The sequence below is a fragment of the Sus scrofa genome, chromosome X, assembly GCF_000003025.6.
Source record: "Sus scrofa isolate TJ Tabasco breed Duroc chromosome X, Sscrofa11.1, whole genome shotgun sequence".
Taxonomy (NCBI): Eukaryota; Metazoa; Chordata; class Mammalia; order Artiodactyla; family Suidae; genus Sus; species Sus scrofa.
Window position 1 is genome coordinate 23,627,203 of NC_010461.5, and position 72,089 is coordinate 23,699,291.

Sequence of the window (72,089 nt, forward strand, 5' to 3'; positions counted from 1 at the left end):
TATCCATGAGGACACGGAATCGATCCCTGGCCTTGCTCAGTGGGTTAAAGGATCTGGTGTTGCTGTGAGCTGTAGTACAGGTTGCAGACACGGCTTGGATCCTTCATTGCTGTGGTGCAGGCCAGCAGCTGTAGCTCCAATTTGACCCCTAGCCTGGGAACTTCCATGTGCCTCAGGTGCAGCCCTAAAAAGCAAAAAGATAAAAAAGAAAAAGAAAAAAAAAAAGAAGAAGAAGAAACAAGTCCAGAGAGCCCAGAGCAGCTGAAAGTCTGTATAATGACTTCAGCAAAAGGTAGAAAAGGTACGAGAAGGAAAAAAGGAGAGAATCTGGTGGAGGGTACTGGACAACTTACATAGAAAGACTAGGGAATCTCTGGATCATCATTACCAGCCTGAAGCTGTAGAGTGGTCTGATGGGTAGATCTATTGCATGAAAGGACCAGAAGCAAGCCTGATAGCTCACTCTCCCTTAGAATGCCCCTATGCACTGTCAGGCAGAGTATAACTAGCTCTCCTGTGTCACCTACCAAGTTATTGACGGAATCTGGAAGCATACATATCTTCACTACCTGGTGGTTCTGTGCATCCTTGCCAGTGTACCAGGACTGTGAGCTGTCTTGATGGCTGAGGGAGAAGGCTATTTTTCCCCTATCACTGAGGTTGAGGCTGTGCTAGTGAATGAGATTGGTTAGTGGTTGAGGTCAGTTAAAACAGAGCAAATATTATCAATGAGTAGTGGAAGGGGTGTATAGCTGCAAGGATGGGGAATGGGAGGGGGTGTTCCCTAAGGCTAACTACTTTAGTGACTGTTGGAAAGGGCTGAGAGAAGATATGGCTTGAAAAACAATTCAGGTGTTATTCCCAGTTCGTATTGCTTCCCATGGTTCCTGATTTCTTTTCAGACCAGAGGGCAGAAGTACTTTGGCTGTATTTGGTGGTCTATGTTGCTACCAGCCACTTACTGGAGTAGGGGGCTGGCCTACAATGCAAACATTTACAGGGTGGGTGGAGAACCATTATAGTTTAACAATGTAGTTCCTTGTTAAATTGACTGAGGAGACAAGATATATGTGGAGTCCAAAGCCATATCTTTTTATTCTAATAACTCCAACTTGATTGAATTAAAACTAAAACAGTAGCTTCTGTGCTAGCCATTCCTGCAGTCATCACATGATCTGTAGTAAATATAGTAAAATCAAACCTAAGTGAGGACAGTGGACTAGCCTGTCAGACTCAGGCCAGCAGATGGGGTAATCCCAGGCCTAATAAAAGTAAAAGTGAGTATTCTCAATGAGGTCAGAGGGACCAGCCATTCCAGAACAGCAAGTGCCACCATACATAGCCCCGTCTCTGCTGTCAGCCTTGGGAATCTCCAGAAAAGGGTGACTGGAAATGGCTTTCCCTGAATTCTGTCTCTGATGCCTAAGGGAAGTGATTACTTAGATCTCAGGTGGGCGACATCAGGTCAGCAGAGGGAAGAGTTTCTGTCTCTGCTTGGAGTTTAGATAAGGTTCCTAATTGAGTTAGAGGGGACTCCCTCACCCCAGAAGAGGGTGGACCCCAGAATCTTGCCCCCACTTTCAGTCCTTGCAAGCTCTGTGGAGGGATTCTGTGAAGCACCACCTTCTGAATTTCCCCTCTAAGGACTCAGGAAACTAGGGGCATTGGACCTGGGTGTCAGGTCAGCACAATGGAGAGTGGGGTTCCAGGCACCAACAGAAATAAAAATGAGAATTCTGTTTGATTGCCAAGGGAACCCCAAAACATGTGGGCAGCACAGTGGCCTGCTCCTGCTGTCAGTTCTGGAAGGTTCCTGTATGGCTGTGAGCTTCAGAAGCCCCATCACTTCACAACTTTGGAACCTGGAGAGCGATGTGTGTATGGCGTTGGTATAAAGCAAGTTAACCACAGGGAGGAGACACAGGATTAGCCCGCAGGGGAAAGAAAAAGCCCCTTGGTGAATTTCAAGGGGATCCCCCAGCCCTAGATCAAACCCGACCTGGTAGAACCCCGCCCCTGGGTCAGCACTGCACGACCCCAGAGAAAGCTGGCCGGAAGTGGTGTGCCCTAATATCTGCCCTGGAGTCTCAGGGAAATAAAGGCATTGATCTAAAGGGAGTAGCGTCATGTGCACTGGGGGAGGCACTCTGGGCTCTGCCTGGAATTACGGTAAAAATCCTGCATTAAATATGAAGGCACTGCTTATCTCAGACTAGAGGAGCTCCCAGAGTTCCGCTCCGGCCATCAGCCCTGAGAGAACCCAAGCAGGAATCATCTAATGTAGCAACCTCAGAGAACCTTCTAAATTCCCTCTGAGAAGACTGAGGCGGGTGAGGGCAGTGGACCAGGTTTTCGGCTTCAAACCAGCAGAGAAACTGGTCTCAAGTCCTAAAGGAGTAGAGGGGAGGACCGCGGGTAGGGCCTGACGGAACCACCCACGCCGGAACTTAGGGGGCCTCACATAGCCCGGCCCCCTGTGGCGCCGGAGGCCCCAGCTGGGGTTAAGGATGTGACGCAAACTGACTTCCGCCTCTGTAGTGTGAGGCGATCGCGTCGCGGCAGTCCGGCGAGGCACCAGGCTCTAGCTGGAGTTTCGGTAAAGAGCTTGAGTTAGGGGTGAGGGGCCTGGCCAATCCAGATTAAAGCAGTTTCGAGAGAGTTCCACTCGGCTCTCAGCGAGGGGGCGGCGGGGAGAACCTGGATACGGGGCGGAGGGAGGGAATGGGGGACACGGGGTGGGGGTGGGGCATCTGACATAGCGATCTCCAGGGCTCTCCGAAATTTCCCTTGAGGGGATGGAAGGGGATGGAAGGGGATGGAAGGGGATGGAAAGGGCATCAGACAGGATGTCAGCTTCAGACCAACAGCGGGACTGGTTCCAGGCCCAAACGGGAGGTGGGAGGGAGTAATGGCGATTACCTGAGCAAAATCTGACGGAACCGCCAACATCGAACAAAGCCAGGGGAGAGGGGGCCTCATGGAGCTGGCCTGCAGCCTGGTGGAGGCTGGATTGCTGTGTGGTGCCCTGAGTCTAAGGGGATGTGAACAGTGGAAAATGGGAGGAAGATGGCGTCAGGCCGGGAAGAGGAGGCGCTACGAGGCCCTACCATGCATTACAGCAAGGGCACTGAGCGCGGTCTCAGGGAACTATCCACTCCTGACAAGGGGTCCTCTCAAAGCCCTGCGAGACCCTGGGCAAGAATGTGAGGTTGAGGCCCTCCCTTCTCGCACCGTTCTTGGGCACTCTGAGGAAGCCCAAGTCTGGTCTGAGAGGGCAGCCTCATTGTCAACCCGGGCTTTTCCAGCAGTTTGTGAGGACCCGGAGTGAGAACTGAGGGTACCACTTGTCTCAGAACCATGGGCGTCCCAAAGAGTCCTATCTTACCATTAGCCCTTAGGGGACCTGGGGCAGAGAGGTTAGACTGAGTCCTCCCTAACCGCAACCTTGGGACTTTCATGGATTTGAGGGCCTTTCTCTGAGGGTATAGGTCTTAGGTTAGCAAAGGGAGGAGGCCCAGGCCCCAGAAGAAGTGAAAGTGAGGCACTGAGTGAGGACCGAGACTGCTAATTATCCAGGGATAGAGAGGGTCCCATGGAGCTCTGCCTATGTGTGCTTTCTTCCCCGTGTATCCCCAGGCAAGTGTGGTACAATGAAGTCCTGCTCATTTTCACCTCTGGCATCTCAGGGTGATACAGACTTGGAAATGAGGGGACAGCATCAGACCACTAGAGCACAGGGACCCTAAGACCTACCAAAAGTGAAGTGATGACACTTAAGGTGAGCTAAAATGCTCCCTAACTCAGAACAGAGCCACTGTTCTAAGCGCCATTGAGCCCCAGACCGTTTTGGTAGTTAGACGCTAAGACATACCCTAGTTATTCCCATAGGATTCTCATGACAGAAGCAAATCAGAGCATAGGATCTTTGTGGGCTCCTAAGGGAACAGTGCCCTCAAGGAAACCTGCAGATGTAGCCTTTCATAAAGCCAAAGCTATATCTTCTAACAGTGGCCCAACAATCTCTCCTTTTTCCTTTAGGTCACTGAGTCATCTGCCCACTTGTCTGCTGCCCTTGTTGAAAGCCATCATGCCTCGGGGTCAGAAGAGTAAGCAACGTGCCCGTGAGAAACGCCGCCAGGCCCGAGAGGATCCTGGGGATCTGGTAAGTGTTCAGGCCACTGTGGGATTGGGGGCAGAGTTCCCCCCCCCCTTCCTCTCCTCATTTCAATGCTATTTCCCAAAACTCACTCACTTCTGGGTCATATTGCAATCCACAGGGTCTTCAGAGAGCTACAGCTGTTTCATACACTGAGTCCATCTACAGAAGTGGTCTAGATGAGAAGGTGGTTATATTGGTGTACTACCTGCTGTACAAATATCAAATGAAAGAGTCTATTACCAAGGGAGATATGGTGAGAAATATAATCCAGACATATAGAAATCACTTCCTTGAAATCCTCAAGAGAGCTTCTGAGCACCTGGAGATGGTCTTTGGCCTTGACCTGAAGGAAGTGGATCCTTATCGCCGCATCTATGTCCTTGTCAACAAGCTGGACCTAAGCTACAATGCAAAGCTGAGTGATGACAGAGGGGTTCCCAAAACAGGGCTGTTGATGGCTGTTCTGGGTGTGATATTCACGAAGGGCAACCGCGCCACCGAAGAGCAAGTCTGGCAAATATTGAATGTGATGGGGTTATATAAGGGGAGAAAGCACTTCATTTTTGGGGAGCCTAGGAAGCTCATCACCAAAGATTTGGTGCAGGAAAATTACCTAGAGTACCGCCAGGTGCCTGATAGTGATCCTCCTCGCTATGAGTTCCTGTGGGGTCCAAGAGCCCATGCTGAAACGAGCAAGATGAAAGTTCTAGAGTTTGTGGCCAAGATCCATGATACGGTCCCCACTGCTTTCCCCACCTGGTATGAGGAGGCTCTGAGAGATGAGGAAGAGAGAGCCCAAGCCAGAGCTGCAGCCAGGGCTCGCACTGCTGCCATAGCCAGTGCACGCTCCAAGGCCATGGCCAGCTGTTCCTCCCGACCCAGTAAAGTCTGAGGCAGATTCCTCACTTTGTTGTTAGAAAGAGAAGTCTGTATTCTAAGTAGTAGAAGATTGGGGTGGGGCTCTAGACAACATAGTGCGTAACATATTTGTCCTTCTGTTCTATATAATATCTTTAATACTTTTTAAAAATAATTGCTCCTTTTAATAGAAGGTTTAAGTAGCTTCATAATCCAAATTTGAGTGGTATTGCTCAAATATTTATTGTTGTGAATGAGAATTAACAGTTTTATTATTTTTGTAAAACAAGTTGGAAAAGTTCCCCTTTAGTAATTTGCAACAACAGAACATGGCAATGTATGATCCATTTCCTTGGAAATGTGAAAAATTCAACAGTGTAATAGTTGGGATCACAAATGAAGAAATAAATAAAAGATGATAAATTCTAGGTTTCATTTATCACGTTTAGTCTGTTGTTTTATAACATTATTTATACACACATATATGTATGTCTTATATAATATATATAGATGAAGAATAACCATTCTTGCCCATAGAATTTTAAAGTCTTGGAGCAGCTATGATGTAAGAAATATTTAAGAATCCTCGCCGACCAAAAGGACAAGTCAAAAGATGGTGTGAGGACTTGGGGGTTTTAACTGAGAGTAGTCAAATGTAAATGATCTGTGACAAAAGGTTTTGAGACTTGGGAAACTGCATCTCCTTCAGTGTGAGGCATTTTAGTTAAGCTGGGTGGTGGGTCAGATGAGTTTGAGTTGTGAGCAGAGACTAAAACCTCAGATGATGTGTCTCAGATTAAGAGACTAATAGAAAGCTTTTAGCACTTAAAGATCATGTATATAGCAGAGAGATTTTAACCTGGGGAAGGTGTGGAAGAGGTTCTGTGCTCTTGTTTCAATGTGGAGAACTCAGCCCACAAAATAGGTGATTTGCACACATAACAAAGGAGTGTCTGAGAAATAAGGTGATTTACATGAGGTGGGAGGCCCAGAAACCACTGTGAAGGAAATCTTTGCCTTGGGCTGGAGAGATGTAATCCAATAAATGGGCATTTTATTGGACTGTGTTATCTGGACTGTAGTGGGTAAACTGTAAGCTAGAACTAGATTTGTGACAAAGGTAGAATAATTGCTTGGGATGGAAGGGAAGATATGAGGGATGGAAATAGATTTTTGACAAATTCCAGGAGTGTTGAGTTGCATCAAGCTGGGTAGAATCCCCTACACGAGTAATAAATAACATCCTAAGAAAATTTATACAGTAAGTAACTTACTTTAACATGCTAAGTAACATATTGGCTGATTTTTTGTGCCATATCCTAGAGAGCTACAAATGCTATGGCATTCCTAGATTTTTAAAAAATACAGCAGAAGGGAGGTTAGTAGGTTTTAGGGTGAAAAATTATAATTAAAATTTGGTAAAACCAATATATGCTAGATACTGTGCCAGTGTTTTGCATAAGTTACATTCCAGTGTTCCTACTTATAAGATACATGTAAGCCAAAACAGGAGGACTACTTATCACATCCATTTCACAGATGAAGAATCTGAGGATCACATAATTTTTCAATTTTCCAGAGTTCACCTGGCTTGTAAGTGCCAGAGCTAAGACTAAAGCCCTGGTCTGAAATCCTCTAGGGCCTACACTGTTCTACTCCTGCTGACCTTTGATCTTTTAATTCATTTCTCTTCTCATTAGTCCACAGTGTCTCCTGTGAAATAAAATAGGAGGAATCAGCAGCCAATGTATGAAACCCAGGTGTATTAATAAGGTGAAAATGAGAATTAAATACCACATGTGGACTATCTATGCTTGCATTTGCTGAAGGTCACCTGCCTCTATCTGTAGAGTTTTTTTAGAGCTGACTCTGCCCAGTGTTGGTACATGGGAGCTGAGCCAGTACTTTCCAGATACATCGCTCTTCATCTGGCTCTTCCCCAGTGTGCCCTCATGTCCACATCTGGATCCTAACCTGCTATCCAGCTCTCTCTGCTTCCTGAGGCCTCACTGCTCCCAGTGGAACAGAAAGCCCAGAATCACCCCACCTTTTGCCTGACTTCGAGCCTTCCAGCTCCCTGCAGACATCCCTTGTCTGTCCATCCCTGACCATGGAACCTCTCTGATAGCAACAGCCTCAACTGCTGTTGTTTACTTTGGAAGCGAAGTTTAGATGTCTGCTCATCTGCTCTGGGTGCTTTCATCACACTCTCAAAGTTTTGTTTGTTTTTTTGTTTTCAAATTGGCTTGTGAGTAAATTTGAATAGGATCTACTGGTTCGTGAAAGATAAACGTAAAATTACAAGGTTTTAGAAAGCAGAGGAGGTTAGAAAAAAATAGGAGTTCCCATCATGGTGCAGCAGAAACAAATACGACTAGGAACCATGAGATTGCGGGTTCGATCCCTGGCCTTGCTCAGTGGGTTAAGGATCCAGTGTTGCCGTAAGCTGTGGTGTAGGTCACAGACGCGGCTCGGATCTGGCATTGCTGTGGCTCTGGCATAGGCTGGCAGCTATAGCTCCAATTAGACCCCTAGCCTGGGAACCTCCTTATGCCGTGGGGTGTGGCCCTAAAAAAAGACAGACAAAACAAAACAAAACAAAAAACCAAAAAACACCAGACCAAAAAAAAAATTTAATATACTGACTTATTTGAGACTGGCCGATGAATCTGTACACTGATGAGTGAGCTTAGCAAAGTGGCCAAGAACCAAAGCTTCCCGCCTAAGTGGTAGATGAGCAAGGATTAAAGAAATCACTGTGTTGTAACCAACTGCAGAGGCTGGGTTCTAACAGACCTGTAGCCCTTCCAGGAGTTTATGTTAGTATCCCACAGCTGCTATAACAAACTGCCACAAATCCAGCAGTTTACAATAACATACATTTATTATCTCACATGTCTGTGGGTGAGAATCCAAGTTCCTTCTGCTTCTTTCTCTGTTCTGAGTTTTGCAAGGCCCAAGTCAAGCTTTCAGCTGCCAGGTCTGTCATCGTGAGCCCTGGGAAGAATCTCCTTCCAAAACCATTCAGGCTTTGGGCCTAATCCAGTTCTTTGTGGTAATAAGACTGAGGTCCTGTTTCCTTGCTGACTATCAGCTGCCATAGTTTCTCCAGGCCTCTCCCCAGTTCTCACATACAGCCCATTATATTTTGAGTCAGCAATTAAATTCTGAATCCTTCTCATGCTTGGCTTTTCTTTAACTTTCCTGAATGCTGCATCAAAGTTTTCGGCTTAGAAAGGGTCATACCGTTAGATTGGGCTCATCCAGGTAATCCAGTATGACATCTTTATTTTAAAGTCGTTTTCATAACCTCACCATGACTGCAAAGTGCCTTTGGCCATGTAACATAACATATTTATAGGTTTCAGGGATAAGGTATCAACATCTCCCTGGAGCAATTATTTAGTCTACCAATGATGTACAAAATGTCTCCCTAGAGGATATGCCACCTTTGATAAGAAAAAAATGACCAGCTTCTTCCTGACTCTTGTTTGTATCTGCCCCAGAGGAAAACACTGGTTTTCCAGTGTGCCTAAAGACACTGTACACTTGTTTCGGCGTGTTCATCAGGTGACGGGCAGTAGAGACTCACAAGTTGTGATTTTGATCATGCACCAAAAGGAAGAAAAAAATTTTCAGTGTACTGAGACTGCAGTAAAAGTCAGTGCAGAAAGGTACTATTTAGTAACAAAAGGTGACTCCTCCCTGCTGAGATTTACAGTATCCTTTAGAAAATTGGTATGAGCCTGTATCTGAAAGCCCCTGTCACATAGTGGACACTAGAAAAGGTTGGAGGGTTGCAGGGCTATTTTGGCCTTCTCAGAAGCTTCTCCAAGAATGAAGAGGGCTTTTGTATACGTTATAAGTGTTGCATTTTACCAATGATCTTCTACTCTGTAACTGTGGAGAGACTGCAAGTGCTCATCCACATGTGTAGCACATGAGGGACACTGTATTGTCCAGTCCACTTGTATTAGAAACAAAATATGAACAGAACCAAAGTTTGTTATTTCCAGACCAAGGCAGCTGACAGTCAGTGTGCTACCTCCATGCTTTCTGTTCAATTCAGCAGCAAACGTGCAGAGCCTATGTTGAGAGGTGCATCCACATGGTGGAAGCAGCTTGGATTCCGGGTCACCTGGCAGCAGAGACACTGGCCAACCCATGGCAAGCTTCATATGTAAGAGAGATAAACTTTTTTAGTGTTAAGTTATTCAGGTTTCAGGCTTCTTGCTGTATACCCACTAGCAGATACTTTATCTGAATAACACAAGGCTACTATTTCTATTGTCAGTCTTACTTAACTGTACTAATTAAAGTAGAAATAGTTCCTATATTCTTGATGCTAAAAAATTCTAAAAATATGAATGTCACAAATCCCATTCCTTATTTCATCTTCCAAAAATCAGACTTTCTCAGAAGTCATAATTTTAAAATGCTGTTTATATCATATTAAAATACATTCTGAGACTTTTTTCTTACATATAGTAGAAAAATTCAATGAGTTTTTAACATACACGGATAATTTTATCTCATATATATATATATATATGGTTTTGCCTATCTGTCACTCAATAAAATGAATGCAGGATTTTTCCCTGAGAGGACATATAGATCCATCTTATTTTTTAAACTACTCTGAAGGATCTTTCCATGAGAGCCTATACAGATCATGTCATTCTTTACATCCTAGAATTCTGAAGTGTGTTATGTGCACAATTGATGTAATCATCCTTTTCCTGATGGGCACACAAGTTGTTTCCCATTTGTTGCTATTATTAATAGAACTGATATCAATATCATTAACTATAAATTATTGAGAAAATGTAGATATTTTCTTATAGGTAAGACATAGAAGTATGTGAATACTATAAACTCGCAGGCATTTTATTTTATTTAAATAAATTTTCTTTCTTTTTATAGCCACACCTGCAGCATATGGAGGTCGCTGGCTCAGGGGTCAAATCAGAGCTGCAGCTGCAGCCAATGCCACAGCCATGGAAACACCAAATCTGAGCTGCATCTGTGACCTACCCTGCAGCTTGTAGCAATGCCAGATCTTTAACCCACTGAGCAAGGCCAGGGGTCAAACCTGCATCCTTAAAGAGATGTCAGGTCCTTAACCCACTGAGTCACCATAGGAACTCCTTATTCAATCAATTTTAAAGTTGATAAATCTTTTATATGAATATATATCCTCAATGTTATTTTATATTTCTATGTTTTCTAATTATTTTACTCAAAAAGTATCTCATCATTAATTAATTCCTCATCCATACAAAGAAAGATTTTTGCAAGGTCTTGAGTACTGGGATATTTCTGGGTGCATGTTATAAAATTCTATGTCAATAGGATTCTTTCCAATAACTTTAAGAAGCAAGGGTTTGCTCAGAATGATCAGATCCCAGGATAAAGTACAGACAGAATACCCTCAACTAGTGAGGAGCACTAGAAGGCCTGGGGGTAAAGAAATTCCCGAATCCATGAGCAAGACCACATACTAAACCAAGTCCAGATGGCCCAGGACAGGCTGGCAGTGAGGGTTCTGAATTCAGAGCTCAGCAGATAGTAGAAAAGAAGAGGAGAGAATATTTGGAATCTTGGAGGGTCCTGGACAATCCCATAAAAGGGCTTGGAAAATCTATGGGTCATTATTACCAGCTTAAAGTTTCAGACAATCTGAGTGGGCAGATCTACTGGATGAAAGGACCGGAGACATGCCCGATACCCCTCCCTACCTTAGAATCCCCCCTGCCCACTGTCAAGCAGAGTACAGCTAGCTCCTCTGTGTCACCCAGTGGTAATATTATGAATTCTGGGAAACCTACATCTCTTCACTACCCTAGTGGTTCTGTGCATCCTTGCCAATCTATCAGGGTTGAGAGCTGTCTTCTTGCCTATTGACAAAAGCTATTTCTTCTGCGTACAGAGCCCTTTCACACTGAAGATGAGGCTGAACTTTAAAAAAATAATCTAGATGCTATCCCATCTTAGATTACCTCCCTTGGTTCCTGAGTTCTTTGCAGCCATAAGGCAAATGTCTTATGGCTCTGTTCAGCTGTCTATGTTGCCACCAGATACTCTCCAGGGCAGACAGCTGGCCCCAGGTGTGTAAACATTTTACAGACTAGGTGGAGAGAATCATTGCAAATGGTGCAGTTCCTTATTAAATTGACTAGAATTGATGATGATATGTGATATCCAAGTTACTATAATAATTCTGGCTTGATTGAATTAAACATTAAAATTAAATTCTGTACCAGCTATTCCCAACACCTTCAATAGTTTTAAAAATACAGAGAAATTTCAAAGATTGTACAGGGCTCCTTTATACCCAGTGCTCACTTTCTCTACTGTTAATATCTTACATTATTATGGTAAATTTTTCACAACTAATGAACCAATATCAATAGATTATTAGTAACTAAAGCCTATGCTTCATTCAATGTTCCTTCATTTTTTACTAATCTCCTTTTTCTGGCCCAGGATCCCACCTACAATAGCACATTGCATTTAGACATCACTTCTCCTAGGCTCCTCTAGACTGTGACAGTTTATCATATTTTCCTTATTTTTGATGTCCTTGACAGTTTGTGGAGTATCTGTCAGGTATTTTGTAGAAGGTCCCTCTATTGGGTTGTCTTTGATACTGTCTAGACTGGCACTATGGGTTCTTATGAGGAAGGCCTCAGGAGTAAAGTGCCATTTTCATCACATTACATCAAGGGCACACTATCAAAATAACTTAACAACTGGTGATATCCCCTTGTTCACCTACCTAAGGTAGTGCATGTCAAGTTTCTCCACTGTACTGTTACTCTTTCTCCCTCCTTTCCATATAGTACTCTTTGGAAAGAAGTCACTATGTTCAACCCGCACTTAAGGGGTGGGGAGTTACGCCTCGCCCCTTGAGGGTGGAGAAGCTACATTAATTATTTGGAATTATTCTCTACATAAGATTTGTCTATTCTCTCTGATTATTTATTCATTCAGTCATTTACTTATAGCAATGTAGATGCATAGATATTTATTTTATACTTTGGGTTAATTCAATATTAGATAATTTATTTTCCTGCTCAAATTGTTCCATTGCTCCTAGAATCTTGTTGCTTTTACAACCTCTCAGAGGACAGAACTTAGAAATGCCTGTATACTAGACATATATCTATATGTATGCACATATATTTATGCTTCTTTATACATTCATCCATTTGTATCTGTACTAAGCTAAACATGAGTCATACTGATGTCTCCAATTCTAATCTAGTATATGATTCATTCTACCCTCCCCCTTTGCTTAACTCTGTAAGAAAATTGGCTCCAACTCTCCATATACTTACTTATTCAAGTATACATCTATATTGATTTCAGATTATTAGCCCATAACCTTCTGAAAACAACTTTACAAACTAAAATACAATATCAATATATGGTTCCTTTTTTCCTTAGTCTCACAGTATGCACTTATTTCCAAAGGTACTTAGGTCAGCACTGTTTTGCTCCATTCTCTTAATTGATGTTACTTCATATATTTGTAATACAGCTACATTTTTTTTTGTCACAGTCTGCATTCCAACCTGGGATACCTAGATCTCTGACTTGATTTTATACTTGCATACATTAAGGCTTACCCTTTGTTCTCTAATGTTCTATGGAATTTGAAAAATGTCTCATATCCATCATTGTAGTATCATAAGGATAGTTTCACCATCCAAAAAAATACCCCGTGCTTCATTATTTCAACCACTTCTTCCCAGAAATCCTAGAAACTACTGATCTGATTTTTGTCTCTGTTGTTGTGTCTTTTCCAGAATATTATACAAATGGAATCATATTGTTTGTAGCATTTTGAACTGGCCTCTTTTGCTTGGCAACATGCATTTAAGGTTCATCCATGTTATCTCAATTACCAGGTAAATTGATAGTTGGTAGTTTATTACTTTTTAATGCTAAATAGTATTCCATTTGTGTATGTATGAACCACAGATTATTTATTCACTCATCTGTTAAAAGGCATCTTGGCTTTTGGTGCTTATGAATAATGCTGCTACAAGCATTTATGTGCAGGTATTTGTATTGACAGTTGTGAGTTTAGTTGAATAAATATCAAGGAGCACAATTTCTAGATTGTATCATAAGAACATGTTTAGCTTTTAAAGAAACTGCTAAACTGTTGTCAAAGTGGCTGCTACACCATTTTGCATTTTTAACATCAATGTGTGAAAGATCCAATTGCATTTTTGCTAGCAATCGATATTTTAGCCTTTTACTAGGTGTGCACTGGTAACAAATTGTTGTTTCAACCTGCATTTCCTTAATGCCGAATTATGTTGCCGAATTATGTTGTGCATCCTTTCATATGACTATTTGTCATCTATCTTCTTTTTGAGATATTTGCTGAAAGTTTTTGTCCACTTTTATTTTTATTTTTATTTTGTCTTTTCTAGGGCCGCTTCCTGCAGCATATGGAGGTTCCCAGGCTAGGGGTCTAATCAGAGCTGTAGCCACAGCAACGCGGGATCTGAGCCGCATCTGCAACCTACACTACAGCTCACAGCAATGCTGGATCCTTAACCCACTAAGCAAGGCCAGGGATCGAACCCGCAACCTCATGGTTCCTAATAGGATTCGTTAACCACTGTGCCACGACAGGAACTCCTGTCCACTTTTAAAATAAGGTAATGCATTATTTTTCTAGAACAACTGTAGTAAACACAAACTGGAGGCTTACAACGAAAGGAATTTATTCTCTCAGAGGCCAGAAGTTTGAAATCAACCTGTCAAAAGGTTTGCTTCCTTCTGGAGGCTCTGAGTGAAAATCCATTTCCAGAATTTTCTCCTATCTTCTGGTAAATACCCAGCAATTCTTGAGTGTTCCTTGGCTTGTAACTGCATTGCTCCAATCTCTGCCTCCACCTCCATCTTCCTCTTCCCCATTGCCTTTCCCTCTGTAATGGCTGTGTCTCAATTCTAGACCTGTTCTTGGGTAGATCATCCTAAATCCAGGGTGATTTACAAACTATACATCTTGAGATCCTTAACTTAATTACATCTGCAAAGACTTTTTTCCAAATAAGGTCACATTCACAGGTTTCAAGGATCTCTTTTTGAGACACCATTCAAACCACTACTGGTTCCTTGTTTTGTTATTGCTGAGTTTTTTGTTTGTTTGTTTTTTCTTCATATGGTCACACCTGCAGCTTATGGAAGTTCCCAGGCTAGGGGTCAAATCAGAGCTGCAGTTACTGGCCTACACCACAGCCAGCAACACCAGATTTGAGCCACATCTGTGACCTACACTGCACCTCACAGCAACGCCAGATCCTTAACCCACTAAGCAAGGCCAGGGATCGAACCCGAATATTCACAGACACTTTGTTGGGTTCTTAACCCACTGGGCCACAACGGGAACTCCATATTGCTGAGTTTAAGAGTTCTTTGTACATTCAGATGCAAATAATTTATCAAATATGTTATTTGCAAATATTTTCTCTCAATATGTGACTTATTTTTTCATTCTCTTAATGGTGACTTTCAAAGAATAAAAAGCTTTAATTTTAATAAAGTCCAACACAAGTTTTTTTCTTTTATAGATTGTGCTTTTACTATGGTATTAAAACTCATCACCACAGCCAAAATCATATTTTCTACTGTGTTTTCTTCTAGAAGTTACCTAGTTTTGCATTTTACATTTAGATCTATAATCCATTTTGAGTTAATTTTGTGTAAGGTGTGAAGTTTGTGTCTAAGTTCATTTTTTTCCCATATGGACATCCAGTTGTTCTAGCACTACTTGATGAAAAAATTACTATTTTTCATTTATTTGCTTTTGCACCTTTGTCAAAAGTTAGTTTACTATATTTGTGTGGGTCTCTATGTAGGATCTCAATTCTCTGTTCCAATGACCTATGTGTCTACTCTTTCACCAATACTATGCTGTCTTGATTACTAAAGCTTTATTTCAAGCCTTGAAATAGGGTACTATGAGTCTTCAAACTTAATTTTTCTTTTTCGATATTATGCTGGCTATTCTAGGACTTTTGCCATTCCATATGAATTAGTTTTTCAGCATCTACAAAGTAGTTACTTGGATTTTGATTGGAAATGCATTAAGCCTATAGATTAAGTTAGAAATAACTCACATCTTAATAATGGTGAGTCTATCAATTTAATAACATGGAATATTTCTCGATTTATTTAGATCTTCTTGGTAAGTGTTTTGTAGTTTTCCACAAATGGATTTGATATATATATATATTTTTTGGCTTTATATTTAGGTATTTAATTTTTTGTGCATTTGTAAATGTTTTTGCTTTTTTAAACTTCAAATTCCAATTGTTGATTGCTGGTATATAGTAAAGCAATTGTCCTCAGTTATTATTCTCAGGAGGTTTTCTTTGTAGATTCTTTGAGATTTTCAACATAGACAATCATTTCCTTTGCAAAAAATATATATAATTTAAATTTATCCCTTTCCTATCTGTATACCTTTTATTACTTGTTATTGTTTGTCTGTCTTGCACTGGATAGGATTTCCATTATGATAATGATTTGGAGTAATGAGGGGACATCCTTGTTTCATTTCCAGTCTTGGGGGGAAGCATTCACTCCCTTATCATTAGGTATAAGGCTAGCTATAGGTTTTCTTAAGAACCCTTTATCAGGTTAAGGAAATTTCCCTCTAATTCTACTATTTAAAGCTTTTATCATAAATCGGTATTAAAATGTTCTAATTACTTTCCTACACTAATAATACGACAGCATTTTTTTCTTATTCCATCAATTATATGATGAAATCACCAATTGATTTACAAATGTTATATTAGGCTTGGATTCTAGAAATGAGTCCCGCTTGGTAATGATTCCTTTTACATAGTGTTGAATACCATCTGCTTTTTTTTTTCTTTTTGGGCCACCCCCATGGTATATGGAAGTTTCTGGGTTACACTTATGTCACAGCTGCAGCAATGCTGGATCCTTAACCCACTGCGCTGGACTGGGAACTCCATTTGCAATTATTTTGTTAAGAATTTTTTGGTCTATATTCATAAGAGATAATTGTCAGTAGTTTTCTTTACCAGTAGTGTATTTATCTGGCTTTGAGCTTAGGGTGATGCTGTCCTCAAAAAAAAAAAAATTGAGTGCTTCTCTCTACTCCTCTTTTCTAAAAAAGACTGCAGATGATTTGTATGATCTCATCCTTAAATATTTATGGAATTCGCCAATGAAACTATCTGGGCCTAGTGATCCCTTTATTTGGAAAGTTTTTATTAATTGAATTTCTTTCATAGATGTAAGGCTATTCGGATTATCTATTTAAATTTAAATGAGTTTATGTAGTTTGTGCCTTTCAAAGAACTGATCCATTTCATCTTCATCAAATTTGTGGAAGAGATTTGTTCCATCTTAATAAAAATCCTTTTAATGTCTCTGGGATTAATAATGGTGATCCGTCTTTTATCCATGATATTGGTAGCTTATATCTTCTCTCTTTTCTGTCTTGGTTATCCTGGCTAGAGATTTACCAATTTTATTGATGGCATTGAGGATTTTATGGATTTTCTCTATTGTTTTCTTCTTCCATTTTTTTAAGTTTTAAGTACAATTGATTTACAATGTTGTGATGATTTCTGCCATACAACAAAGTGACTCAGTTATACATATACACACATCCATTCTTTTTCAGATTCTTTTTCCATACAGATTATCACAGAATATTGGGTAGAGTTCCCCATGCTGTACAGTAGTTCCGCATCGGCCAATCATTCCATATACCTCAGTGTGCATATGCCAATCCCAAACCCCCAATAACTTACCAATTTTGTTGATGTCATTGAGGATTTTATAGATTTTCTCTATTTTTTTGTTTTAAAATTTCATTTATTTATAACCTATTTTTTTCTGCCTATTTTTTTTTTCTTCTGCTCATTTTAGATTTAATTTGCTCTTCTTTCTCTAGTTTTCTACGGTGGAATCTTATGTTATTTACTTTAGTTTTCTTTTTTTCCAATATTTGCATTTAATCCTCTAAATCTCTCTCTAAAAGTAGTTTATCCCTTAAATATTCTTCATTTTAAAGTCTATTTTGTCTGATATGAGTATTGCTACTCCAGCTTTCTTTTGATCCCTGTTTGCATGAAATATTTTCTTCCATCCTCTCACTTTCAATTTGTGTGTGTCCCTAGAAGTGAAGTGGGTCTCTTGAAGACAGCATATATATATGGGTCTTGTTTTTGTATCCATTCAGCCAGTCTATGTCTTTTGGTTGGGGCGTTTAGTCCATTAACATTTAAGGTAATTATTGATATGTATGTTCTTACTGCCATTTTATTAATTGCTTTGGATTTTTTTTTGTTGCTCTTTTTTCTTCCCTTCTTCTCTTGTTCACTCTTCTTCCTGTTTGATGACTATCTTTAGTGTTGTATTTGAGTTGATTTTTCTTTGTGTATCAATTGCAGATTTTTGGTTTGCATTTATTCTTAAAAGTAGTTTAGTAGCAATCCACAAATCTTGGTAATTTGTATTTTCATTTTTACTTATTTCAAACTTTTTCTAAATTTCATGAGAAATTTAAATATTAAAAAACAAATCTTCGATTTGAATTTTAAAGAAGAAATCTTTAACGTATGGTTTATCCAGAAGTGTGTTGTTTAATTTCTATCTATTTGGGAACTTTCCAGCTATATTTCTGTTATTAATTTTTAACATAATTCTGTTGTGATGTGAGTACATACTTTGTATGATTTGCATTGTTTTAAATTTGTTAAGTTGTGCTTAATGGAGTTCTATGGACAAATATATGGATGAAAATATGGTCTAACTTGGTGAATGTCACATATGAGCTTGAGAATGTGTATTCTGCTGTTGTTGGATGGACTATTGTATAATGTCAATTAGGTCAAGTTGATTGTTAGCATTGTTCATACCATTTACATATTTGGGTTTTGTTTTTGTTTTTGTTTTTTGTGTTTTTGCCTTTTCTAGGGCCGCTTCCCACGGCATATGGAGGTTCCCAGGCTAAGGGTCTAATTGGAGCTGTAGCCGCAGGCCTACACCACAGCCACAGCAACGTGGGATCCGAGCCATGTCTGCAACCTACACCACATCTCACGGCAACACTGGATCCATAACCCACTGAGCAAGGCCAGGGATCAAACCTGCAACCTCACGGTTCCTAGTCGGATTCGTTAACCCCTGCGCCATGACGGGAACTCCCAGCTATATATTTGTAATGATGTTTTGACTTCATTTATCAATTACTGACAGAGGAGTATAGAAGCCTGCGACTATGATTGTATATTTCTCCTTTCAGTTCAATCAGTTTTTGCCTCATGTATTGTGATGCTCTGTTGTTAGGTGCATACATGTTTAAGACTGTGATACCTTCTTGGATAATTGATCCTTTTATTACTACATAATGTTTCCTCACATCCCTAATATTATTTCTTGTTCTAAAATCTGCTTTAGCTGAAATTGATATAGCTACTCTATCTTTTTTGACTACTGTTATTATCGTATATCTGCCTCCATCTCTCTTTTTTTAACCCATCTATTCTGAAGTGTATTTTGTTGAATTCAAAGGTGAAATTCCTATGTGAGATATAAGAAACTAAAATAAAGTTATACAAGCATGCATCATGAGACAAACCTGCTCAAACAAAATCAGAGCAGGCATTCTGTGTTCATACACAGCTCCCATGAATGTGTTTCTATTTAATAGAATCATACATTAAAAGTAGCAACACAATAGCCACAGAATGAGACCATAAGTGCACTTGAACTTTTAGTGAGTTCTGGTTAGGATCCGACAAGTCTACCATTCTTTTTTTACCAGCCAGGTAAACAAAAGAAGTCATCTCTTAATGTGAGAAACCTTAAAGTTCTTTATTCAGCTAGAAATTATCACTAGTGAGGGCACATTTTCTAGCTTCCTGCTTTCTCAATACATATTTGCCTAAAAGGTTAATTTCAAAATAACAGAAGGTGTTTCTGGCTGCCCCATGCCCTGGTGAAAGGGACAAGTTTAATGTGTTTTATGCTCACTTTGTTAGGCTTCCTGGCTACCTCTGTCTTTCCCTGTATCTTGGTTCTGAGTATTCTGAGGCTTGGTCAGCTAAAGATAAAAGACATCTACCAGACAGTTGAGAGGTATGTTCTTAACAAGATAATACATCACATCATTTAAAGATTCCTTCTTTTTCTGCAGCTGATCCTTACTTGAGTGCTTTATGATTCAATTACGATACAGATTTAGTCCAATTACAGTAAGATGGTAATGTGCTGACTATATATATGAATTTTCCTTGCTGTCTTTTTAATTAATAGATATTATTTTTAGAGCAGTTTTAGAAAAATTATAGTTTTTCGGTTTACAGGAAAATTGAGCCGAAAATGCTAGTTCCTATTAACCCCAACCCTGACACACAGTTTCCCCTATTACTGATATCTTACATTAGTGTGATATATTTTTTACAATTAATAAGCTCATATTAATACATTATTATTAACTAAAGTCCATAGTTTACATTAGGGTTCACCCTCTGTGTTGTACAGACCCTATAGATTTTGACAGATGCGAAATATTATGTATCCACCATTATATTATCATACAGAAGAGTTTCACTGTCCTGAAATCTCGCATCCTTTTACTTTTAACCTATCAGAGGCTTGTTACACAAATGGGTTTCTTGTAGATAGCATATACTTGAGACTTTCTAAATTTATTTTTTATCCAATCTGACAATTTCTGCCTTTTAACTGGTGTATTTAGAGTGATTTAAAGTGATTACTGATAGAGTTTTACTAAATTCTAATTGTTTAACTGTTTTCTTTCTTTTTTTTTTTTTTTTTTTTTTTTTTGGTCTTTTTTTTAGGGCCGCACCCACAGCATATAGAGGTTCCCAGGCTAGGGTTCTAGTTGGAGCTACAGCTGCCAGCCTACACCTTAACCATAGCAACGCAGGATCAGAGCTGTGTCTGTGACCTACACCACAGCTCATGGCAACGCCAGGTCCTTAACCCACTGAGCGAGGCCGGGGATCAAACCCAAAACCTCATGGTTACTAGCCTGATTCTTTTCTGCAGCACCACAATGGGAGCTCCTCTTTAACTGTTTTCTATTTGTTGCATTTGTTCTTTTTTATATCTTTTTTTTGTGTGTGTTCTCTGGTATTGACTGAGCATTTTATATGATTATATTTTATTTCTTTTCTTAATATATCATTCATAATTGTCTTTAACCTTTTTACTGTTTTTCCAAGGGTTTATAATACACATTTTTAAATAATCTAAGTCCTCCTTGAAGTAATATCATACTGTTTCACATATAGTACAGATTCCTTATAGTGGAGTATTTCTAATTTCTGTCTATTTGTCTCATTCATTTCACTTATCCATGTCTTATAATCACCTAATCCATTGTTACTACTGTTGTTCAAACATTTTTAAATTAATTAAGAATTATAAAACTTAAAGATTTTATTTTACTTCCATTTATCCTTTTTTGAAGCTTTTCCTCTCTTTATGTTCATCCAAATTTCTGACCTATATCATTCTCTTGCATAACAAATTTATTTTAACATTTCTTGCAAAGCACATCTATTACCAGGCCTGTGAAGCAATGAATTGACTCAGGCATTGTGTTTGTTTGACTGAGAAAGTATTTTTCCCTCACCTTTAAAGGATAATTTTTTTGGATATAGAATTCTACGTTGATACTTTTTCGTTAAACATTTTAATATTTCATTTTTTCTCTTCATGCTTGCATGTTTTCTGATGAGAGGTTTGCTACATTTTTTTATGTTTCTTCCTCGTTAGGAACAGTATCTCTCCCTGACCCTAATTTTCTTCAAAATTTTGTCTTTGCCTTTGGCTTTCTGTGGTTTGAATATGATATGCCTAGATGTAGTTGGCTTGTTTTCGTATCTGTCTTGGCATTCTCTGAGCTGTCTGGATTTATGACTTGGTTCTGTAACTAATGTTAAAAAGTTTTTGGCCTATTGTTTCAAATGTATCTCTACCCCCATTCCTCTTTCTCTGAAATTCCTATTATCTGTATATTACATATACCTTGTGATATTGTTCCATGGTTCTTGGGTGTTCTGTTAATTTTTTTATTCATTGTTTCTCTTTTTGATTCAATTGAGGATGTTGCAATTCACTTATCTTCAGGTTTACTGATTGTTTCCTCACCTATGTCACATCTACTAATGAGCCTGTCAAAGGTATTTTTTCATTTCCCTCACAGTATTTTTTATTTCTACCATTTGGTTTTGATTCTTTCTTATAGTTTCCTTCTCTCTGATGGCATTACTTGTTTAGTCTTGCATGTTGTCTATTTTTCCTAGTAGAGCATTTAAAATAGTTCTCAAATTTATTTAAATTCCTTGTCTGGAAATTTCAAAACCTGTAAAGTAAAAACCTAACAAATGTTAATCAGATAAACATTTACCTGCAACTATTATTTCTAACTTCTAAATATTGATGATTATGGATGCTGAGTGCCAGCTATATTGGGTTTATTTTACCCTTCTCTGTACTATTGTATAACATTGATAATTTCTCTCATGGAAATGTTCATTATGAATATTATATCTTTATACCATTTATACACTTTCTTTAACCAGTAATCTGTTGATGAGAAATTCCTAATTTTAACAGATGTGTTGACCTTGATACAGAGATCAGATAAGGACACTCTAAGAGAAAAATCACTTGAGCTAATAAGCTCACTTATGTAGAAGCATCTGTCATAAATAAATTCACAGTATATCCAACAGAGCAGTGAATAAATAGGCTGAGTTCAAGAAATGCAAAGATATAACATTATAAAAACTGTCAATTGGAATTTCTCTACATTAATAGATTAGAGGATAAAATGAATTTGACCGTGTCCAGGGGTGTAGAAAAAGCCTTTGAAAAAACATTTAACACCATGGTAAAAAAAACCTTTAGTAAAATGATATTTGAAGAGAATTTCTTTTTTTTTTTGGTCTTCATTAGTAACATCATTTTTTTTTAACTGACAAGGGCTTAATCTCTAAAATATACAAACAATGTATACAACTCAACAGCAAAAAAAGCCAATCAACCAATGGAAAAATGGGCAAAAGCCCTGAATAGACATTTCTCCAAGGAAGATATACAGAAGGCCAACAAGCACATGAAAAAATGCTCAACATCACTGATTATTAGACATGAAGAGAATTTCAATTTTCTAAAATATACTGCAAACTTAGATAAATGTGAAATGTTAGAAGCATTTCCATCAAAGTCAGGACAAAGACACAGATATTATGGTACTGTATCTACTGCTTAAAAGTGGACTGGAGTAGTACATAACTAGAGGGATAAGAGCATCAGAGGAAGGAATATGGAAAAGACAGAGATAATAAGTGGCAAAAATATGATCCCCTAATTAGAAAATCCAAAGGAACTAGTGGACAAAATACTCAAATGAATAAGATACTCCAAAAGTTGTTTTATTTAAGATTACTATACCAAAATTGGGAGCCTATCCACACAAAAAATCAATAACTAATTAGGATAATCAATGGAAAATACCCCCATAACAACAGCTAATAGTACCCAAAACTTACCTAAAAAGAAACTTAAACAAAAATGTGAACAATCCTTTTTGAAGGTGATTATAAATATCTACCTATAGAGAAAGAAATTCCAAGTACATAAAGAGATATACTATATTTATTCATGGGGAAAAGAATATCATAAATATGCCAATTCTCCTTAAATTATTTACATTTTTCTACCTTCCATGGACTGAATTATGCCTCCCCCCCATTCATATGTTGAAGCCCTAATTGGCCATTGTGACTGTAACTGGAAATAGGGTCTTTAGGTAGGTTATTAAAATTAAATGAGGTCATAGGGTGGGGTCCTAATCCAGTAGGGCTGATGTCCTTAGAGGAAGAGGAAAAGACACCAGATATCACTCTTTCTGTGTATTTACAGAGAAGAGTCCATGTGAGTCCATGTTAGTAAGAAAGTACTGTGTGCAAAGCCAAGAAGAGAGCTTTTACAGAAACCAAGTCTGCCAGTGTCTCTATAACTGTGAGAAAATAAATTTCTGTTAAGATATGCAGTCTGTCATATTTTATTATGGCAACCTAAGTAGACTAATACACTGCCTAACATGTAGCTTCCAAGATGGCTACCAGACTTAGGCTGCTGTTTTCTAAATTTGGTCCTGGAGGAACTATAAAAGAGAGAATGAACGAACAATATCAGCACAACAAAGAAACATAAGGGAGGGCCTCCTGGGAGAGACTAAGTCTATGTTGAACTAGATTCTGACTGTGGGCAGATGGGGGCATGCTCTGAAGTTGAAACAGATCTGTAGCCTGTAAGAGGGGCGGATGACAGAATTGTCTGGAGGAAAGATTTTAAAGTTCAGCCCTTGTTTCTTCTATTGTGCTGTGGGACCATGAATTTCTACTGCTTCACTGAAGGAATCTGAGGCAGCTCCTCAGAGCCCACATGCCAGGATGGCACCAAAGTTTGGTGCTGTTTGAAATATTACGAATCCAGAGGCTGTGCAAAACCACCTGATCCCTCTTTAGAGGATGAGGACTGACCTTTTTTTTTTTTTAATTAACATTATGATCAAATATAACAAATGGAGAGGGTATGTATCCTTTCATGAAAAAATGCATAATACACACACTTGTTAGAGATGTAAATACATTTCTTAGTATGAATGAAGGTCAAAATATAAAATAAAAGTGACTACTGGACTGAGCAATGTTAGATAATATAAAAGATCTGGGTCTCACAAAATCAAGCAGCTTAGTCTCTTCCCCTTACAAAGTAGAATTTTTAGAGCAGAAATTTCCCCAAAGTTTAAGTATGGCTATCTAGCAAACGCTGTAGGCCAGTGTGCTTTTTAATCTCTTAGCGCCCATCACGGTTGTGGGACCCTCCCTTGCACTGCAATTTTCCTGGCTGTATCTAGGTTGGGACTTTTACCGATTTTCTGCGCGGTTTGCAGTAGAGAAACAGCGTTTTCACAAAATTAGTATTACCAAGGAAGCCTTTAAAGAAGCAGCCAAGAAGACACCCTACTCCCTGCATACACCATAAGTACTGACGTGATAAGCCACGCCGGCATAGAGAGACCCGCAAGGAGCTCCGCCCCTGCTTTCATTCCTGGGAAGCCCAGGACAGAGTTGTCAGCATGAGGTCCTGACCGGCTTCCACCTCCATGGTCTCAGGTTTCTAGAGGCCAGGGCGATGCTGAGAATCAAAGTGAGGACGCCTAGTTAGAATCGCGGGAATATGCCTCCATAGGACAAAGGAGACCTCACAGAACCCCGCTCGGGATCCGTCCAACGCGCTAAGAGGCCCGCGGCACGGCTGTTAGGCCCAACGCCTACTCATTTCCGCCTCGCGGTCTCAGAGAAAGAAAACTGTGATCTGAGCTAATGGTCTCAGATCAACAGAGGAAAACATCCCAGGCTTTATTCGGAGTTAAGGAGAGGAGCCTGATTGAGGACCGAGGGTACGCTCAACTCCTACACACTTGCTGTCCTGCTGTCTACCCTGGGAGGCCCTGGGTGGGGCTGTTAAACTCTGGGAGGTGGCGGACTTGGTCTGGTGGGGAGGTGACCTGAGTGACTATGGAAAACTCTAATCATCCAAGACAAAGGGGATCCCACAAAACCCTGCTCCTGTTGTCAGCTCTGGAAGGCCTCAGAAGGGGTGGCCAGCTAAAGCTCTCCTTCATTTCTTCCTCAGGGGTCTCAGGGAGGGAAGGTCATTGGTGGAAGGAGTTCAGCTTCAGAGCTGCTGAGGGGAGAGTGCCCAGCCCTGCCAACATTTAATAGGATGATCCTAAATGTGAATCGAGAGGGTTCTAGAGGGGACCCCACAGAGCCTAGACCTAGACCAGCACAAGACACACTCTGATTTCCTCTGCAGGGGTTTTAGGGGACAGGCTGATCAGAAAAAGAGCCCTGTGGGTCCTACAGCAGGGCCCTCACAGAAACCCACAGAGGTGGCCTTAAAGTCAAGGAGAAATCTCCCTGCCGAAGGTGCTCATAGCATCTCCTCACTCCTCCAGGTGCCCACATTGCCTGCTGTCCTGCCCACTCTCCTACCTGCTGTTCTTGATCTGTATCATCATGCCTCGGGGGCAGAAGAGTAAGCTCCGTGCTCGTGAGAAACGCCGGCAGGCCAGGGGTGAGACTCAGCATCTCCGAGATGCTCAGGCCACCGCAGCAGAGGGAGAAGAATCCCCCTCCCCTCCCCCTGGTGATAATCTCCAGAGCTCCCCTGCTTATGGGTCAGGTAGAAAATCCCAGGGGTCTCGGAAAGCCCCATCCACTACCACTACTTCTGCAGGTGTTTCATGCACAAGATCTGATGAAGGTGCCAAGAGCCATGATGAAGAACAACCAGGCACCTCCCTGGCAATGCCCAGCACTGATTATTCCTGCAGAAGCCCTCTGGACCAGAAGGCAATTCTTTTGGTGCAATTCCTGCTGCGCAAGTATAACATGAGAGAGCCCATTACAAAGAAAGATATGATGAAGCATGTCATCAAAAGGTACAAGGAGCACTTCCATGAGATCCTCAGGAAAGCCTCTGAGCTGATGGTGCTGGCCTTTGGCATTGATGTGAAGGAAGTTGACCCCACTAGGCACTGCTATGTTCTTATCAGCAAATTTCAGCGCACCAGTGATGAGAGGCTGAGGGGTGAGGAGATCATGCCCAAGACTGGTCTCCTTATGACCATTCTCTGTGTGATCTTCATGAAAAGCAACTGCGCCACTGAGGAGGAGATCTGGGAAGTACTCAATGTGATGGGGATATATGCTGGAAAGAACCATTTCATCTATGGGGAGCCCAAAAAGCTCATCACCAAAGATTTGGTGCAGGAAAGGTACCTGGTGTACCGCCAAGTGGCCAACAGTAATCCTCCTCGCTATGAGTTCCTGTGGGGCCCAAGAGCCCACGCTGAAACCAGCAAGATGAAAGTCCTTGAGTTCTTGGCCAAGATTCATGATACAGTCCCCAGTGCCTTCCCTTCCTGGTATGAAGAGGCTTTGAGAGATGAGGAAATGAGAGCCCGAGCCAGATTTGCAGCTATGGTTCGCACTGGTGCCCTGGCCAATATGCATTCTGGGGCCAATTTCTAAGACAGTTTCTCCCACTTGTAGTGAAATGTGAAGCACCTTCCAGAAGTAGCATGGGGGCTTAGGTAGTACTGGAGAGATCACAGTGCAGAACATATCTGAACCACTTATAGATTTATGTCTTGTTAAAAGTTTTCAAATGTTGCTTCTTTTAAGAAAAGTTTAATTAGTTTCAGAATAATATTGGTTACATATTTAATGTTTACAAAGTATAAAAGTAGGAGTTTTGCTATTTTTTTAAACAAATTGAGTAACCGTCCATCTTATTTAGTGATCTGGAAAAAGGAAACATAGCATTGAAATAGGCATTTTCTTAGAAACGTGAAATAAATTGATCGTAAAATAGTTGGGATAAAAGATAGAGGAAAAAAAGTAGAACATGTTTAATTCTTGTTTTCCCTTATTCCTTGTATTCTGCTGTTCTGTAAAATAAAAGTTGTATACCTGAACTTGCTTCATTTATTCAATAATGTAGGAGAAATTAAATCATAATAAATTGTTCACTGTTTTTCCCCCCTCAAACATTTACTGAGCATCTGTTCTTTGGAAGGCTCCATGGTAGTATGGGGGTGGTAAGAAAAAGAATAATGAGCCTTTGTTCATTGAGTTAGAGTCTAACAGCAGCTATCACACAAGGAAGATGGTGAGATACCCTCTAAGACAAAAAAGACAGGTTTCCTCCATGAGGACACAGGTTCGATCCTTGTCCTGGCTCAGTGGGTTAAGGAACTGGCATTGCTATGAGCTGTGGTGTAGGTCACAGATGCGACTCGGATCCAGTGTTGCTGTGGCCCTGACATAGGCTGGGGGCCACAGCTCCAACTGGACCCCTAGCCTGGGAACCTCCATATACCACGGGTGTGGCCCTAAAAAGACAGAAAGACAAAAAAATAAAATAATAAAATGTTAAACCAGGGCATTTTAACTGGGTTAACTTAAGTAAAATTTGGCAAACTCTAGGGGAGAGCTTGATTTTGGTAGGGGTTAAATGGATCAAAGAGCAGCTGGGAGAAAGAGAAAGAGTTGGTTCTTGACACACATTTTAGGAGCTTTGAGTTGCATCCAGATGGGGTGGGGGATTCCTCTACGTCCAAAATAAATTATACATCCTCTAAGGGGGATGATTTACTACAGTATATTTTCTCATTAAGCAGAATCTTTGGCTAACTTGGTGTTCAGTGTCCTATAGCACTTCATATTCTCAGACATGTCCTGGATTAAAACAACAGCAAAACAAAACAAAACAAATCTCAGAAGGGTTGGTATCATCTGGGGTCAAAAAAATCATGACAATAACTGCCATTCTTTAAAGTTTCAGTGTATTCCAGTCACTGTGCCAGGTGTTTTACATACATTATATATATTCCAACAGTCTAGAAGACAGGGCTTATCAAACACACCTCACTGGTGAAGAATCTGAGACTCAGTGAACTTTGTAATGTGCTGAGTTCTCATAGCTAGTGACAGGGATGGTACTAGAGCCCTGGTCTGAATTCCTCCAGAGCCCACACTGTTGCACTTCTTCCAGTCTGAGGTCGACCTTGTGTCTATTAATTCATATCTCTTCTCACTGCTCAATAATAGCTTTCAAGCCCTGAAAAGAAGGACCCTGTGTCCACAGTACTAAAAGCAGCCAAAAGAAGGAAGGTGAGAGTGAGAATCACATACAATGTGAAGACTTTCTGTGGGCTTGCCTCCCTAGGACCCTCCTGCCCCTCGCAGGGTTCCTTGGGAGCTGACTGTGCCATCCCAGCACCTTCCTGCGTCAGAGCGCCCTCCCCTGGGTCTTCCCCAGTGTGCCCTCCTGTCCAAGCTGGAACCCAGCCTGCTAGTCAGCTCTTCTCTGCATCCTCCTCTGGAGGCTGCACTCTGCTCCCGGAGGGACACACAGCCCCAATCCCCTGCTCCTCCCTGAGCTGGCACATCCTGACACCCTGTGGATCCCCTGCTTCACCACGGACCCTGTGATAGCAGCTGCCCTTGCCATGTTATTGTTCAGACAGTGAAGTTTAGACACCTCCTCAACCCCTCTGGTGCCTCTACCACATTCTCAAGATGTTTTCAGATCTTCTGGTGACTAGAGTTTGATGTGGCACAGAATCTACTGGTTCTTAGGGTAATAACCCTGAAAATAGAGAGGAAGTTATGGAAACTACACTGGCATTTCCAGGAGAATTTTAATGGGCTGAATCATTTGAAATTGACCCCTGATCACATATACCAATAAATGAGTTTACCTTTTTAGTCAAACCCCAAGCTTCCCCCATAAGTAGATGAGAAAAGATCATGGAAATTATGGTGTAAGCAAACATCTACATGGAAAGACTTCCTAAAAATTCAACTGTCCTTTAGGAGGTGGAAAATGGTTCCACCGCAGATACATTATCCTTGATAAGAAAAGAAAAAATCGGAGTTCCCGTCGTGGCGCAGTGGTTAACGAATCCGACTAAGAACCATGAGGTTGCGGGTTCGATCCCTGCCCTTGCTCAGTGGGTTAACGATCCGGTGTTGCCGTGAGCTGTGGTGTAGGTCGCAGACGCAGCCTGGATCCTGCGTTGCTCTGGCTCTGGCATAGGCTGGAGGCTACAGCTCCGATTCGACCCCTAGCCTGGGAACCTCCATATGCCATGGGAGCAGCCCAAGAAATGGCAAAAAGACCAAAAAAAAAGAAAAAGAAAAAAATCAACATTCTTCTTCCACTGCCTCTTGTCACTATGTTTGTCCCTGAGGAAAATTTTAGTTTTAGGTAATAATGCAAATGCTCTTACTGCCCCCCCATTCTAACATTATGAATAAATCACAATTCCCCTTCCTTATCACATCTGCTAAAAGTCATCCCTCTCCTCAGAAGCAACCACAAGTAAAAATTCGTGTTATTTAAAAATTTATTCTAGACTTTTTCTTAAATAGATGTGTTATAAAAATACATAGTGAAATTTTAAAAAATATACATGGATAACAGTGTCCATATTGTCCCGCCTCTTGCTCTTGTCACTTACTAAAAGGATTGCAGGATCTTTCCCTGAGAGCACATATAGATCCATCTCGCTCTTTTAACTCTTCCCAAGGATTAAAAAATGTGTTTGTGCCATAATTAATTTAACTATCTTCCTCTTGATGGACACATAAATTGTTTCCCATTTATTGCCATGATTAATAGAACTTATATCAACATCAACCATGATTTCTTGGGCAAATATATTTGTTATGACTCTTGCTGATATTCTGTTCAAATAAAGCTATACTGATTGATATTCTCACCTATTAATGTATGTAATTTGAACTCTCACCGGCATTTTATTTTATCAACCTTTTAAAACTTTGGTCAAACTTTTGGGTAAAAATATATTATCTCACAGTTATTTTATTTTCCCTGCTTTCTAAGTAGGTTGAGCAGAAAATTAACTTAATCTCTCATCCAGAGAAAGCAGGATTTCTTCAGTGATACCTTGAATACCAGAGTTCCTCTGGGTATGCTTTCAAATTCCGAAATGTCAATATGATTTTTCTCTTTACTTTGAGAAAGAAGGATCTGAGCTGAATGACCAGGCGTCAGGGAATGGGTACAAGCAGAGCACCCCAGCTAGTGAGGAACACTAGGGAGACCCAGGGAGAGAGCAGTGACGAGTCCCCGAGGGGGACTATCAAGTCCAGAGAGGCCAGGATTCCAGGACACAACCTGTATCTAACTGGTTTCAGAGGCTGTAAACATTTTAGACATGGGGTCTCTTATTCCAACTTCAGCCTTCTCCCGAAGTCCAATTCGTGATTCGAAGGCATTTAGGATGGTATATGGTAGCCATTATTTTTGGACTATATTCATCCTAATCCTACAGCTTAAGATTTGCCTGAAGCTCTACTGAATTACTTTGGGTGTTCAAAGTGGACTCTCCCCTCCAGCTATTCGATATTTAAAACTCTCCCAGCTATGTCTGTCTTCCAGTAGTTGTTTAGCTCACTGCTCTCCAGTATTTTTTTTTAATACCCCTGGTATCTGCTCTTTGCCCAGCCCCATGGAATCCTGCCATTTACGTGAGCAGCTTAATGTTCAGTGAAAGACCCAAAGGGACCTTCTACAGATTTCTGGAGCATTAACTCCACCCAGCTCTCTTCTCTCCAACAACGTGCCCTGCAAATTTCAGCAGCTTTACTATTCCCAAACTCTGCCGTGTCCTCAGTTCTGTCAGTTCACTGTGTTTTGTTGTGGCTTATCCTCCTTGCACTGCAGTCTAGACATTGCCTCCAAGCAGAAATACTGGGTCATTTGGGGAGCCTATCTCATTTGTTTTTCTTTTTAGGGGGATCATAATCTTGTGCTGACTGTTTTCCAGTTACTTCATACATTCTGCCTATTTTAAAAGTTGTTTAGAGCAACTAACATGGGCGTCCTCCTGAATTTTTTTATAATGGCAATTAAAAAAACTTTTATATCAAACTACTTTTAGACTTATAGAAAATCTGCAAAAATAGTACAGAGAGTTTCAACACATCGGCCACCCAGCATCCTCTAATGTTAACATCTTAGATAACCATCACACAAGTGCCAGAGCCAGGAAATTAACACTGCCCTAATAGCATTAACCAAATTAACTACGTCATTCATACCTAACAATTTTCCCACTATTATGCTTTTTAAAGATCCCAATTAGTGTCCTGATTTGCATTTCAATGTTATTTCTCCCAAGACTGCTACAATCTAGAATAGCTCTTTAATCTTTTCTGGTTTTTCATGACACTGTCAGCCCCAAAGGGTATTGATCAGTTATTTTGCTGAATGTCCATCACTTTAGGCCTATCTGGTGTCTTCTCATTATTAGACTGAGGTTATAGTTCCTTGGAAAGAGAGCCACAGAAATCATGCCATATCTTTCAACAGCACACCAATCACAGGGTTCCTGATTTCAGTATGTATTACTACTGGCCACATTGACCTTGATCACCTGGTCAAGTTGGTCTCTACTGGGTGTTTCCACTATAAAGTTACTATGATTTTTCATGTAGTCGATAAGGTGGGGGAGAATACTTTGAGACAGTGCAAATATGGTCTCTCCTCAAATGCACTGATTCTAGCACCCATTAGTAGATTAAGTATGCAGTAATCACTACTGTGGTATTTGCCTAATAGTGGTTTACATTTCTCTTTTTTACACAGTTATTAATTGCAATTCCATTAAAAGAAGGAGCTGTCATGTCTCTTCCATCTATGTATTTAATTACTTATTTATATCATTATGGATTCCTAAGTGTTTTTATTCTTTAGATTATAATCTAATCCTAGCATTTTTTTTATTTTGTTGTTCAAAGCTGTGGCCATTAGGAACTCCTTCTCCTAATGTTGTATTTTTTCTAACAATGCTCCCTTCCCCACATCTTTTGAGAACAATCTTATTTTTTTTCTAGTTCTCCAAGATATTCTAAGCTCATTTTGATTCTTCTCATCTCAGCCATGGAAGAGCCACCTCTCCAAGGGTCCATGGTTCTTTTTATAGAAGAATGATGCTTAAGAAATCAAGATTTTGACACTAGGTATGCTAATTACTACTTGAATTTCATGGTTTCTAGGCCCTCTCAGCAGCCAGGACTGGATTTCTTCCTTTCTCTCTCTCCCTCTCTCTCTCTCTGTAATGAGTTTATACTAATACCTCAGATTCCAATTTAACACCATAGGAGTCATTTTAATCTTTCCACTTAAAAAAAATCATCCTACTTTATTTAATTGTAATTTCTCCAATGGTAAGAAATCTTAGTTTTATTGTTCACAACCTATTTACTTATTTGTTCAATTCCAGTGTGCATATAAATTAGTTTCAGAATGTCTTATCAATGCCTTTATGAGAAACACATTTACTGACTACAAAACAACATCTGTGTGCCATTCTTTTTGTCTTCATCCTTAGAGCATCCATGAAGTTACTGTTTTCTAAAGTTATTTGCATAAGTTCTTTTCCCCTTACATTCAGGACAGTTATGTTATTGATTTTTATTACAGGCAGTTTCATTTATTAGTATTTGTATCTCATGTTGGGTTTCTCCCACATCCTGATTGGTTTTAACTATTCATTTATTAACGGCATCATTTCTCAATCAAGTATTTATTTCTACTTATCAACTTTTTACCAACAGACATCATCATTCACATAGTAGATAGCTCATAATGTCAGCTGGCTGTGATCATAAGGGTGTGCCAAAAATATGCATCCTAATAACTAAAATCAGAAAAATCTGTATTTGTCTTATGCATTCCAGGGGTGCTTTCTGTTTATTCAGGTGAATGCTTCAAATTTATTAACTTTTTTCCCACATACTAATTCACACACAACAGCTAAAATATTTTACATTGATGCACATACCAAGGCTCAACCTAATCATATGTAATGGGCTTAATTCTTGAAAGCAAGAAATTTGATGTCTCCATATGGCCATTAAAACCAGCTAAGGAACTACTATTGTCATTATGTTGATGATGGGTCCTTTACTGCTTGTGTCTTTTTTTTTATTATTGTTGCCAAGTAACTGAAAAACTCATGCAGCAATGCTGAGGATAAGACCTTTCCCTATAAAGAAGGAAAAGACAACAGCCTGCTGTGTGAACAATAGGGAAATTACCCTTATCATTCCCAGCACAAACGCTTCATCACTGGGGGGGGTGCATCTTTACAAAAAAAACTCTTTGAAATTTTTCTTTAAAATATTTTGTTTCTGTTCACTGACATGAAACTTTTAGAGCTTTTAAAGAAAAAAAAAATGTTAACTGGCAGAAAAAAAATGGGAGATAAAATCCAGAATATGTATTACACATCTGTCTTTATCCAATAGTTGGTGTCTTAAAACTTCACATTAGGAGAGATAGAAGCAGTTATTACTATCACATGGCATCTTGCCCTACTTAATTCCAGCAGAATAAGCCTCCTCCCACTGTGTTGTAGAGAAGGATAAAGAGTCTCAAGTCAGATCAAAGGCCAAGTTGTGATTATTGTGAAAAGAAGAGAAGAGGATTGCATACTCTTTTTTTAGCTATCTATCCTCTCAAGATATAATTTCCCATTTGAAATATTTGCTGCATGAATGTCAAAAGGTATTAGATGGTAAAATGGTATCAATAGTTCAACTCTATGAAAAATAGCCTTTAAAAATGGAAGCCAATGGAAGCACAGCTACTAAGTTTTTCAAAACATATCTTCTGAGAATTCCTCAGTGGTTCCTTCAAGAATAAAATTACTGACTTAAACTCTCATCTGACATTTAATCCCTTTTTATAAGTAAAAATTAATTTTTTATGTAACATGGAAATGTAGAAATTTCATGCTTTTAGATTTCTTTTCATGACTTGGAGTTTTTAAAAGTTAGAGGATGAACTTGCTCTATTTTTGAATGCACCATATGATGTATATATTTTACTGTATTATAAACAAGTAAAGAATACTATAAGAATTTAGCATATACAGCAAAAATGATGTGTTCCTCTTTAAAGCACATATCCACCTTAAAATGTTTCCATGTGGTAAAAAACACTGACAGCTTTATTCACACAGCCTTTCCCCAAACTAGCTAAAATTCTTCCTTTTCTATCCCTTATAAAGAGGCAGTTGAATACCATGTGCTGTTTATTATCAAATACTTTAACTAATATATGATACAATATTTCCAAAAGTAATCCAAACTATTTATTGTAGGTAGGATGAATACAAATTAATCCTTCACTCCCTCTGGGTATTTAAGTGCACATTTTTTTTACATAAATCACATGTTAAAATATACAAGATAGGGAGTTCCCATCCTGGCTCAGTGGTTAACGAATCCGACTAGGAACCATGAGGTTGTGGGTTCGATCCCTGGCCTTGCTCAGTGGGTTAAGGATCCTGCATTGCCGTGAGCTATGGTGTAGGTCTCAGAGGCGGCACGGATCTGGTGTTGCTATGGCTCTGGTGTAGGCTGCCAGCTACAGCTCCGATTAGACCCCTAGCCTGGGAACCTCCACATGCCTCGGGTGCAGCCCTAGAAAAGACAGGAAAAAAAAAAAAAAAAAACAAGATAAATATCTTTAGAAAGTTCTTACTTCAAAGAAACAAAACTAAAACAAATCCAGTATTAAGACCAGTAACAAAACATATTCAAGTCACATGATAAAGACAGTAAAATAAATGAGCTTATATTCATCTCTGATGCAATATTTCATTTTTCCAAGCCACCATTTCAAACCAAGAACTGGAATTTTTTAAAGTACTTTATTGTGGCATGATTGACTTATAAAATACTGTGCATATTTAATGTGTACAACTTGATGAGTTTAGAGATAAGTATATACCCATTAAACCATCACCATGATTTATGCCATAAAACTATCCATCACCTCCAAAAGTTTTCTACTGCCCTTCTATTTATAATAATTGTTATTTTATGATAAAAATGCTTAAGTTTTACCCTCTTGGAAAATTTATAAGTAATATAATACAGTATTGTTGACTATGCTGTACAATAGATCTCTGGGTCTTATTCATCTTGTATAAACAAAATTTTGTGTCCTTTCACTAATACCTCCCAGTTTCCTTCTCCCTGTAGGCCCTGGCAACCACCATTCATCGCTCTGCTTCTATTTGACTTTAGTTTGACTATTTTAGATTCCTCTTATAAGCAGTATCATGTAGTATTTGTCCTTCTATATCTGGCTTATTTCACTTAGCATAATGTCCTCTAGATCCATCTATGTTGGCACAAATGGAAAGATTTCCTTCTTTTTTTAAAGGTGAATATATCATTTTATGTGTATACCACATTTTTTCAAACCAAGAACTTGAAAACAGACTTTCCCTCACTGAAGAATAGGGATATCCATCAGACCTATTTAAATTCTGTAAATCATGTGCATTAACAGGGGTGTTTTTTAATTATTTATTTTTTTTCTTTTCTTTTTTCTTTTTTCGTCTTTTGTCTTTTTAGGGCCGCACCCGCCACATATGGTTCCCAGGCTAGGAGTCCAATCAGAGCTGTAGCCACCAGCCTACACCACAGCCATAGCAACATAGGATCCAAGCCACGTCTGCAACCTACACCACAGCTCATGGCAATGCTGGATGCTTAACCCGCTGAGCAAGGCCAGGGATCGAACCTGCAACCTCATGGTCCCTAGTCGGATTAGTTAACCACTGAACCACGACGGGAACTCCAACAGGGTGTTTTTTAAAAAACAGATCTTGCTCTTGAATAAATTCTATTGTGGGGATTGATATCACTCAGCTTGAGAATCCAGTATAGTATATGGGAGTTTTTGTATATACTGATGCATTGTACAGTTTTCCTCTATGAAAGGGGTTCAGTGCCTTTCATTATATTTTAAAGAGTTATTGATTCCAAGAGAGTTGGGGACTTCTTTTCTAGTATCTATCATAGTACTGGAATTTTAAGTTAAATTCTAAAGTTTATTGATTTTATTATGTTGATGGTTCTGCAAGCATAAGTTCACTCATCTGTATATGGTTAGGACAACAGATAAAGAGGCAGAAAGGGTCAGTTCAACTGTAAAGAAACATTTGATTTTGGATATTAAAATCTGAAATGAAAGAATGCAAACACTTTGTTAAAATTATTAATCTCAAAAAAAATGAATGCCAGATATAATTGTTACCTTAGCTAATGAACAGATATAGCATACAGATTGTTATGTGGGAATTGTAAAGATATTTATTAGTGTTTGAAATGTCTGAAATTATGTATATGAATAGAATATATCTAAGAATGAAGTATAAATATAGTAAGGTTATGAACTTTTATATATATATATATATATATATATGTATATTTATACGTATGTATACACACTCCCAAAACTTTGTACGTTGATTTAAGATGTTTCTGGCAACCGGTGAAAGATAACACAACTTAAACTGACCTAAATAATAAAGAATTTTATTTGTCCATATAACTGGCAGTAAAATTGTAAGTCAGGCTTCAGGTCTGGCTTATGCCAATAACTTCTGCTTCATTTTCTTGAAATAATATTGACTTTAGCCAACCCCCTTCTCCTTTTTCAGTCTACTAGCAAGAGAGCTATAGCAGTTCTGGGCTCCACAACAGCATATAAGAATTTGCAGAGGATAAGAACTCTGGTGTTCCAGCACTCCAAGAGATCTTTTTATAGGCCCACCCCCACTATCCATTTACATCATTTACCCACCTCTGTCCAGTTTCTAGGAGGTAGTATCTGCTAGTTAGCTTGAGCCAATCATACTCTTACACCAATGAGATTTGTGGGGGTTAGATTCCTCTGAGGCATATGGAATGAGACTTCTGAATGTCTGACCTACATCAAGATACTGTCAGGATTCAAAAAAAGATGATTGGACGTTGAGAGAGCATCAACAAAGCTCGCTATAAGTGTATACTGCTGTATATTTTACTAAACTGATAATATTTAACATTTTGATGGATAGATATCTATAATGTGATTAAAATTATATTGTACCTGCTGTTGCTGTTCTGTATTATGGTTCTAAATACATCTCATTTTATTACTATTCCATGTATTTAAAAATAAAAAATTGCGAATCAAAAAAGGAAATATTTAATTACAAATAAAATGAATTCTAAATCTTTCATGAGTGAATTACATGTGGGGAATTCTTGATGAGAAATAATGTCAAGCGCACTTATCTCAGATCAGGCTAAATCTTTCCATATTAAAAGTGCTGCGATAAAAGCTCTTCAATTCATGGGCATTTTACTTAGAGCTTAGGCCTCAGTCTTTGAAACATTTTAAGTGAAGTTCATTTTTCATTATGCATTAAAGTTCTACAAAGTTTCTCATGTGGGGCTTCTAATTTGGTTTGTCTTTAGGAAGTTGGCAGGTTTTAAAAAATGTGTCAGTTTTCCTCTATTTGTTCTCAAACGTATTCCTCTCTCTCTCTCTCTCTCTCTCTTTTCTTTTTATCATTGGGGCTGACTCCAGGAGAGATTTTTCTCCTAGATTCCTAGACTAGCTGACTTCACCTCTAGTCTGCCAATGGGAGGCACTATCAGAAGGAGGAAGAACAAAGATATTTCTTATTCTCTCTGCCTGCCAATGGGGCATTTTAGGCATTAGCTGTTTCTCCTCTGTGACTTCTGTTCTTACAAGAATTGATTCCAACTTCCTCCAGGAGCCCCTGGTTTGTGGGCTTCAGTAACCCATCTCCTCCTTTCATCCCTTCAGCAAAGTCATTGCAGCAGCTTTTGAGATCAATGATTTCTGAGTTGCTTCATCATCTTCTGTTAGGTTTTTCAGCAATTCCATAACTTATGTAATCATTCACAATATTAAATTCCCTCTGTCTTAAATATTCTGAAGGGTTTCTGTTTCCAGAATGGAACCTAATTTGTACATAATTAAACAAAATTTTATTTAATTTACCTGTACTGAACCCTTTTTTATATTTTCTGCTTCTATGCTCCCACACTTGAAATTGCTCTGGCAACATTATTAGTGGCATAAATATTGCTAGTCCAGTGGGCATATTTTAGTTCATTGGATACTTATGCTTTGTTTGACACTTCTGACTATTCATTTTCTTAAACTATTTCTTTCCTTTATTTCTACAGTGCTAATCTTTATTGTTTCTACCTCTGTGATCATCTTGCATAACTTCTTTCATGACCTTCTACTCCTTTGCTCATTTCAAAAAAAAAAAAGTTTTTTCCTCTCATCTCATTTTTACCCTCTATTTGGATGAACTTTCCTAATCTTAAGATTTAAAGTACCATTTAAATGTTGATGGCTCTCAAATCTACTTCTCTATCACTAAACATATTAATGTACTTTGGAAGCATATTACTAGCACTTAATAATTCCCAAAATTGAACTTATTATCTTCTACTCTTCTGGAAACACACAGATACACACATACACACCCCCCGCCCCAAACCAACAAACCACAATAACTGTGCTCCTCTTTTATTGCTTATCTTGTAGATGCCCCTATAATCTAACTAAGCACTGAAGACAAAAATGTGGGATCTATTATTGACCACCATGGCTGCAATGAGTCTTGACTCATGTTATTCATGCCCATGTGTGGTCATCTTGCACCTATTCAACCAAAGGACAGTATTGCACAAAAGACTGTGTTTTGACTTCAAACACAAAAAGGCTTGCCGATTATACCTTTTTCTTTCTTCTTGTTATAACTAGTTGTAGAGAAAGCCAGCTGCCATTTCATGAGAATACTAAAGTAACCCTATGGAGATGTTCATTTGGCAAGGAAATTAGTCCTCTTGCCGAGAACTAGCAAGACACAAGCTTCCTGCCAACAACCGTGTGAGTGAGCTGTCTTAGAGGCAGATCCTTCAACCCCAGTCAGGCCAGCTGATATGTAGGAGCAGCTGAAATCATGAGCGCAACCACATGAGAAGACCCAAGCCAAAACCACAGTAGAGCTGCTCCAGAATCATGACCCACAGAAACTGTATGAAATATGAAATGTTTATTGTTGTTTCTAGCTGCTAAGTTTTGGGATAATTGTCTGTGTGGGACTGAATAACCAATATAATTACTCTATCTCTTACTTCTTACTAATCACCAAGGTCTGTCAGTATCATTGCCCAAATATGTCCCGAATTCACCTTTTCATCTTTGAATATTATTGTTTTAGTCAAGTCTTCATCAACTCTGGTTTATATTTAGCCCTCAAAATAATCCCTTCCCCTAGCATGGTGCTTTACAAATTCATTCTTCACTCTACTTTCTAAGTGATTTACAGAGAATTCAATTAATCATTTCACTTTTATGCTTAAAAACCTGCAATGGCTCTTCTTCATTAATAGAAAAGTATTTTCCATGATGTAAAAAGTCTTAGGAAGCCTGAAACCTTTTATCATCCTCTCCAGCTTTATTTCTCACTACTTGTCAGAACTCACTTTGTACAACAGAAATAAATACTGAACTGTCTTTAGACCTTGATACCCAGAAGCTACATACCTCTGTGTCATTTCTCTTAAGTTTCCTCTTCTTACAAATCGTTCTTTCATCTTTTTCTTGACTCATTCATTATTGACTTTTGAAACCTAACTCAAGAATTATTTTCTTCAGGTAAACCTTGATAACTCCTGGAGGTCCAATTAAATATATTCCTTTTGTTAAGCTATAGGACCATTTAAATCCCTCTATCATAGCACTTACCAAGTTATTAAAAAATTCTATAACCATCTGTTTCTCCTACAACTATATGTATATGCAATGAACTGAATGCTTGTGTCTCCCTAAAATTTGTATGTTGAAATCCTAACCACCGAAGTAATGGTATTAGATGGTGGGACCTTTGAGAAGTAATTAGGTCATGAGAGTGGATCTCTCATGATTGATATTAGTGTACAAAAGGGACCACAGTGAACTCTGTAGCTCTCTTTCCACCATGTGAGAATAAAAGGAGAAGTCAGGAGTCTGAAATCTGGATAACAGCCCTCATCAGAACCCAACGATACTGATACCTTGAACTCAGATTTTCAACCTCCAAGAGTGTAAGAAATAAACGTATATTGTTTAAGACATACAATTTATGGTATTTTTGTTATAGCAAGCCATAGTGTTTAAGACAGTGTGGAAGAACAAATCTTCATATTGGTTCTGAATAGAAATCTATTAGTTGCATGCTTTATTTACCTGTAGTTTGCAAGTCTGCAAATGGAACAAAGAGACTCAGGTGATTGATGTTTTCTGACTAGCAGGAGTTATTTTTTTTTTTTTTTTTTTTTTTTTTATTAAATTTTATTTTCCCACTGTACAGCAAGGGGGTCAGGTTATCCTTACATGTATACATTACAATTACAGTTTTTCCCCCACCTCCTTGAACTGATTAATAAATTCAGCAAAGTGGCAGGATATAAGATTAACATTCAGAAGTCAGTTGCATTTCTGTATACCAGCAATGAAGCATTAGAAAAGGAATACAAAAATACGATACCTTTTAAAATTGTACCTCACAAAATCAAATACCTCGGAATACACCTAACCAAAGAGGTAAAGGACCTATATGCCGAGAACTATAAAACCTTAATCAAAGAAATCAAAGAAGATGTAAAAAAATGGAAAGATATTCCATGTTCCTGGATTGGAAAAATCAATATTGTGAAAATGGCCATCCTACCCAAAGCAATCTACAGATTCAATGCAATCCCTATCAAATTACCCATGACATTTTTCACAGAACTAGAACAAACAATCCAAACATTTATATGGAACAACAAAAGACCCAGAATCGCCAAAGCAATCCTGAGAAACAAAAACCAAGCAGGAGGCATAACTCTCCCAGACTTCAAGAAATACTACAAAGCCACAGTCATCAAAACAGTGTGGTACTGGTATCAAAACAGACAGACAGACCAATGGAACAGAATAGAGAATGCAGAAATAAAGCCTGACACCTATGGTCAATTAATCTTTGACAAGGGAGGCAAGAACATAAAATGGGAAAAAGAAAGTCTATTCAGCAAGCATTGCTGGGAAACCTGGACAGCTGTATGCAAAGCAATGAAACTAGAACACACCCTCACACCATGCACAAAAATAAACTCCAAATGGCTGAAAGACTTAAATATACGACAGGACACCATCAAACTCCTAGAAGAAAACATAGGCAAAACACTCTCTGACATCAACATCATGAATATTTTCTCAGGAGTTATATGAAAGAGAATAGATAGGTTCAGATAGAAACAGTGGTGGATCAAAGTGATACAAGAGCAGTGGATAATTTTACATGCTAAGTAATAAATTTACATTTCAAAAAGAAATATTTAATAAGTAAACATAATACTGCCTGTAACAAATATTATTAACAAGATTGTATGGATGAACTGTTATATTTATAAATCTTGCTCTTTTTTTTACTACTTATTATACATAAGGAGAGGTTCTTGTAACTCAAAAAATAGATTATGCATAGTTTGCTCTTAAATAGATTTTTCTTACACAGTCTTTTCTTTAGAGCATTCTGAGTTAATCAGAATATGTTATCTAAAATTCACTTCTTTAGTTTTAATGAGATATGGTGTACAAATTCCAGCATTTTAAGTCAAACAATAAATATAACTGTAATTTTCCATTTCTTTAATTATCAGTTTAAAATAGTTTATAATAATTAATGTGCAAAATTATAAACATCTGAATTCAGGGATTATGTCAATTACTTCTGTACATTCAGTTTCTAGCCTGTATCAGACACTCTGTAAATATTGTTTATACAAGAGTGAACTGGAACAAAAAAGGACAATGAGATCACTCATATATTAACACATTATATATGGGCTAATATAAGTATGTTATCATTTATTTACAGTTTGAGTTCTGATCCAACTATCTGAGAAAATAAACATTAAAGACTAAAATATATTTTAAGAGTAATGGCACACTGTAACGTAGATTTGCAAAAAAATTTAATAATACTGATCAAGGTCACAAACATAATGGTTAGTAACATCAATGTCTAAGAGATGAGAGAATATGTGTAACTGATCCAATAAAATACTTTTCTGGGAGGGGGACAAAAGATATGTGCAGGGACAGTGAGGCCATTAACTTAGAATGATGTCTAAAATATTAAGCATGATTGTTGATCTTCTTATTTCTATCAACCTTAATATCTTGCTATAATAAGAACATTATAGGTGCAGATGAAAGGGAAATGAGAGAAGCATCCTACCAAGAATGACTTGACAAGAACTGAGAAACCAGATATATCAATAACTATGTCAAAAATCATTATTGGGAGAATTCAGAGAGTAATTTAAACTCTGAAAAATTTAATAATGCCAGGGAATGTTGTTGATTTCTAGCACAATAAAATAAACCAATTTCATAATATTTTCCTCAGTCATAAATAAAAAGTAAAATTAGGTTTAGTGTACACTGTTATAAAGCAACTGAAAATCAAGAGAATGCACTAAAAAGAGTATATATTTAGAAAATGTTGAAGACAATTACACAATGAATTCATCAAAGAATGTGTTATTTCTAAATTACATTATAATGTCCTTCAAAAAAATATAAAATACATATAATAATTCAAATGGAAACATAATATAAAAGACAAAGATAAAATATATTTACCTGCTTTTTAAGAATAAGGTTTAAATTTATAAATCATATAACCATATAACAAGATAAAGAATAACTAAAGTCAACATTTTTCTACTGAATACTTGCCATATTTGCTTTACACCTATTATTTTTTAAAGATATAAAATATGTACAACTAAAGTTTCACCTTTCATACATATTCTGTGCTTGATTTGTTAGATTTATATCTATATAGTTCATTTCTTTGTAACTGTCAATGGTATTGTCTTCTTATTTTTTTATTTTTTGGTCTTTTTGCCTTTTCTGTGGCCACTTCCCACAGCATATGGAGGTTCCCAGGCTAGGGGTCTAATCAGAGATGTAGCCGCTGGCCTACGCCAAAGCTATAGCAATGCCAGATCCTTAACCCACTGAGCAGGGCCAGGGATCGAACCCACAACCTTATGGCTCCTAGTTGGATTTGTTAACCACTGCTCCACAACAGGGAACTCTGTATTGTCTTTTAATTTGATTTTCCACATGTTGATAGCTAATACATAGATATACAATTGATTTTTGTGCGTTAATTTTGTATTCTACAAAATTGGTAATCTCTTTTATTAGTTCTAGGTTTTTATTTGCATTTACTTTTACATTCTTTGATATTTTCTGTGGAGACAAGGATGTCATCTTCTAATAATGAAAACTTTATTTCTTCCTTTGCAGCCAATCTGTATGTCTTTTATTTATTAATTATCATCATCATCATGCCATTTTTCAATAGTCAGAATGCCCAGTTCTATGTCAATTAAGAGTGACGAGAGTGGGCATCATTGTCTTGTTTCTGATATTAGGGGGAAAATATTGTCTTTCACCATTAAAGATGATGTTAGCTGTAGATTTTTTGTAGATGTTCATTATCAAATTGAAGAAGTTCCACTCTATTCTCAGTCTGAGAGATTTCATCATGAATAGATGTTGGATTTTGTCATATCCCCTATGTGTCAGCTGTTATGATGATATGATATTTATTCTATAACTCACTGGTGGATTACAATGATTTTCAAATGTTGAACCAAAGTAGCTGCATCAATATGCAGGTCCATTAATGATCTTAACCAATACTAGGCCTTCCATATTTTATCATTTTTGACCCTCAGAGGGGAGTAAAATAGTATCTAGTTATATTTTCCAACTTTCTAGTAAGGATATATTTTTATGGTAAATTCAAGTTTCCTATTATGTGAAATTCCTTCTGTGTTCTTATTTGTATTAGGATTTTGTTAATGACCTAAAAGATTTATTTGCTTTGGAAACCCTAATATATATAGATATGTTTTACATATAATATCTGTTGTATATGATATTTTATTTCATAAATTCTGCTATAACTGGCAATTTTTTCAACATTATATTTCTGAGATTCATCCAGATTGAAACATCTAGCTTAGGTTCACCTTTTACATTTTATGAAAATAACACATTCCATATACCCATTACCTTGTTAATATGTATTTACAGTAGGGTTGTTTCCATTTTGTCCAGTCTTATAAACATTTTTATTCATAGGATTTTCAGAATATTTGCAAGAGTTCCTCGAGGAGAAAAATTATTGACCTACTGACTAAAGAATCTATAACAAACTACTAAGATGTCGCCCCAAGATTCTCATCCCTTAGTATACACACAACTTCTTCCAGTTACTCAATAAAACAATAACATAGGTACTGCTGTGAAGACATTATGCAGATGTCAATTAGTCCCCAAATCATTTGACCAATTGTTCTCCTGAAATCAGTGAATTGAGCATGGTATAATTGACAGTGGTCTCTGCAATCCCGGGGGTAGTAATTCTAAATTATTGGCTCCTCATCTGTATTGTGTCAGCCATTCCAACTGGCATATTAGCCTCTAATATCTCTTTATTAGAAGGCATTTTGGTGCTATGATTAATTATCACTGATACACATTTTCTTGCTGTATCTGTCTTTGTTCTTTAAATGTTCATATAGTGTCTTATTCTTGCTTCAGATATGTGTGATCTGTATTTCCATTGCTACAGAAAAAATATTTTTCCACTTCCTTTATCTCCTCTTGTACATCATACGCTATCTATTTTTAAATCGATAGCAGATAAACAACAGCATTTTTTAGAGATGCAGAAATAAAATGATTTTGAGAAGAATTCACTAGATTTCATTCCTATTGTCACTAAAATGGCATAGTGCCTAATGCCAGAGGACATAACACTTTTTTTCACTGTATACCCTTATGTGTACCCTTAAAAATATTGGAAACTGAGAGAATTTGATCCACCTTGCTGGTGGGTATTACATTTAAAGTATACTGGAGTCTTCACTTTTAAAGAAAAAAACTACAAAATCCTTCTACAAAGCAATTCATCTTTGAGTTCTTCCTCCTCCTCTTCCTTCTCCTCCTTTAACTCTTTCCTTTACCCTCCCTTTCTTCTTCTTACATATTATTATGCAAATATGCAGAAAGGAGGTGCCTGTAGCCTTGGAAGATATACATATCTGGAGTATAATTAGCCTAGAAAACAAGTCTCCTCTCAGTATCCCTTGGTTGCAGATCCTGTTTATTGTGAGATTTATAAATGCACCTGAGAGCCAATGAGTCACATAGGAGAAAAGGATTAAAACTCTGGCAACAACCCTTTGGAAGGCAAACATTATTAGAAACTCATTAATGTTTTGGGATGGTTCTAGACAAGATTTGCTGACAGGGAAGCCACCAAGCACACGGTCATATATGTCATATAAAAAGAGGTAAAGCAGTTGAAGATCTAGACTCTTTACTAAGAGAAAGGCTTTTCAACTCAAGAAATAGAAATTGGGTTCCTGCTGATAAAATCATTTGAGGACAAAAGAATTTGATTTGATTTCAAGTTCAAAAAGCAAATCATGGAGTGCCCGTCATGGCTCAGTGGTTAATGAATCTGACTAGGAACCATAAGGTTGCAGGTTCGATCCCTGGCCTTGCTCAGTGGGTTAAGGATCCGGCGTTGCCGTGAGCTGTGGTGTAGGTTGCAGACGCGGCTCGGATCTGGTGTTGCTGTGGCTCTGGTGTAGGCCGGTGGCTACAGCTCTGATTGGACCCCTAGCCTGGAAACCTCCATATGCCGCAGGAGTGGCCCTAGAAAAGGCAAAAAAAAAAAATAAAAATAAAAGACAAACAAACAAATCACATTTGCTACATACACTTAAAGTAGTGAGTATAATGTAACTCTATAGTCTCTGACAGAAAGTAGCTACTCAGTAAGTATCAGCTATTTATCCTCTAATTTCTCTTCTATCCACACCAGGGGGAAAAAACAGAATTGGGGTCATTTGGTTGGAGCTTGCAGATTTCTTTAATGCTTCTATTTGCTGAAAAGCACAAACTCCCAGTGGATACCCCCTTCATCTCTAGAAAGTCCCCTTACCATTATTATTAACAGGTCTTCTATAAAACTACGACAATTCAAGTAACTTCGTATCTTAGAGTTCCCTTATGTCCTCACATCATATGAAAGGACTTCCTGAGGCTAATTCAACATTTTTCAACCCAAATACTTGGTGTCTTCCAGCACCAGTAGGGAACTCCCTTAATTATACTAATGCCCAGGTTTTGAAATTGAATCCCATTATTGATGTATTTGATTTAAATAATCTAATTATCAAAATATTTATATATTAGGATTTCTAAATTCTTATAACACTAATAAATATTAACACTGTGAGAAATATTTCATTTTTGACAGTGTTTATTAACAGACTAAGTTTGTGTGTGCATAACAGTAGTACACTTAATCAAACTAAATGCCTTTTATCCAAATAAATGGAGAAAATAATTGGGCCAAGTCTTTTGCTTAGTAAATCTCCACTCCTTTCAAAAAGTTATTCATGGAGAAGCCCAGCTTGTATTTAATTGATGCCAATATTATCAATGACAAAAATGGTGTTATTTTTGAAACGGCAGTTATATAAAATTATTTTTCCACATGTTCTTAAAAGCAACCTACCTTTTAAAAATTCAAGACGTATTTTATTTCAAACAGCATTTTCACTACTGTAACAATTTGATCTATCTGCCTACTCCCCAGAACCTGAGTTCTTGATTTTATTTAAACTCATCACATTTTTTACAATCCTTACTCTGTCTTCAAAAGTCAGCATTCTTGTATTTTAATAAAAGTTGCATATGTTAAGGTGTACAACATGATGTTTGATATACATGTACACAGTGAAATGATTACTACAGTCAAGTTAATTAACATATGTAGCATTCTTGTTTTTAATTAAAAGCATCAGTTTTCAAAATGGTATTCATCAACTTGCCACAGAGTGAAAACCTCCTTCAGCTTAACTTTTATTTTCCTACCTCATATTTTGTTCTGGAAATAGAGGAACAACTAATTTTAAATCTAAAGCATATTTATAAATAACATATCAAGAATTTTAAAGTATTTTTAATAGAATTATGGCATGCTTCATACTGTTTTAATAACAATCACTTATAAATAAGAGGCATTTGCCAATTGTTAAGTTGAATTACATTGTCCTTACTATCATATGTAGATCTACATCTAAGAGGAGCCCCAACAAAAGAGAGGCATCTTGGTATACTCAATAGGAATAAATGCAGTGAAATGTTTGTTCAAATTATTGGTAAACACATACTGATTTGTTTCCAAAAAAGCTTCAATTGTTGTATTAAAAAAACTACCAGAGATATTTTATATTTTAGCTCAAAAATAAAGATATTACTGCATTGATAAATGGTATTCTGTGCAATCACTTTTGATTTGATAGACTGGGTAGAAATTTTCAGGAAAGTGAAAAATATCTTACTAGAACTATAACAAGGAAAATAAGTATGTACTATGTATTCTGGAAAAGCACAGGTAGTTATTATATTGTTGTAGGCCTTCATTATGAATATAAGTTATTGAAGCCCACACTAAATCTGCAAGCTTGCAAAGAGATACTTATCTAGCTGTGTTCACAATACTGCTACAAATCAAACACTCAAAGCATTTCATTTCATTCTCAGTGCTAAATCAAAGATGAAGTACCTGGACAGGAGGTATGCCTTTGTACAACTAAATGAAAACATTCAGTATGAAGGAATATACTTGCCCAAGGTAACATAGTTTGAATATGCCAGACCAGAAACTAGAACTCACATCTTCTGGGTCCAGAGACATTTCTTTCTAAGAGCCTTTATTATGACTGTTGCTTCCAGAACACTTGTATCCAGACAACATCCATAGATGATGCCCTCCTATCCCTCCGGTGGCTGCTATATCTATCCCTTCTTCACCTGGACTGAGCTAATTTGCTTTCATTTGAGGTAGGAAATGTGACTCTGACCCTTGACAGATTTAGAACAGATTTTCTTTTCCTATTCTTGTTTCACAGGGATGAGAGTTAAGAACGCTATTTAAATACCTCTTAAATTAAATGTGCCAAAATAATATGAAGTTAGAAACACTTTAAATGGGTGGTAATTCCAAGTAATCAAATACATTAGGAAATATAATGAGGTCATTTTGCACAGCTGAAAGTATAAGAACTCAAAGTATCTAATTAAAAAAAATAATTTTTTCCTGTGTCTGTAATGGAATTAGTTCTCCTTTTCCTTTTCTTCCTGTACTATTTTTTATCCTCCTCTTACTTAACAGACATATATTCAGATATCCAGCCGAAAAGGCATGTCAATGAGCCTCCTTAATTGAGCCAGGAGGCAGAATTCTACCAGGAGTGATCAGGTTTAAACGTAGTGCTTATGTGAGTGCTCTTTAAAGCCCCAAAGGGAAAGAGGGAGCAAGATGGTGGAGGAGTAAGAGGTTGCGTTCACCTTCTCCCACAAACACATCAAAAAAACACATCTACATGTAAAATGACTCACACAGAACATCAACTGAATGCTGGCAGAAGAACTTAAACCTCCAAAAAGGGCAAGAAACTCTTGACATAACTGGGTAAGACAAAAGAAAAAAAAGAGAGAGAAAAGGAATCAGGACGGGACTAGCATTCCTGAGAGGGAGCAGTGAAGGAGAAAAGGAACCCACATCCTGGGAAGGCATCTAACCGAGGCAAAGATCAGCCAACTTGGCAGGACCTCAAAGTCTGACAAAAGCGCAACAGCCGCACTGAGAACAGTAAAGCAGAGTGAGCCGCACAGATCATCTGAACCACCGGCCTGGACACCACAGAGTGAGATGCTGGGGCGGGGGCTGGGCACAGAGACTCAAGCTCTGGAGGTAGGTCCTGGGGAGAGGACTGGGGCTGGCTGTGTGGAAACAGCCTGAGGGGCTAAGGAGCAGTGTGCCACTGGTGGGGGAGCAGTATGCAACGGGCTGAGGAGGAGAACGCCACAGCAGAGGGAAGCCGGGAGAAGGTCCAGACCCAAAGGAGAGGCAAGGCGCAATTGTTGGGGAGGGTGAGAGGAGGAGAGGTGGATGCCATAGGAAACTCCCTGCACCAGAGCATGTGCATGCCTGTGGGCTCTCAGCGGGCAGGGCAGCTCTGGTACAGGCTACAGGCTAGGAGAAAACTCTTGATCGTTTAAGGGAGACTGGGTGCTCCTTGTGCAGGCTACAGGTGGCCAGGCACCTCTTATGTGGGCTAAGGGCATTTGGGGGCTAAGTGAGATGTGGTGCCTCTCGCATGATCTATAGGTGGCAGGGACAGACTGCGGTGGTCATCTCAGAGGCCAGAGGGAGATGAGGCTTGCCACTACTGGGGCCTGTGAGTGGGCTCCACCTGCTGCCCCAGTCACCTCAGGGGGTGGTTAAAAAAAAAAGAAGGCACTGCAACCAAACACCATACGCTGCTGTTCTTACTCCCCTGGGACACACCCACCCTGCAGCTGCCACTGCCAAACGCTCTGGGTGGCACCCAGACACTTGGTCATTGTCCCTTCCCAAGACCCTACAATGAGGAGCAGTTAGTGTAGCACCTCCTTTGTGGGCTAAGTGGGACATGGTGCTTCTAGTGTGGTCTGCAGGCAGCAGGGGCAAACCGGCACAGTTATCCCTGATTCCAGAGGTGGGTGTGGCCCACCGCCACTGGGGATACCTGAACAAAAATCACTTGCAGCCCCAACCACCTCAGAGGGCACCACAGAGAAGGACATTGTGACAGAACACCACCTGCTGTTGCCCTTGCTCCCCTGGGAGCACACCCGCCCTGCTGCTGCCACTGCCAAACACTCTGGGCAATGCCCAGATGCTTGATTACTGTCCCTTCCCAGGAACCTGGAACTAGGAACAGCTTGTGCAGCACCTCCTGTGGGGGCTAAGCAGGATGAGGTGCTTCTTGCATGGTCTACAGGAGGTGGGGGCAAACCACCACAGTTATCTCTGGCTCCAGAGGTGCGAGTGGCTTGCCACCACTAGGGGTCTGTGAACAGACACCACTTGCAACCCCATATACCTCAAGGGTATAACGAGGAGGACGATGTGACCAAATACCACCTGTTGGTGCTCTTGCACCCCTGGGAACACATCTGCCCTACTGCTGCCACTGCCAAACGTTCCAGGCAGTACCCACACACCTGATCTCTGTTACTTCCCAGGATCCTGCAACTAGGAGCAGCCTGTACATCACCTCCTAGGTGGGCTAAGTGAGAAGGGTTGCTTCATGCATGGTCTACAGGTGGTGGGGGCAAACCTCCACAGTTACCATTGACTCTAGAGATGGTCATGGCCCCCTCCAACTAGGGGTCCCTGAACAGGCACCACCTGCAGTTCTAATCACCTCAGAGGAGGGCATTGCAATTGAACACAAGCTGTTGTTGCCTTAACTCCCCTGGGAACTCACGCACCCTGCTGCTGCTTCTGCCAAATGCTCTGGTCACCTTGAAGATCTGCCTAAAGCTTATTACCACTTCCCAGGGACCTGCAACTAGGAGTAGCCTGTGCTACCTTCCTGCAGGTCCTTGCTGCTGTTGACAGCCCAACGACCAGGCACTGACTGCTGGTCCTACCCTCCTTCTCCCTGAAAGCATACTGAGCATCCTGGGAATATCAGCCTGCTCATACCAAAGAAAGAGACAGCAAATGTTCAGACTCCCACACCAAAAATAAATAGTAACCCCCCAAAAAATACAAAGGGGTATTCTTGCATAGAAGTAGCTTTATAAGACTAGTTTGGCTTACCAAAACTAACAGAAAAAGAAAAACACAAGCAAGCTGAAGGAGCTCAGAAACGATTCCCAGTTAAAGGAACAGGAGAATTCACCTAAAGCAGTGAACAATGAAACGGACCTCTCAAGTCGGATAGACATTGAGTTCAAAAAGGAAGATAATGAAAATACTGAAGGAATTAAGAGAGGCTATGAACAGTAATGGAGATGCCCTCAGAAAGGAACTAGAAAATACAAGGAAGAGCCAAGAAAAACTAGAAAATTCATTTGAAGAGATACAAACTGAGCTAAAGGCAATAAAGAGCAGAATGAATAATTCAGAGGAAAGAATTAGTGGCATGGAAGAAAGAATAATGGAAATCACCCAATCAGGACAGCAGACAAACCAAATGAAAAAAAGTGAAAGTGGGATTTCCCATTGTGGCTCAGTGGTTAACGAATCTGACTTGGAACCATAAGGCTACCAGTTGCATCCTTGGCCTTGCTCAGTAAGTTAAGGATCCTGCATTGCCGTGAGGTGTGGTGTAGGTTGCAAATGCAGCTTGGATCCTGTGTTGCTATGGCTCTGGTGTACACTGGCAGCAACAGCTCTGATTAGACCTCTAGCCTGGGAACCTCCATTTGCCGTGGGAGCAGCCCTAAAAAGACAAAAGGCAAAAAAAATAAAAAATCACGACAGAAATATAAGACACCTATGGGATGATATAAAGTGGGCCAATCTATGCATAATAGGAATTCCAGAAGGAGAAGAAAAAGAAAAAGGGATTGAAAATACATTTGAAGAAATTATGGCTGAAAACTTTCCAAATCTAAAGGATACTGATATCAAGATACAGGAAGCAAAGAGGGCCCCAAACAAGTTGAACCCAAAGAGGCCCACACTGAGACATATTGTAATAAAAATGGCAAAAGTTAAAGATAAAGGAGGATTCTAAAGGCAGCAAGAGAAAAGCAAAGCATTAATTACAAGGGAAACCCCATAAGGCTGTCAGCTAATTGCTCTACAGAAACACTACAGGCCAGAAGGGAGTGGCAAGATATATTTAAAGAGCTGAAAGGAAAAAATATGCAACCTAGAATACTCTATCCAGCAAGAATATCATTTAAAATAGAAGGGGAAATAAAGATTTTCTCCAACAAACAAAAGCTAAAAGAGTACAGCAATACTAAAACCATTCTAAAAGAAATACTGAAAGGGCTTCTATAAATTAAAAAAAAAAGAAAAAGAAAAAAGAAGAATTAGGATGGAGGAAACCACAATTGGAAAGCAGTCACTTAAATAAGCCAGCATACAGATCTAAATATGAAGATGTTGGGGGAAAAAAAAAAGACATAAAAATAATATAACATGGGGAAGTAAAGTAAGAAAATATATATTCTTTTTATCTTAATAATGTGTTTGAGTCTATATGAATATCAGGCTAAAGCAAACAGATACAGGAAGGGGTTAACGTACTTACAAAACAGGGCAACCACAAATCAAAACCAAACATTACATTCAAAAAAACTTAAAAGTATTCAAGAATAAAATAAATGGAAACTATCCAACCAAAAAAAAGGAAAAGGAGAAAGGAGAAACATAGAATCAACTGGAAAACAAGGTTTAGAAGGGCAATAAATACATATCTATCAATAATCACCTTAAATGCCAATGGACTGAATGCTCCCATCAAAAGACATGGAGGGTCAGAATGAATAAAAAAGCAAAAACCTACCATCTACTGTCTACAAGAGACTCACCTTAGGGCAAAGGACACATATAGATTGGAAGTGAGGGGATGGGAAAAGATATTTCATGCCAGTGGACAAGACAGGATAGCAGGAGTTGCAATACTCATATCAGACAAAATAGATTTTAAAATGAAGACCATAAAGAAAGACAAAAAAGGACACTATATAATGGTAAAAGGATCCATTCAAGAAGAGGATATTACAATCATCAATATATATGCCCCTAATATAGGAGGACCCAGATACCTCCAACAAATACTAACAGACATAAAGGCAGAAACTAATCGGAATACATTCATAATTGGAGACCTTAACACTATACTAACACCAATGGACAGATCCTCTAGACAGAAAATCAATAAGTCAGCAGAGATCCTAAAGGACACAATAGAAAAGTTAGACTTAATTAAAATTTTCAGGACATTATATCCAAAAACATCAGAATATACATTCCTCTCAAGTGCACATGGAATATTCTCAAGAATTGATCACATCCTGGGGCACAAAGCTAACCTCAACAAATTTAAGAGCATAGAAGTTGCTTCAGGTACCTTCTCTGACCACAATGGCATGAAACTAGAAATCAACCACAGGAAAAGAAATGAGAAATTACTGACTACATGGAGACTAAACAACATGCTACTAATAAACCAATGGGTCAATGAGGAAATCAAGAAGGAGATTAAAAAATCCCTCCCTCAAGACAAATGATAATGAAGACACAACCACTCAGAATCTATGGGATGCCGCAAAAGCAGTGCTCAGAGGGAAATTCATAGCAATACAGGCCTTCCTCAAAAAAGAAGATCTCAAATCAACAACTCAACCCACCACCTAAATGAATTAGAAAAAGAACAACAAACAAAATCTAAAGTCAGCAGAAGGAAGGAAATCATAAAGACCAAAGAAGAAAGCAGTAAAATAGAGATTCAAAAAACAATAGAAAACAATCAATAAAATCAATAGCTGGTTCTTTGAAAAGGTAAACAAAATTGACAAACCTCTGGCTAGACACACCAGGAAGAAGAGAGAAAAAAGCAAAAAAAAAAAAAACAAAAAAAAAAAACAAAATAAAACTGAAAAAGGAGAAGTCACAACGGATACTACAGAAATACAAAAAAAACCCATGAGGGAATACTATCAACAATTGTATACTGACAAAATTGACAACCTAGAAGAAATGGACAACTTTCTAGAGACCTACAGCCTGCCAAAACTGAATAAAGAAGAAAGAGATCAATTGAATAGACCAATCACTAGAAATGAAATTGAGTATGTCATAAAAACATTCCCTACAAATACAACTCCAGGACCAGATGGCTTCACAGGTAAATTCTACCAAACATATAAAGAGGAACTTACACCCATCATCCTTAAACTGTTTCAAAAGGTTGAAGAAGAAGGAACACTTCCAGACATAGTCTATGATGCCACAATCACCCTAATTCTAAAACCACACAAATATAACATGAAAAAAGAAAACTAAAGGCCAATATCCTTGATGAACATAGACACAAAAAATTTCAACAAAATTTTAGCCAACTGAATCCCAACAACATATCAAAAAGATCATACACCACAACCAACTGGGATTCATCCCAAGTGCACAAGGATGGTTCAACATACATAAATCAATCAACATCATACACCACATTAACAAAAGAAAAGGCAAAAACCACATGATCATCTCAACAGATGCAGAAAAAGCACTTGACAAAGTCCAACATCCCTTCATGATAAAAACTCTTACCAAAGTGGGGATAGAGGGAACATACCTTAACATAATTAAAGCCATTTCTGACAAACCCACAGCAAATATAATACTCAATGGAGAAAAGTTGAAAGACTTCTCACTAAAATCTGGAACAAGACAAGGATGCTCTCACCACTGCTATTCAACATACTATTGGAAGTCCTAGGTGTAGGAATCAGACAAACAAAAGAAATAAAAGGCATCCAAACAGGAAGAGAAGAGGTAAAACTGTCACTGTATGCAGATGATATGATTCTATACGTAGAAAACCCTAAGGACTCAACACCAAAACTACTTGAACTGATCAAAAAATGCAGCAAAGTAGCAGGATACAAGATTAATATTCAGAAATCAGTTGCATTCTTATATACTCACAATGAAATATTAGAAAAGGAATACAGAAATACAATACCTTTTAAAATTGCACCCCAAAAAAATCAAATACCTAGGAATACACCTGACCAAGGAGATAAAGGACTTATATCCTGAGAACTATAATACATTAATCAAGGAAATTAAAGAAGATGTAAAGAAATGGAAAGCTATTTCATGCTCTTGGGTTGGAAAAAATTAATATTGTAAAAATGGCCATAGCAATCTGCAGAGTCAATGCAATCCCTATCAAATTACCCATGACATTTTTCATGGAACTAGAAGAAACAATCCAAAAATTTATGTGGAACCACAAAAGACCCAGAATCGCCAAAGCAATCCTGAGAAACAAAAACAAAGAAGGAGGCATAACTTCCAGACTTCAAGCGATATTACAAAGCCGCAGTCATCAAAACAGTGTGGTACTGCTACCAAAACACACAGACAGACCAATGGAACAGAATAGAAAACCCAGAAAAAAACCCAGACACCTATGGTCAATTAATCTTTGACAAAGGAGGTAAGAACATAAAATGGGAAAAAGAAAGTCTTCTCAGCAAGCATTGCTGGGAAACCTGGACAGCTGCATGCAAATCAATGAAACTAGAACATACCCTCACACCATCCACAAAAATAAAGTTAAAATGGCTGAAAGACTTAAATATAAGACAAGAAACCATCAAACTCCTGGAAGAGAACATTGGCAAAACACTCTCTTACATCAGCCTTACAAATCTTCTGTCAGGTGAGTCTCCCAAAGCAACAGAAATAAGAGCAAAAATAAACCAATGAGACCTAACAAACTGACCAGCTTTTGCACAGCAAAGGAAACCCAAAAGAAAACAAAAAGACAACTTATAGAATGGGAGAAAATAGTGTCAAAGGATGCAACTGACAAGGGCTTAATCTCTAAAATATACAAACAACTTTTAAAACTCAACAGCAAAAAAACCAACAACCCAACGGAAAAATGGGCAAAAGACCTGAATAGACATTTCTCCAAGGAAGATATACAGATAGCCAAGAAGTACATGAGAAAATGCTCAACATCTCTGATTATTAGAGAAATGCACATCAAAACTACCATGAGATACCACCTCACCCCAGTCAGAATGGCCATTATCAATAAGTCCACAAATAACAAGTGCTGGAGGGGGTATGGCGAAAAGGGAACCCTCCTGCACTCTTGCTGGCAATGTAAGCTGGTAAAACCACTATGGAGATCAATATGGAGGTACCTTGGAAATCTATACATAGAAGTATTATATGACCCAGCAATCCCACTCTTGGGCATATATCAGGAGTAATCTTTCCTTAGAAAGACACATGCACCCACATATTCATTGCAGCACTATTCATAATAGCCAAGACATGGAAACAACCCAAATGTCCATCAACAGATGATTGGATTAGGAAGATGTGGTATATATACACAATGGAATACTACTCAGCCATCAAAATAACAAAATAATGCCATTTGCAGCAACATGGATTGCACTAGAGACGCTCATCCTAAGTGAAGTAAGTCAGAAAGAGAAATAGAAGTACCATATGATATCACTTATATCTGGAATCTAATAGATGGCACAAAGGAACCTTTCCACAGAAAAGAAAATAATGGACTTGGGGAATAGACTTGTGATTGCCAAGGGGGAGGGAGTGGGATGGATTGGGAGCTTGGGGTTAATAAATGCAAACTATTGCTTTCGGAATAGATTAGCAATGGGATCCTGCTGCGTAGCACTGAGAACTATTTCTAGTCACTTATAATGGAGCATGTTAATGGGAGAAAAAAGGATGTATACATGTATGTGTAACTGGGTCACCATGCTGTACAGTAGAAAAAAAATTGTATTGGGGAAATAGCAATAAAAAATTTGTAAAAATTGAAAAAAACAAAACAGCCCCAAAGGACATTTGGCAATGTCTGAAGACATTTTTTGTTGTCATAACTAGAGTATAGGCACTTCTGCCATCTAAACATCCTCTATGTACAAGATGCCCCCCCAACACACACACACACACACAAACATACACACACTGAAGAATTATTTGACCCACAATGTTGATAGTGCTGAGACTGAGAAACTGTTACCTAGGTAGGCTTGGATCTCACTTTCCAATATGAAAATCTTTTTAAAAGTTTTTTTTTTTTATGATTAACCTCCTAGCAAGCTCTATCTAACACATTGGTAATGAGATAGATTTATGATTGACATGATCTAGTGCATTATCGAGTATAGAGGTCACTAGCCACGCATGATTATTTACATTTAAATTTGTCATTGAATAAAGTGAAAATTATAGTTTCTTCGTCATAGTGGATAGATTTCGCTTCTTTTTTTTTTTTTTTTTTTTTTTTTTTTTTTTTTTTGTCTTTTTGGGCTGCCCCATGACATAAAGAGTTTTCAGGCCAGGGATAGGAAACAGATCCGAGCCACAGTTGCAATCCATGCCTCAGTTGTGGCAATCCTCACTGGATCCTTAACCCACTGTGCCAGTCCAGGGATCTAAAGTGAATCCCAGCACTCCCAAGATGCTGCCGATCTCGTTGTGCTACAGTGGGAACTCCCTAGATAGATTTTGAATGCTCAATAACCACATGTGGCTAGAGGTTACTTTATTGGAACATTTCCATCATTATTGAAGGTACTACTGCACAGTGCAAATCTAGAGACTCCACATAAGAACCACTGTGAAAGTGAAATAGATGATAGACACCATAAGTGAGACACCATAAGTGATATATCCTGTGTGTGAAGGAAGTGGGGGTAAATGTTATCCATTCTGAAGTTCATATCTTGTAATGATTATTCATGTACCTACAACAATATCTAGAGAGGTTAAGAACTGAGCAAGGTAATAAAAAATAAAATAAAAATAGGGGAGTTCCCGTCGTGGCACAGCAAAAACGAATCTGACTAGGAACCTTGAGGTTGTGGATTCGATCCCTGGCCTCACTCAGTGGGTTGGGGATCCAGCATTGCTGTGGCTGTGGTGTAGCCAGCAGCTACAGCTCCGATTAGATCCCTAGTCTGGGAACCTCCATATGCCACAGGTGCGGCCCTAAAAAGACAAAAAATAAAATAAATAAATTTTTCTTGAGAATGACTGGAGCCAAGATCTAGAATTTAATATGCAAATATGTGTTCAATAGTCTGTATAGGATCTACCTTGGGTTCTGAACATCAATTTACATTTCTTTCTCAATGAATTTATAGTTAAGCAATCATCTCCTCTTCTGTGTCAAAAACTGCCTTGGGTCCACCTCATACTATTTGCACTGGGATATATATCTCTGCTTCATTGTTCTGATTGTGTAAACCTTACTAGGTTTGCTAAGAATAGACCGTAGTCATAAAGTTTGTGTAATTTCCCTCTAAAAAAATTATTGCATTCCTTTCATACGTTTGGATTAATACAGATTGTGGTCCTCAGTATAGCTGCAGTATCTGATCTTATTCCACACAAAATTGGAAGGAAACAGCACTCTCTATGCTATAAAAGAAAATATGCACCAGATCAGTTAAACAGCCAAAGGAGAATATATTCAAGACTACTGAAGTAGCGCAGAGAGATGTAACTCAGCTTCAGGGAAACAAAAAGCAGGAGGATTTTAAAGGCTAGGGTGAGCTAATGGAAAAATACTGGAGGACACTGGAGGGAAGTGTGTGAATGCGATTAGGTTATCTGTATTTGCTAACTGGTGCTTATTTAAGTTAGTCTCCAACTATCACAGAGTCTGGGAAACATTTCTTATAATTACATTTCAAAGGGATGGCTCCCAGGTCTTTGAGAAAGATATTTCTAGGTTGAAGAAGACTTACAGCTTAAAGGAGCAGAGAAAAAAATTTACAATTACCAGTTTTCTTAAGTAAATGTTCTACAAGAAGAAAGTCAGTGGTTTACAGTTAGGAAGAGGTATGGCTAAAGTTTAGTCAAGCTGAGGAGAACATTAAGGCCGCCTCAGTCAGTGTATACTGAACTGTGACATTTTAACCCTAAATTGCTGGGGAAAATATTTCTGATTTGAATTGAAATCAGAAAATGAAATCTTCCATTAAGCAATATCATGCCTACCTCATATAACCCCATTACACATTTATCACCCTAACTGAGGCCTAAGACAGTGCCACTTTGTTGTTGTTGTTGTCTTTCCAGGTAAGCAGCTTCAAGAAAACCAATAGTGACTAACGGAAAGAAGAAAGAGTATAAAGCAGTAAGGGTAATTATACCTAATTATCAACTTGATGACAAACTGAAATCATAATGGAGTTTATCACAGTTAAGACATACAAAATTGGAGCTGGGTGGCTACTGAGGATCTGGTGTCAGACATAGCCCTGAGAACTTGAACTTTCTTTGAACTGTACCAGAACCAAGGGCATCACCAGCCAGCTGCAACTTTATGGTCTCAAGGTCTCTGCTTATAACTATGCAACCATTTCAGACCCCAATCAACCTTTACTTAACAAGCACCTTTACTCCTTGCCGGCTCCATTTATAATTCTCAATAAACTACACAAGTAAATAACTGTAACCTTGCAGATTTTACCTTTATAAGCCTCTCCTATGTTGTAGTTGGATGGAACACAATGCAAATACTTCTTGAATCTGGTTCTCCCAGGATACAATCCTAACAACTTCCGCCCCCCCAAAAAAATACACTTTAAAAATTCCAATCACGTCTCTATTTCTGAAATTTTGGTTAACAAACTGAATTAGAAAAGAAAAAATTATTCATTTTAAGATTTTCTAAGAGTATCATCTAAGCGCATATCTATACTATAGTGAATTAGATTTGAGGACAAAGTCTCCATTTCAGAAGTTCACAGAGTAGGAGAGACAAGCTCCAAGACCAACTGGTCATCTCAAGGAGAATTTGCATGGGGCAGATATGTGGTTTCCTTGTTTTTGAGCAATATTTTAATTTTAACCTCATATGACTATTGTGTTACTCTTCTCTTACTCCAGTGTGGGTTGTAACTTTTCCATCTCCAGAGTAAGGCAAGTCTCCTAGTCTCATTTGTCCATGACATTGCATTTGAAAGGGTTTATCATAACTGTAAATATTTAATTATTTATATAATCACTTATTTTTAAAATTACCTGCCCTAGTAGCCTGTGAATGCCACAAGAGCATGGATACCCATAGTTTACTTCTCCAGTGCTGTGTCTCCAGCCTCTACCTTAGCACATGGCCAAGAGTAGGTATTAAATTATTATTTTCAATGGATTGATGATGTGGAATAAACTTTCTAAGAAACTAAAAGGTAAATTCCTCTAACTTTTCGTGTTTCTTAAGAAAATTTTCTAAAATGTATTACTTGTTTCTTTAAAATACTATTGCATATTCAAAACAATCCAGAGCATAATGAAGCACTTTCTAAGTTGTGAACATGAATTTTTCTCCATATGTTATATGTTATATATGATATTAATTTTTAAGATAGAGAGAAAGCCAATCTCCTAACATTCCTCAAAATAAAACATTTTATAGATAAGTGGCATAACCTAAGTGTACCATATCAGCTTTAAAAAATGTTCACAAAGTATATGGCCATTAGGGTTGCTGTATATTTCCCCTGATGGTCAGAAACAACTCATAGATTTAAAAAGTAATGACATAAATAGAATGTGTACATGTATGTGTAACTGGGTCACCATGCTGTATACTAGAAAAAAAATGTATTAAAAAATAAAATAATTTCAACTCATAAAAAAGTAATGTTATAATTATGAAAAAGGGCACAAATGAGATATTAAGGAAAATGAGATTATGCTGTTTAAATATAACTCAAATGTACTGTATGCCTAATATATCTTAGATATTTATAAACTGTTTTCAACAAAGCAAAATAAAGTTTTTGTTGAAGAAATATTACCCTAAGAAGGTTGGCTAGAAAATATCAACAGAAACCAAGAGAATGGAAAAATGATAGTTCAAACCTTACCCCTAGAACCTAACTCCAGAATTTAAATTTGAATTACATGATTTTCCCAAGATTCTTCATGTATTTAGTAAGCTTGATCTGTTTCTAATTCATTTTCACACTCAATGAGAGTGACTCTTTGGAAACTTTACATTATGTAATATCTGCCAACATGACTTTTACATTTTAAAATAGTTCACTGCCAACCAACATTTGCCCATAAGAGTTCAATAAAATGATGATGATATAAAGGATGGATGATATTTTAACCTTGCTCTTTTCCCATGGGCATATTATATTATAAAAGTGTTCAAATCTACATAAAATTTTATAATCCTGAGTTGTTTGTTTCAAAAAGTTTTAGAAAACTTGAATTTTTAAAAGGAGCATTTCAAATTAATTTTATGCATTTATTTTTCTAATATATAATCAGAGACTTTCGTCCTAAAAATTACTCCCAAAATGCCTTGTATAAAAAAGTGATTTAAGAATAAACTACTTCTCATACAGAAAATATTGCCCCAGTTTTATTATAATTGACACATAACACTGTGTAAACTTAAGCCATACAATGAGATGATTTGATAGTTTTATTACATATTATGAAATGATTACAACATTAAGTTTAGTTAATATACCCTTTACCTCACAGTTACCATTTTTAAACTATTTTAGATGGCCACTTACTTTTCCAAATTATATATATATAGAGAGAGATTCTTTCTGAAAAGGCATACTTTTTGTTTACTATTTCTGTTATATAACGTATTATATGTTGGGTTAATTTTTTCTAAAACACAAATGTTTAATATTTTAAACTTAAAAATAAAGCATATAATACATTGACTTTAAATTTTGAAGAAAACCATGATATTCTTATAAATTAACCAACTATTTCTCCTCCCCCTCTCCCTCTTTTCCAGATGTCTCCCTTATCCATACGTCCAGGACCTCTGACTAACTTCCAAAAGCTTTGCATTTTTCTTATCTTAAAATGTTTCCTGATTATCCCTGATTCCTACGATGTATTTGCTTACTATATACCATGAAGTGTCTATCATGTTGTCTAGGGCTTGGTAAACTACCCTCCATTGGACAAATCCAGAACACCACCTGCTTTCATTAATAAGATTTTATTGGAACACAGCCATGCCCATTCATTTATATGTCTTTTTAGCTGATTTTATGCTACAAGGACGATGTTGAATATCTGTGACAAAAATCATATGGTCTGCAAAGCCTAAAGTATTTACTACCTGGCCCTTTGCAACAGAAGTTTGCTGTCTCCTATTCACTGCCTGATACATAGCTGGTGCTGAAATATATACTCATATATTAATTAAATTAATGGATGGATGGCAAACGATAGGGAGATGCAGGCTTTATGTAAGAGGAGGCCACTTCACTTTATTTAGGGTGTTGAGATAAAATTGATTTCTCCAGTACAAGTAAGTTCTATTATGGTTAGAGAGAAAGAAAAATGTATCTCTGTAAATACAATGTGCTGAAGTGAACTAAAAGATTTCTTTTCTTTTTTCTTTTTAGGGCTGTACCCGTGGCATACGGAGGTTCCCAGGCTAGGGATCGAATCAGAGCTGTAGTCGCTGGCCTACGCCACAGCCACAGAAATGCCAGATCGATCCAAGCTGTGTCTGTGACCTACACTACAGCTCACGGCAACACCGGATCCTTAACCCACTGAGTGAGGCCAGGGATAGAACCTGTGTCCTCACAGATACTAGTCAGGTTTGTTTCCGCTGAACCATGACAGGAACTCCCAAGATTTCATGTTTGAAATTTTTTCAATGTGAAAAACAAAATTTCAGAACAGAAAAGTATACCAATTTCTGGTTGTCTTCAATTCTCAAAAACTTGATGCTAAGTAAGAACACAGTGTGGTAGAGTTCACTATTACCTAATTTAAGAAATACTCCCATCCTATTATGTTATTTATCTTGAGGTAATTTCATTGTTACTTCTACCTTTGCTGTGGAACTGTTAACTAGTCAAAAGTGAAAATAGGAGTTCCTGCTGTGGCGTCTCCAGTGCTACAGGGGCACCGGTTCGATCCCTGAGCTGGCACAGTGGGTTAAAAGGATCCAAGGTTGCCACAGCTGTGGCTTGGATTCAATCCCTGGCCTAGGAGCTTCCATATGCTGCAGGTGTGGCCATAAAGGAAAAAAAAAAAAGTGAAAATAAACAGTCTTAATGAATTCCTTCCCAAGGATTGCTATAAAATATTTAAAGTAGAAGAGCTTGTAATATTTGTGATTTTTAATTATCAGAATTATATTACAGTCCTTTGAAATGTGGATAAATGAGAGCTGGCTTGAATAAAAAGTTTAATGAAAATTATGCAGCAGAAATCCAGAGAAGGAGAAAGAACATAATTTCATCAGTTAGTGAAACTTGATTTATTAGATTCCTCAATGGAATCTTTATTTATTAGATTCCTATGGAATCTTCAGAGAAGTGACCGAACACCAGAGATTGTCATAATTGATAGAAATACATTTCCTCTGGTCATCTATGAAGCAATCTTGAGGATGAGTAAATATACTCTATAAGGAGACCGTCAACATGGATGTTTAAATTGTATTGCTTTTATGGATTTAAGGTGGATTTATAATTTCATATAATACATCTAGTATAAAAATACAATGTATAATTAAATCCTTCAAAATATAGAAATGATATTTATGTTCCATTTCCACTTTCAGAATTCTTTCATTTTTTTCATTTAAATTATTTGTCACACTGTTTTACATTCTTTTTATATGCTGTTTGATTTTATTTATACTTGTCTATGAAGATAGAAAAATGCATAATAAAGGATTTGGTTGGCAATAAATAAGCTGTGAGACTGCATATTTTTTAACAGTGGAAGCTTGGGACAAGAAACAGAAGCCCTGAGTGTTAAAGTTTCTCTCTCTAGCCACAGGGGACCGTAGCATTATCTCCTAAATAAAAGAAGACCTGGCTATGGAGCTGTGAGAACTAGAAAAATCTCTGTTTGCAAGCATGGTGCCCAATTTGCAAGTTAAAGTGGCATATAGCTGGACAATAAATTTAAAAAGCAAATATACCTGCCATAAAAAGTATTGCTGCTTTTCAATCAAGAGACCAGAGGAAAGCAATGGCTGGCAAAGTTCTGATCTTAGAAATCAGGATTTTGAATAAAAATTATTAACAGTAGAGAAAGAACTGCCATATATGATGCCTGTATCAAACCATCTGGCTTGATAGATGAGGAAATTTGGCATATCTAGGCATGAGGTATTTGTGGGACAAAAAACAAAATATTAATCTATTGTGAGTATTTTCCATCCTTCTCCAAATAGTAGAATTCAAGAATGAAAAAGAAACCTTACAAATGAAGAAAAAGAGACTGAAATGTCAATAATGGCCTACAAAAGAACTCTTTTCTTTCCTTTTTCTCCGTTTTTTCTCTCTCTCTCTTTCTTTCTTTCATTTATCAATGATTTATACAATCAGCAAGCATTGAGTGGCAATTATAACACACTGTAAAAAACACTTAAAATAAAAAGATAAATAATAAAGCAATAAATGGATTAGTAGAAATGTGCACTAAAGAAAGCATGTAACAACATTTAAGATGAATTCAGGAAAGAAGCAACCTGCATATTGAGTCATTGGTATGAATATGAATTAGCTGTAGGAATAAGGACAGGAAAGAGGTGAGGTAGAGATTGGTAGCAGATACTCTTGGTTATTAACATGTTATAAGGAAAGTCTCTGAAAAACAAAACTACGTAATATATGAAGGAAAACAAGCACCATTCTGAGTTACTGAAGCCTGAAATTTGAGGCATGGAAATGGTCAGTGAAAGGAACTAAGATCAAGTCATAGAGAGCCTTGTTTAAGTCCTTTAGAAATTTTGTAATCTGTTCTGTAAGTAACTAGGACCCGTGAAAGCATTTTAAGTAGCCATGTTATTTGAAATACTGCTTTTTAAATATACATGGATGGCTGCTTTTTACAGGGAAGGTTCCCACAATTTTAGTGGGGGCCATTGAATACTGATTACTTCCATCAAGCAGATTTAGGAAGTTGTAGTAATGAAGTGTTAGATTTAAACTTGAAATATGGAAGTTGTTATGAAAATGAATAGAAGGGAGCTTATTAAAAATACTTAGAGGGTAAAACTGACAGACTATTCTAACAAACCTGTTGTCAGCATTGAGAAAAAAAGAGAGTTAAAGGTAAGCCTCAGATACACAGCTTGAATGATTGGGTGAATGGTGGTAAAACTAAGTAAGATATAAAATAATCTAGAAGGAAATAAAAAATTTGGTTGAGGAAAGAATAGTGCAGTTTTTTTCTAGGCTACATTTAAGGTGCCTGCAGATAGCTGGATTTAGTGTGTAGCTCCAGGAGAGATCTGGACAGCATAATGGTCAGGATGAAACAATGACAATGACTGGGATCTTACATGTAGAGCAGTGGGTGAAGGGTAGACCATTATGAATTTTCAATGTTTAACAGATATATCCAGAATTGGAAAAACAATGGGTAAAGAATGGGAACTATTATGAAAGGCATAGATCCAAGGAAATAGATCACTGAAATGAGGAAACAAAACATTTGCAACAAGGTGTAAGTCAATCCAGACTAGCTCTACTCCTAAAACAAAACTTGGCTAAGTCAAGTCATTGGTCATTTCACTTTACTTTCTCACATCCATCTTGAATTTAAATCTTTGCTATATTTCCTTATATATATATATATATATACGTATATATGCTAGTATGTGTATGTGTGTGTGTATATACATATGTATACATATACACACATAGGTGTATGTGTATTTATATGTATATACACATGTGCATATGTGTATATGTGTATATTTAATTTTTATCATTATTCTAGAAAATTATGCTTTGCTTTGTTTAAAGCTTCTTGAAATTATGCTAATGTCCTGGCAGTCTCATTGTGAGGTGATTTCGTTATTGCTTTTGTTGGTTACTGGGCTTTACCATATTTGTGCCTAAAAACGTGATAGATGTTGAATGAAGTAAAAGGATGTTAATTCCAGTTCTTTGGAGGTTTATAACCTAGGTATTAACATATGCTTAAAAATCACTATCATTTGCAGTAGCAATCACAGACAAGTGAAAAAAAAATGTAATATAATATGATCCCAGTATTTTTAGTTTCTTTCCTTTTTCCTATTTTAGAAATTTTAAAACTGAAATCCAGAAGTCTGATCTCGACTTTTCAAGGTCATGGTACTGGTTAATGTTTTTTTGTTTTGTTTTGTCTTTTGTCTTTTTAGGGCCCCACCCATGGCATATGGAGGTTCCCAGGCTAGAGGTCTAATCGGAGCTGTTGCTGCCAGCCTATGCCAGAGCCACAGCAACGCCAGATCTGAGCCACATCCTCGACCTACACCACAGCTCATGGCAACACCGGATCCTTAACCCACTGAGTGAGGCCAGGAATAGAACCTGCAATCTCATGGTTCCTAGTCGGATTCATTTCCACTGCGCCACGACAGGAACTGCAGGTACTGGTTAATGTTTAAATATACAGCTCTTTGGTGAACAAATGGATGTTGTGGGGTGGCTAAAAATTCAAACTACGAGGTGGCTTCAGGATTAACTATGCCCCTCAAAAGTGCATGTTATTGTAGAGGGGTAACTATTTGACTGTGTTTTCAACAGAAAATAAATTACTTAATGGAAAATTGAAAATACATGAAACATTCAGTACACTTTGCTATAATAATTCTGTGTGCTTAGTAAAAGGAAAGCAAGCTCTTTAATAACAGCAGCTCACAGTCTTTCCTTGTTGAAAAGCCTCACTCTTCTTTCAATGTGCAGAGCACATCATTCTGGCTGATGCAGAGCTGCACACAAAAAAGCAGGTCGCTCCTGCTGAGCTGCACCAGGAGGAGGTGACAGAATCCCAGGTATGAAAGCATAGCCCTGGTCTCTGACATGCTAGGATACAGCATTCCCTTCATTCTGCACAGGGCCACATGTTGACTATATATCTGTTGAAATGTTTCCTCCAGTCCTGATCTACAGAACATTGTGATGAGAGCTCCAGGGAAGCCCTGTTCCAGAACCAAGACTTTTTTTTTTTTTTTTTTGGCAGTGATATATGAGGATGAAAGTACCTCATCCTTGGCTTCATTAAGCTGGCTACAGTGACCAGGCCAGGGGACCTAAGTTTTCAGTGGGAGAACTCATAGATCTTTGTGGCATGCCTCTAAATATCCAGATAGCCATCATGGATCCCCAAAGAGAGCTACTACCTTCTTGCCTACCAAGCAGATGGCACCATCCTCAAAGGCTTTTAGGTACTGCTTTTTAGGACACTAAAATATTCTGTAATTGGCTACTGAGTATATTACTGGAAGGACAATTTTGGATACAGTCAGCTAGACATTGGTTCAAAATGATTTGTTCTGGCGGATTCCCTGTGTTGGCAAAGGTCAGAATCACAAACCAGGCTTCATTGTGACTGGGCCAATCAAAGACATTGTATACCATATCTTATTTTGAATCCACAGTTTGAATTCATCCACAAGCAGCATGGCAGTCTCAAGAGATGGTTTCAAAGCTATGTTACAGTAGCTCTACTGTGAACAACATATGTTGGCCTTTACATATTAGAACAGGAAGCTCCTCTACAGCAAGCTTTCTGAACCTTGGCACTATTAATATTTTGTGCTGAATGACTATTTTCTGTTAGAAAACTGTCCTGTGCACTGTAGGATGTTTAGCAAGGGTCCCAGTCTATGCCTACTAGAGGCCAGTGGTAACACTTCATGATTTCCAACAACCAAAACCGTCTCCAGATATTTCCAAATGCCCCCTGGAGGAAAATCTGACCCCAGGTGGAAACCACTGATCCAGACATTTATTCGTACATATTTTCATATGGCCATGTTTTGTCTTTTCATTAAATCAACTCACACTCTAAGTTATTTAATAATATTAATAGATTTTCAAAATATTTTTGATTATTTACATAATAACTCTTTATACAAATTTAGCAAAAATATAAGTAAGAATTCCATGGATACCAAATTTAAACAAAATTCATGCTGCTTGGATGATAAATCTGTAGCCCAACGAATCCTGGGGGCAGAGCCCCCTTGCCTTCCCACTTGCATCTCTCACAAGCGTCCTATCTTAATAAATCTATCTCTTGTCTATCAAAATAAATAAATAAATAAATAAACAAGCCAACAAAATTCATTTGTCTAGGGAGGAAGCTATGGACAAACACAATAGGACTCAGGTGACACCAGTGGCATTATGTAAAGAAGTATGTGTTATTATATATGTAACCATTGCTATTTAAAGTAATGTAGAGGAAAAGAAACCATTCAAAATTTACTAATTTCAATGTGATTTTGAAAACTACTTAGCCTTTTAGAAATGTTGGAATTTTTTTAACACCTAAATTTATGATTATCACCTTAACATTTTTCTTCTGCCTCCTTTAATTTCCATATACACAGTATCATTTCTTAATGGTTACAGAGGCTTTGGTACAAACAAGCTTTTAATTAGGAAGTATTTTTTTTTTTTCTTCAAGATAACTGGCTTGCATTTTGGCATTAGAATTTTCTAAAAATAAATATCTAACTTTTCCTCCAAAGATTATCCCAATCCTATATAAAATAAATTTAGTAAGATGCTTAACATTCAATTGGCAATAGTCTTCAGAGCTGTTTCATTGGATAACTTTTCCCTAGGATTTTTTTTCAGAATCACTAGTATCAGAGAAAGTTTATAATAAAGGAATAGATAATTTTACCTTTACACTATGCTTTAAAATACTTAACACCCAGGAGGACAAGATGGCGGAGGAGTAGGAGGACACGCTCGCCCTCTCCCACAAACACAACAAAAAAAGCACATCTACAGAATAAATGACTCGCACAGAACAGCAACCAATTGCTGGCAGAGGAACCTAAACTCCAATAACGGCAAGAAATTCGTGACATTATTGGGCAGAACGGGAGAAAAGAGGAGAGTGAGAGAAGGTGAATCCGAGAGGGACGGGCGCTCCCGAAAGGGAACTGCGGAGGAGAAAGGGATCCCGCACCCTGGAAAGTCTCCTACCGGGCGAAAGATCAAACGAACCGGAGGAATCTCCAGATGCAGAGAAGAGTGTAGCAGTAAGTTGGAGTACGGAAAAGCCGATCAAGAACCCAACGGACCATCTAAACTACGGGCACAGTCACCAAAAATTGAGACGCCTGGGTGGGGGCTGGGCACCGAATCCTCGGCTGCAGAAGTTAGTCCCCGGGAAAGGGCCGGGGGACGACTGGGTGGGGGCTGGGCACCAAGACCTCGCCTCCGAAGGTTAATCCCTGAGAAAGGGCCAGGGGACGCCTGGGAGGGGGGCTGGGCACCGAGACCTCGCTGCAGAAGGTTAGTCCCCAAGAAAGGGCCAGGGGGTGCCGCCTGGGTGGGGGCTGGGCACCGAGACCTCAGCTCCAGAGATTAGTCCCCGGGCTAGGGGGGCGGGCAGAGCGGAAACTGCTTGGGAGGTCTAGAAACCATTTGACGGGGCAGAGACTGCCTGGGAGACTAGAAAACAAAGCTGTCACAGAGGAAGGGAGCAACACTACAGGGGCGGGGAAGTGGAAAGCCGCCTCAGAGGGAACCTGGGAGAAGAGCCTGGTCTGCGCCCGGGCTGGGGAGGGGAGAAAAGAAAGGATGGGTCTCCATAGAATACCCCCCACGCCACAGCAAGCTTACAGGCCCACTAGCTAGCTGAAAACTGTGCTTCCCAGTGCATCCCTTCCCCCCACCCCCGCCACGCCCTATGCTCTCACGGACCTGGGGCTGCCTGCCATCCAGGAGGGCTGGCCTCAACAATTGCCTGAAGCCTACCACCGCAGGGGCTGTCCCTGCACAGGCCTGCCTGCCCTTTGGTGGGGCTACACTTCCGCAGAGCAGCACCAAACACCACCAGCCCCCGAGAAAAGGCCTGCAGCCCAGAAAAGCTAGAACAAGCTTAACCAGGCTGTGAATAGATGGGCCTAATTCTCGGACGGTTTTTCTGAGTCGGGTTGCCCCGGGGAGGAGCCTCTTCAGTTTCCAACGGCCCTGCTACCTGCCCAAGCCCCCAGGGGGTGCCCCACTCCCGTGAAATAACTGCTCAGCACCACCAGCCCCCTAGAAGAGCCCCTGCAGCCCAGAAAAGCTGCAACAAGCTCGGCCAGACTGTGAAAAGATCCGCCTACATTCTCAGGCTGTCCTTCTGAGTTGGGCTACCCTAGGGAAGAGCCTCTTAGGTTCTCAGTGACCTAGATAGCTCCTCCAGCCCTCAGGGGGTGATGCACCCCTGAAGAGCAGCTGCCCAACACCGCCAACCCCCTGCAAGAACCCCACAGCCTAAAAACACTAGAGCAAGCTCTGCATGACCAAGTGAAATCTGCTACCATCGTGGTGTGGACCTCCCAGTCCTGTCTGCCCTCAGGAAGTCCTCCTTTGCTTCAAAGAAACACTGTTAGCCCCATCAACACTCCAGAAAAGCCACACTGCCTCAAAAAAGATTGACCAACAACGCCAGCCCTCAAGAAATATTCCACGGCAGTGACAAGGCAAACACTGCCCGGTCACGGAGAGTACAACTCCCTCAGGAGAAAGAAAACAACAAGCAAGATGAACAAGCTGAGAAACCACCCCCAGTCAAACCAACAGGAGAACTCACCTAAAACAGTCAACAATGAAACAGATCTCTTCAGTCAGACAGACCTGGAGTTCAAAAGAGAAATAGTGAAAATACTGAAGGAATTAAGAGAAGATATGAACAGCAATGCAGACACCCTCAGAAAGGAAATAGAAAATATAAGGAGGAGCCAAGAAAAACTAGAACATTCATTTGCAGAGATGCAAACTGAACTAGGGGCAGTAAAAACCAGAATGAATGATGCAGAAGAACGAATCAGTGATATGGAAGATAGAATAATGGAAATCACTCAATCTGGTCAACAGACAGAAAACCGAATCAAAAAACACTCTAAACCAAAAAGAAAGGAAGGAAAGGGAAGAAAAAAGAAAAGAAAAAAAAAAAAGAAGAAGAAGAGGAAGAACTAGGACTGAGGAAACTGCAATCAGAGAGCAGTCACTCAAATAAGCCAGCATAAAGATTTAATCATGAACATGCTTCAAACAAAATAAAATTAAAAAGAAAAAAATAAAAAAGAGTCATCAAAACCATAAAATGTGGGCAAGGGATGTCAAGAGGTAAATAACCCTTTTTGTTTATATGTATGACTCTCTTCTTAATTTTAATATAGTAATGAAGTGTTTGAACTTACAGGACAATCAGGCTAAAACACACAATTATGGGAAGGGGTTAGCATACTTAAAAAACAGGGCAACCACAAGCCAAAACCAAATATTGCATTTGCAAAAAATGAAAAAAAAAATACACTCAAGCAGATAATAACAGGAGACTATCCAACCAAAAAAAAAAAAAAAAAAAAAGAAAGGAAGAATGGAGAAGCATAGAATCAACTGGAACACGAGGTTCAAATGGCAATAAATAATCATCTATAAAGTATCACCTTAAATGTCAATGGACTGAATGCCCCAATCAAAAGACACAGGGTGGCTGAGTGGATAAAAAGGCAAAAACCTTCAATATGCTGCCTACAAGAAACTCACCTTAGGACAAAAGATACATATAGATTGAAAGTGAAAGGGTGGGGAAAAATATTTCACGCCAATAGACAAGACAGAAAAGCAGGAGTCACAACACTCATATCAGACAAAATAGACTTTAAAACAAAAGACATAAAGAAACACAAAGAAGGACACTATTTAATGATTAAGGGATCCACCCAAGGAGAGGATGTTACTATCATCAACATATATGCCCCAAACATAGGAGCACCCAGATACATACAACAAATATTAACAGACATAAAGGGAGATATTGATGAGAATACAATCATAGTAGGAGACCTTAATACCCCCTCACATCAATGGACAGATCCTCTAGACAGAAAACCAATAAAGCAACAGAGATCCTAAAGGAAACAATAGAAAAGTTAGACTTAATTGATATCTTCAGGACACTACATCCAAAAAAAGCAGAATACACATTCTTCTCAAATGCTCATGGAACATTCTCAAGAATCAACCACATATTGGGACACAAAGCGAATCTCAATAAATTTAGGAGCGTAGAAATTATCTCAAGTATTTTCTCTGACCACAATGCCATGAAATTAGAAATCAACCATGGGAAAAGGAAAGAGAAAAAACCTACTACATGGAGACTAAACAACATGCTACTAAAAAACAAATGGGTCAATAAGGAAATCAAGAAGGAAATTAAAAACTACCTTGAAACAAATGATAATGAAGACACAACCTCTCAGAATCTATGGGATGCTGCGAAAGCAGTGCTCAGAGGGAAATGATTAGCAATACAGACCTTTCTCAAAAAAGAAGATCCCAAATTGACAACTTAACCCTCCACCTAAACGAATTAGAAAAAGAAGAACAAAAAAGTCCTAAAGTCAGCAGAAGGGAGGAAATTATAAAGATCAAAGAAGAAATCAATAAAATAGAGACTCAAAAAAAAATAGAGAAAATTAATAAAACCAAGAGCTGGTTCTTTGAAAAGGTGAACAAAATTGACAAACCCCTGGCCAGACTCACTAAAAAGAGGAGAGAAAGAACCCAAATCACCAAAATTATAAATGAAAAAGGAGAAATCACAATGGATACAGCAGAAATACAAAAAACCATAAGAGAATACTATGAACAACTGTATGGCAACAAGTTTGACAATCTGGAAGAAATGGACAATTTTCTAGAATCTTACAGCCTGCCAAAACTGAATCAAGTAGAAACAGACCAACTGAACAAACCGATCACTAGAAATGAAATTGAAGAGGTCATAAAATCACTCCCTACAAATAAAAGTCCAGGACCAGATGGCTTCACAGGT

The 72,089-nt window shown here is 38.4% G+C and overlaps 2 protein-coding genes across 2 annotated transcripts; both read left to right on the plus strand.

The window, feature by feature from the left end:
* LOC100737657 (melanoma-associated antigen B10-like) lies at positions 2,542–5,418 on the plus strand. The gene is made up of 3 exons (XM_005673513.2): positions 2,542–2,596; positions 4,039–4,162; positions 4,278–5,418. Exons 2-3 carry the CDS (start codon positions 4,088–4,090, stop codon positions 5,049–5,051), a joined length of 849 nt encoding a protein of 282 aa, XP_005673570.1. The 5' UTR covers positions 2,542–2,596; positions 4,039–4,087; the 3' UTR covers positions 5,052–5,418.
* Positions 25,156–26,172, plus strand: LOC100156962 (melanoma-associated antigen B10-like). The gene has a single exon (XM_021079833.1). The coding sequence runs from the start codon at positions 25,156–25,158 to the stop codon at positions 26,170–26,172; it is 1,017 nt and encodes a 338-aa protein (XP_020935492.1).

Excerpts from the sequence above, each read along its gene's own strand:
- LOC100737657 (XM_005673513.2), top strand. The coding sequence starts at position 4,088 with ATGCCTCGGGGTCAGAAGAGTAAGCAACGTGCCCGTGAGAAACGCCGC. Across the intron at positions 4,163-4,277 it reads GAGAGGATCCTGGGGATCTG|GGTCTTCAGAGAGCTACAGC; the intron begins GTAAGTGTTCAG and ends TGCAATCCACAG.
- LOC100156962 (XM_021079833.1), top strand. The coding sequence starts at position 25,156 with ATGCCTCGGGGGCAGAAGAGTAAGCTCCGTGCTCGTGAGAAACGCCGG.